Source organism: Apteryx mantelli, chromosome 4 (assembly GCF_036417845.1).
Source record: "Apteryx mantelli isolate bAptMan1 chromosome 4, bAptMan1.hap1, whole genome shotgun sequence".
Lineage (NCBI taxonomy): Eukaryota > Metazoa > Chordata > Aves > Apterygiformes > Apterygidae > Apteryx > Apteryx mantelli.
In genome coordinates, this window is record NC_089981.1 from 53801499 (window position 1) to 53873587 (window position 72089).

Genomic DNA, 72089 nt, shown 5'->3' on the forward strand with positions numbered 1-72089 from the left:
TCAGCAGACCAGAGATTTATGTGAAGTTCTATAAACTATTTTTCATTCTTTATGAAAAATAACACTGGCCTAATAAGATCATTTTCTCCATATTCCAAATGAACAAAATCTTAAGAGACTCCATTTGAATCCTTCAAGCATATGCAATTGGTCTGTCTTATTTATGTTAAAAATCCCTAAAATTCCATGTATCATTGAGACATTAGCTCTTACAAGATTTGCTAGGGAAAAAGTGAAAGATTTTTTAACAAGCTTTGGCTCGGCTGAGTTCATAGGAGCTGTTAAAGGAAATCTATTTGATTAGCAGAACCCTATGAGTTACTTTGCTCTCAGTAAAATATAGTTGAAGTTACAAAACAACTGGTAGTTCAGCTACTAACAGGCAGAATTACTACTTCGGCTACTGACAGTCAAGAAGTGGTGAGAGGAATTAGTGATTTATAGTGCCAGTGATTTGTTTTTGATGGCAACAACAAACAATTTATTAATAAAATCCACAGGGGGCTCATGACTAACAGACAGTAAGCAGTCCTCAACTTTCCCATACAAGGCCTACCAGTTAAAAATAGATATAGCTGAGCTGAAGTGCTGTGGCCTGCACTGAAATGCCTAATCAAGTGTGCTGGAATAAAGTTCAAGCAAATAAAAGAGGAAGAAAAAGTTATTTTCAGTAATCAATCACACGATGACTGTAAATCTCCAGGAAAAAGTCAGATGTCTAGGCAATTTTAGGATGTACTAGGAGAGGCATTTTCAGTAGATATAGGAATGTATTAATGCTTTTATACACAGCACCTCATCCAAAATGAAAAATGTGTACAGTTCTTGTCCCCCACCTTCAAGGAAAACCAGAGAACTGGAACAAAATTGCTCAGTTTATTGAATTGAGTGAAACAAAGATAGAGAGGGCATACAGATATTTTCTTGAAGTACAGCCTGAATAAGCATCAGTGAGGAAGAAAAAGACATACAAGATAAAGAATAAAGCATGAATTGAGACTGGAAATTAGAAAGTTTTTAAAAGTCAAAGGAATAATGTTCAGAAATAAGCAATGGGAACACCAGGGGAATAACTGTGATACAGCTGCCTGCACCTCAAGTATACAGATTTGCTGAGCTTTTTAACTTTGTATTCCTATAATCTAAAAAGAAAGTAAGAAAGAGGTTAAAGATGAAAATTTAAAGGAATGTGCCTCAAAATTTTTCTGAACAGTCATAATTTTTTGTTTCTAGGAACAAGGAGTTAAATGGAGAAGTTGTATGTAAACATGAAGAGTCAAAGAGTAAGCTAGTAGCTGTTCCCTCTTTGTAAACCTGAACAATGAGAAAATTGAGATAATTATTATTGATAGGCAATGTTTAATTATTTACATTCATATAACACCTCTTTTCTCAAAAGATCTTTAAAGTCTTTTTAGACCTCACCAAACTGGTAGCCTGTATGAAGATCCAGCTACCACCCTGAACTGCACTCGTGTTTAGGAAAACTTGTGGTCAAGATACTGGTTTCTGTCTCTGAATAGACTGAACCACAATAGACTGAACAACAGAGATGGAAGTGGGAACAGCAATGGCAGAGAAGGGAAGGATGGAGGGAAAAGGGTAAGGACAAACAAGGTGAGAAGAAGATAATAAAGGAGGATATGGATCTGGGATCTGAATTTGTGCTGCTGGGAGAAAACAGGTGATTAAGATAAAGAGCAGGAAACTAGCAAGCTGGGATGACACAGCGGGGGAAACGGAGCAAATGGGATCAGCATGGGGAAAGGAAGGCAGAGGAGGTCTGTAAAGAAGTGTCCAAGTGTTAGCTGTGGGAAGTGTCGAAGGGACACGGGTGCACTAGGAGAGTTCTGAAAGCTGGGCAGTGCAGTGAAGGTGCTCCTGTGCAGACCTGCTCAGGTAGCTGTTTTGTCAGGTGTACTCTGCTTGTCCAGGACTGATTCATATTTTTCCAAGTGGAGTAAAAAGAACCTGGGATGTTTTCTTGAGAATCTAGCTGATGACAACATATTCACAGAACTTCTTACAAAAATCATCACATAAGTATTTGACTCTGATTGTGATTTCAGCAAGTGTATTTCCAAGAGCTTGATTTATAGATAAAATTCCTTGTACCCAGCCTCCAAGCAAAACAACGAAGACTGAGAATATACAATGTCACCACATTTTGTTGTAACATATTATTTTCAGCTACTCGTTTTTATTTTTTGGTCATAAATCACAGAAATTAACAGAAGCTGGAGAATGCTCTTTGAGTTGTTATGATTTGTATTTCAATATTAGCTCCTTCCACCCCCCACCTCCCCAAATGTCCTTGCAGTAGTTTTTAGAAATAAAGTCCTCCAAAGGAATGAAAAATCTGAATGCTGCTGAATTAAAAAACTAAAGTCATATGAGACTATTCAGGCTGACATAAATGTAGAGTACTGGTTAGAATCTGATTGAAGTGATTACGTAATGCTCAGCCTTTGTTTATATCAGTGGAGTAAATTCCTGATTTACAAGGGAGACCTGAATCAATTGAAACACTTCTAACTTTTTCCACAGTCTTATTCTTAGAGAATGAACTGTTGGCCTGAAGGAGGCATGCAAGGAAACGAGCAGGTTCCACCTTCCACTGTTTCCAAGCTGTTCTCCACTCCACTGTGGAGCTGAGAGTTTACCATCTACACCCTGCTGAGCCTGATGACAGTGTATGGAAAATCTATTAACCCTTTCGCTCTTCTTTCAAGCAACATCATTCCTTTAAAATACTGCTGCTGAAACGTTCTGAAACCATAAGCCTGAAATATGTGTACCTGTTACTTGAAATCAGTCATACTTCCAGCAGTAGCCAAAAGAAATGCAATTTCAGGATTATGAACTGGTGCAGCTGAGCAGGCACTCTACATATTCTCTCTGGTGCATGAAAGCCAGTGGAGATTTTCGCTGGCTAAGGGTCTCGTACCCAACATGTCAGCGCCCCATGCTGACTTTGCTCTTGTTTGCACATTTTGCACATTCTTTTTGTAAGTTGCCGTAGAGCATGTCTGGGGACCCTATTCTTTCTTGGGGACTGAAGAAACCTTTCAAACACTGTTAGCAGGCTATACATTTGGTATCTAATGTGGTAATTCGCATGAAGTTAAAGGCTGATTGTTTAGTCGAAGGTTCATGGGTTTCTCAACCCTGCCATAGGGAAGCAGTCAGCTAATATGGGAGGCGAGTAGGTTTCACTCTTCTGTTATATCCCAAAAGAAGAAAGGGGTCAGGGAAATGGATTGTATAATATTTGGGAAGTGAGCGCTGCACATCATAAATTGAATATACTAATGTACAAGCTTGGTAAAGGAATCCTAACTGTGTATATAAAATGTTTCCCTGATGAATTGTCAACAGCTCTGTTTTGTGTTTAAATTCCTCCCTGTGCACTCATGCATCTAGCAAACCAGACTGGAAAAGACTCATTCCTGTCTTTGCCAGATTTACTGGAACAAACAGGAGCACACTTTACTGTGAAGAAATTCTTTCTGAAAGAGCCACAGAAGTGGTGGTGTCAGGTGGGAAGAAGTCCTGAGACTGTGGCATAGCCTCTATAGAAAGGCTGGCTGAAAAGGTCAGGGATGCACTGAATAAGCATGACGTTTTGTACTCCTAACCATACCACCTGCCTAAAATGACAAATAACACCAAGTTGGAATATCAGATTGGTGCAAATGGCAATGCTTTATCATTTAGGCCAAGGTCCTCACCCCCTAAACAGCTGGTACATTTGTCCTGGAAATGTCCCTCAGAGCTGTTCCTGCCTTGATCAACCCTGAGGGCCAATGCTCTCTAACAGAGAAAATAACAGCACAGCAGTCTAACTGCCCTGCCCTTGCATGTCTGGCCCATTGTACCAATCTGTTTTTAAAAATGAGAAGCATGTCATCTGAAGAAACTGTTTTCAGCTTCTATTGCTGGGATGTATTTAAGAGTCTCTTTTCCCCTTACTAACCAAAGGAAAGGGGTAAACTTGTAAAGAAAGGTACCTAAATAGATCCATTAATTGATGAAAATGCTCACTTTGTTGCTTGCAAGACAATAAACAACTTTTGATAGTTGACTAAACACTAGAGTAAACAGAGGGTTTAACTAGAAGTTGTTTTTGCTGGAAGCTGTAGTTGTGGTTGTGGCATAAAATAAATTCTTTGAATACATAGAAAACATTAATCACTGACATCTAAAAGGAAAAAAATGTTAGTGATGTTTATTGAAGACATAATTAAATGCCATGGATTATTATAAAGCATGAAGGAAAACAGGCTTCAACAAACCACAGGAAAAGGCAGAGAATTTTTTCTTACATTACAAACTTCTGGAAGAGCTCAGTTTGTGCTTTTTGGGAGCAAGTATTTCACACTCCATGTTTAACTTTCTAGTAGGATAAAGGTTCTGCAAAATATCTGTTAGATAGGCAGCACACAAACAGTGTATCATTTGCTGATGAAAATTAGGAAAGGAAATAGAGGTAAACCAGGAGGTAGAAAACATGCAGTACCCTGTTCTGCACCGTAACTGTGCCAAGCAGCACAGTCACTAAGAACAGCAGATGATTGTTGCTGTGCATACTTTGTTGTATAATAAAATAAAACAAAATAGTTGAACTAAAGTAGCATCTGGTTTTGGGATTTCCATGTAATGTCGGATTTGAGAAATGTTGCTTCTGAGTTCGGGCGAACAAAGGAGTACTGCTTGTATTTCAGCCCTTCAGCATGAAGCAAATATAAGAAATGAATGGGATTTGCAGCTCTTCCAGAAATACTCCGAATAGCTGACTCTAATTTTCAAAAATACATTTTTATTTCTTAATCCTCAAAAACAACATTTTAATACTCACTATTTCAGTATAGTAATTATCCTCCATTGAATAATAAAGTCAGTGGATGTTATATAAATGCAATATTATTATTGAAACCATATGGAGGTCTGGAAATGTTTTTATTAGATGCTGTTTACCATACATTTATAGTGAGATCACCTGCATTTCCAAGAAGTAAAGGACAAATGTATGGAAAATTCAGGACAAAACTTTCTTGGCTTCCCTCTATTCCTGCATGTCTATTCATATTTTGTAGTCTTTGAGCAGGTAGAAGGAAAAAGTATGACTATATTTTGAACTAAACTGGGCAACTCTGACAATTTCTGGAGTAACAGCTGGTATAAGAGCAGATATTCTACAGTTTTTTATTATTTTCCTGTAGTGTTGTACCCAGCAGTTAAAGGCAATAGCCATTTTACAGATGTGTGTTCCAGATCTTTTTGTTTTTGTCTTTTACTGCATGAAGAGAAGCAGCCAAATCTATAAAAGCCCTGTAACAACTACTATTCCATGCCACTGTCTAAGATCGTCTGGAGTTTTCCCATTATTAGTGTATCCCAAACATTTCTAACAATGAAAAACATTACTGTGCTACCTAAATTCAACATAGATTATTTTAATGCTGTCAGCTGGTATAAAAATCAGTTGTCAAAACAGCAGGTATAAAAAAACAGCAGGTATAAAAAAGTTGTCAGAGCTTGTGCTTCATCCAGTACACAGGGAGACTAGCGTTATGTGGTCTGTCTGCTGTTTTGCCCTCTAACAACCAGGAATAGCTTCTAGAATTTTACTGTTGGCTTCTGCTCCTCTCTGCAGGCACAAGCCATGGTTTTTATCTACTTATGATATCATAGCTCAAAAGCAACGTGAGAGCAGTAGCAATTTCTCAGCTGTTATACTCCTCAGCATTATTATAACACTTCAGTAATGTTCTTGTGTTTTCGGGATCCCCTGATTGCGGGGAAAAGATTTACCCTTTAATACTCTTTCTATAACCGGTCTGACATGGAAGTGGTCTGTAGGCCTGTTTAAAGGAAGATGGCTTGCTGTTGCTGCAAAAAAGGACCAAGCAATGGCCTACTTTGAGCAGGACACTGAACTACATGACCTCCAGAGGTCCTTTCCAACCTACATAATCCTGTCTTTGTGTATTTGTTTTACTGTTACATGCACAAGTATGTAGGTATGTGTTGCCCTATAGCAAGTGAGAAACCAGTGCTCTGGAACAGGTTCCAAATCTAGAGTATTTTCTCTTTTTATTCTTCCTGTAATGACACTTGTCTTCCTCCTCAAGTTTAATAAGAATATGGAACAGTCCTAAAGCTGCACCTCTGGAGCTGTTGGACTCTGTTATCTCCTTTTTGCTGTATTGTCAATACACCTGAGCCAGTATGTTGGGAGACAGCCAGCTAAACGGACACATTCCCAAAGAAGCCCACTAAAGATCCCGGGATCTTGTACTGACACACCGCTGGCACATGTGTGGATGCATCTGTGTTCTCTCTTTTCCTCTGGCCTGTTCCTCTATGTCTTTAAATATAATAAAGCAGATAACCCCCCTTACCAATAAATACAATCTATATCCTGTATCTAAGAGCACCCAGGAGCAGTTGATTCAGAAGAAAGAATATGGAAAGAATATTTTACTTGATATATGTGCAGGTCAGTGCAGACGCACACAAAGTCAGAATAAACAGGTCTTTCTATTTCCAAATCGTAAGCAGATGGCTAGATTTGCAATGGTGAAATATGGTAAATATATAACCTAGTAACTATCACAAGAAAATGCAAAACAGAGCAGTAATTCTTGTCCCTATTTCACTATATTCAATAAAAAGGAAATACATTGCGAAATTTTTGCAATAATATTCTTTCCATATTTATCAAGAGATAACAGAGGTAGTGATGACACAATTTATTGCACAGTTACTTTTGTTTTCTGCAGAGTTAGCGTGTTGCCTTATAGTTACCACACAGTTCCTGCAAAATAGCATGTGGTATTTTGTGATACCTTTTCAAATCATTACCTTGCATTCTTCTTTCCTACTCTAAAAGAGAGGCGTATTAAAAGAAAAAAATCATGAAAAGTGTTTAATCAGGATTTGTATTGTTATTTGGTAAAAGATGATGACAGAGGCTGTACTTCAAAGACATATCAGTCTTTTTAATAACATGCCAGCAGTAACCTTTCTGTGAGTTTCCAAACCAGTAAATGAAAAACAGGTGAGGCTGTTCCACTACGAAAGAATCGTGTTAACTCTTCACCATTCTATTAACAAATGATAAAACATGTGAATCTCTACCAAAGCAAAGAGAGAGGGGAAAGATTATGTATCCTGACATCTACTTTAGTAAATAAAAATACCAGTTCCCTAATGCGTCTTTTCAGTCTGTCAAACTTAACAAATATATTTGTTCAAATATATTTGAGGTTAGCAATAAAGGAGCATTTGACTATTCAGTGGTCCAATTAGTAAAATTTCAATCATTTATGGCCTACTGTCTCAGAGGAAGGCCCGTATAGTCAGTTTTTAACATGGTGAGAAATAATTCTGGAGACAATGAGAAATGAATTATATGGTTTCATACCAGCAGTGAGAATCAATTTCCTCAAACCACTGGTGGTACAAAAATTGGGACAAGATGCTAAAATAGAGCTCTCTTGCCAAAAGCAAAATAATCTTCATATAGATACGTGTGTATGTGTTTATGTATATTATATTGTAATGTGCTGCTACTGACCAAAAGCCATTTCCAAACTTGGGTCCCAAACTGGGTTTTTTAATCTACATTTGGGCACATAAACACCTTTTTCCTAGTGTGTCAAACACGTATGGCTTCCAGTGGAACTGTGAGGGGCTGGCAGTGTACCATACTAGTAAAAGTAAAGCTATGTAGGCATCTGGATATGGACTGAAGTTTTAACTCTAGGTCAGCTTTTGGGCCACAGTTTGTATGAGTGAAGAATACTATCTACTACTTCTGTGGTTAAGTAAAGCCTCTGAAATATGAGCTTTCCTCTCAGCTACACTATGCATACACAGAAACTTGCATGCGCACACACATACACACACATATGTATGAAATAAATTTACGTAAAGATGCATAGGATATCTGTGAGAACAGCTGTACGGCCAGTTTATTCCCTGGTACTTGTTCATACTTTTTGCTGGATTTTAAGAAAACAACTATTCCAGTTAAGCCATTCCAGTGGAGTCATAGCAAGGTTTACTACACATGACTCTTCACTAGACATTCATGGACCCTTTTTGTAGGTGCCCCACACCATGATTCAAAAGCAAGAGAGGGAACAATGTAGAGGTTGCAGAATAAAAAAGCAAAAACATCATAGTCCTCTTTACAGGCAGATGCAGTAGGCACCCACTTAGGGGATGCAGCTACTATGCTCTGTTAACCTGTCCAAGTATTCCAGTTGTTAAATGCATAATTAAAGAGACACTCACGCAGAGATGATTGTGGAGTACTATGTTTTTTATGCAGCATCTTGTCTTTTGAGGCTTGGAGTCAACTTACCAGGCAACAAAAACTAGGTAGATTGAATATAAGCCTCCCAGCATGCTGTGAAGTGATATGCTACAAGTATGTGACACATACTGAGATGAAGAAGAGTATGTGCATCACTAACTACTAACTTTGAATATGCTGTTAATTCATAAAATCTGTCTGTAGTTAATGCCAGCTCAGAAAAGGACTAAACCCATCAGACAAACTGTTTTTGGCCAACAATTTATCCAGTTCTCACTGAGAGTCCTGGACTGCTCATGTACACTACAATTTATATTGTAGCTACTGCAAATGCTTGAACTTGTAAGGAGATGAGTCCTTGGAACATTTTGGGACTTGTTTAGATTCGCACACATGACTAATCCCATTGAAGGTAACAGGCCCAGTGCCCTTGGGCTTTGAGCAAGAATGCTCAGAACTTAAGTGACAAGCCCTGAGCCAGCCGGAGAGAGCAACGCGCTAAGACACAGAAATTTTATTTGTATTACTTCGAGCATCTTTCTAATGCAGCAAGTCTCACATTTCTTGGTGATTTAATCTGTACATTTGCTAATATAAACATATCTTCAAACCATACAAAGTTAAAGATTTTGGGGTTTTTGTTGCACCCTCTATCAAATCATATTCAAATTCTGAATGGATCATGCATGGATCCCAAAAGCAAATTTGTAGCCCATCCTTACCCTTGACTGTCCAATAATGTGCATATACATATAGCACTTATTCTCTTGATCCTTTTTAACAGTAAGTCAGTAACAAAATTGCTCTTTAAACTAATCACTTTTTATCATTCTGATCTGCCACTCCCAGAGATGACTCTAAGAAGGAATAATTCTTCATTGTGACTATTGTTACATCCAAATGTATTAAAGTTATTTAAGAAATAAATATCAGATACTTTGGGGAGGAAAGGACAATATTAGCTTGTATATAACTAGCAAACTATACAGATAGATACTAAAAAAGCAGATTTCTTATTAAACAGGATTTAGTGTCACTGGAAACAAATGTTCATCTACCCAAATAACTAAGCAACACTCTAGGGGCTTTGAAGGGACCGGAGTTTCTTTATTAAAGGAACACGTACAATTGCTGATGTGTGCCTATAGCCAGTAGCTTCCCCCTGGCTAGATGCCGAGGGCATTCCTGACATTCCTGGAGGAAGGCGACTGGCGCAAGCAGGCTGCCCGGGCTCTGGCCCGTCCCACTTAAGCAAGGAGCGGCGAGCTTCGCCCGCCAGCGGGCTCGGGCTGTGACGTTGCGCAGCCGTAGGCTTTCCAGCCATACATGGGCAGCACAACGCTGCTCTCCCCCAAGCGCTAACTGCGGCCAGAATGCATTAACATGTCATCTTATAGATCCCTAGTGATGTCATCTTATGTATCCAGCGCCTAAATTTGGTAGCTAAATCACTAAGGCAGACAGGATGTTTTTTTCTTTTTTCTTTTTTTTTAATGAATTGAAGTGGAAATTATTTAATTGAGGTGGAATTTATTCCAAGAATTTCAGCATTTTACTGTTTTTCAAAGCTTTTGAAAAAAAGCCATGGGTCCACAATACAACTTTCCCTCACAGACATGTTCTGGCACTATTTTCCTCAAATCACTGCTTACATATAGAAGCATCCAGCCTTCTCTATGTGTTAGCTAAAGAAGAATTAAGGGTTTTAAAAGGCATGGAAAACTTTTATAAAATAGCTATAAAAATATATCAGTGACATAATCCATTTCCTTCTATATGATCCCTATATATGGCTCATAAAGAGAGGTTATTAGTTTTCATGAGGAACATAGCAGAAACATAGTGATAAAGCATATTTAAAAGATGCTATAGGAAGCAGATGGAAGTTTCACAGTGCAAATGCCCAGGAATAATTCAAATGCCTCTGAAGAAACTTTGCTTTGTAAAATCCAGCTTTCTGTTATAGCCTGAAGTATTTAGGATCTATAATTTAAATTACAAATAAAAAGCAGCTAAAATACACAATGGTGTAAGAACAGACTAATTTGTCTCATTGTTCCCTGACATTTCCCAGATGTACTGGCCTACCACGCACTTGCCCCCTGCCATAAACTCTGAGACAGAGATTGTCTTTTCACTATATGTTGGTTTATTGCTTAACATAACGGGGCCTTGGGCGGCTAAGATCAGAAGTGATGCAGTACGAACCATTAATATTTTAATTAAATAGCAAAAAGAGGGTAAATGGCATACATTCCTTCATTATATTTTATTCTTTTTGAGCAAGGAGTAATTTATGTATGAATTACTGAAATGTCCATCACAAATAGGTATACACAGCATATACCAAACTACAGCAAAGCTAAGGCCCTTGCACTGAAGTGCTCACTTGTGTAAGCTGAAACAGTGTGCATATCTAAGAAAGAGAGGGTGAAATCAGGAAAAAAATAACCCCCTTGGTTTAACATGATAATCATAGCACACCCCTTGCTTGTTTTTGGACTGTATGTATTTCTACCAAAAGGAGATAAACGAGTCCAACTAGAGATTAAATGAAACCCAGCAGAACATCCAACAATTGTTTTGAACTACATGATGTTTGAAAACTTGAGGGTTCCTTATCTGAAAAGGGTTGGAATTATTCCAAAACTGAGCATATCCGCTAATGTCCTAATTACTGTATCTTTCATTAAAATATTTTAGGTCATATTAAAACAAAAAATGTTAGTTTGCTCTGTCAAATGTTCTCTGAAGCCAGAAACTTTACTATAATATTTAAGCATGTCAAAGTATTGTCACTAAATAAAATTTCATCCAATTATCCTGTTTCATCAAAGCCAGAGCATTTTTAGGAGATCATTAATTTCTGCAAAGTTTTCATCAGCAAGGCTTCTTAGGCCAATGTATTCCAGAGCACACCTAACCAGAAGGAAGTCACCATAAAAACATATGTAATACATACAGAACCGCAAAAGTGAAAAGGAGCTGTCTGAAGTGAGCATTTACCAGGAATCACTAAGAGATGAAGTATCCACACCATTCTCCTGGTCACAGAATCACATTGGGTTGGACTGGATTACAGAATCATTTTGGATCATCCTGGATACAGAATCACATCAGACAAATGCCTCTACAAGAGAGACTAGAGAATAGGGTTATTTATTTTTGGACTGGAAAAGAAGCTTCCAGCAAGTTCTTCCAGGATTAAAAAAAAATATTTGCCATCTTTCAAACAAACTGTGTCCATATTGGGGAACAAATAAGTAACAGAAATTTAAGGATTTCCCCTCGCTAAAATAATCAAAAAGATGACAAAGCACTGCTAGAATAGAGGACCATACCCAGAGGCAGTGGATTGTAGCTTCTGACCTGGATTTCAGCTGCCAGCTTCCAAACAGGATGTTCAGAATAAATTATTTGAGACCGTGCAGTTAACCTAGTCAGGATAAAAGCAGATATTTAATTTGAGGACAGAGCATCAGAGGGGAAAGAGAACTAAAATTCTCTTAATTAAATTCTCTTTAATTAAAATTTCTTCTAAAAAGCACTTCTTCTGAAAACAGGTCACCTGAAAAATGCCTAGTCCAGCTGAGCACATATAAGGATTTAATGAACATCCAAAATGCCATGGCAGAATAAAGCAAATTTAGATTCTCCAATCTAGAAGGCCTCTAAAGGAAGAAGGGGGAGTCAAAGTCTATCTCCTGTTTGCATCACAAAGAAGAGAGAGCACAAGGAACTTTAGTATTTGTGGGGAGCTGGAGTACAACAATAAAAACGCATTCACTGTTAAAACAGGTCAAGGCCCTCCAGACTTCCTAATGAAAAATAAAGCAGGGAAAGAAACAACCAAGAGCGATTGTAAGAAATGTGGTTGATTTGATTCTAACTCTGCCTGAAAAATGGTGGGGTGTAACTAAGGATCAAAACTTGTCCATTCCACAATTTTGAGGGTGTGAGACAACTGACAAAAAATAAATCACAATCCCACAAAGAAAGTCCAAAAAGGAACTAGCATTATTTCTTCAGACAGCTTAGAAGCCCATCCCCTTTCCTTATTATATATTGTTTGATTGCAAACCATGCGTCTGTTCTTCAGCACACTCATCCCAGAAGTATCCAGTTGCAAATGCTGGGGAGGCAGTGAAAAAATAGTATTTTGGCTAGACCTGCGACAATTACAATAGAAAAATTCTTCCTTGTTCCTATTTGTTAATATTTCCATTAATAAAAGGCTGCAGCACCATTTGCTTTTACTTATGGTGTCACACTGAGATTTGTGAGTATTAAAATAACTGCAACAATTCCCAAAAATGTTTCTTAATCCTGCAAGTTCCTTGAATTTTACCTCACATGTTTATTCGTTTGAAAATTCCTATCCAGAGTATATCTGCTATTTTATTCAGACAGCAAAAATGATCTCTCATGAATTAGGTGACGAGCTACAGAACACAAAAGATGACTAGTGAGCCATCAGGATGAACAACAGCATATCGGAAATTCTCCTGGCAAATTATCCAGGCAAATACTTATAAATGTCAAAAACATGAAGAAATCAAGATCAGTTCATAAGTGATTTGTTAAACAGCAGAGGAGATTAATTCATAATAAACAGTGATGTCTTTTCTTCTGACATCAGCATCTCCCTTCTGCTGAACTGCAGCACATGTTTAGAGCTTTGTGAGTGGAGAAGAAAAAAAGGAAGAGAAATCTGGATAAGCTTTTAATGCAATTTCTTTTGCTTGCCTACATACACCATATAACTGCTAGGCAGAAAGCAAATGACCTGCTGCTTGCCAGGATTCCCTTGCAGAGTGGCCCAAATGAGACAGTACAGCCTACATCTCCTAGTGCTGAGCTCACCTGGACCAGCAGAGAGGAACTTGGGCACGTTTGGTGCAACTCTGATGGCTGTTGATGCTAGATATGAAAAAATGACAGCCCCCAAAGCTGTACTTTTGTCACTAAAGTATTTTGTTGAAAGAAATCCTGTTTGGTTCTTATAAAACTGCAGCTGTTTAAAGCTGTAGTCTCTGAAGAGTTCTCTTGTGCTCTTGTTCTCTTTTGGGCTAACAAGTAAATATGTAGGGAGAATCGGTGAGTGGCAGACAAGCAGATAATACTGTAAACAAACATGGCAATACTTCACCTCTGTTGCGGCCATAATAAAGAGTCAATAAGATGGAGATGCTGGAGGGGTTATTGTGCTTTTCCTGTAGGTCCTTTTCTGTAGCAATTCTGCCAAAGCATCAAGGAAGACAAGCAATGAGCTTATAGGCTCTCCAGCAATCCAAAAAATGAAAACAGGCCTGGGAGAAGATGATATAGGAGAGATTTAAATGAATAAAAAGCAAACCTATGTGACATATTTTATCACCATATTTGTCCAAATAAATTCTTTCATTTTATATCCTCCGTAAGAGCAGTTTGCCCCCAGTTCAATACGATCTTACTGGTGCAGAACATGGGCAGATTACCTTCAGCAAAGAATTACTTTCCCCCCTTCCCCAATGGCACTCTGTGCAACGGCACTCTGCAAAATCTGACAATAGGTAACATGCTGCGGGGAAGATCTTGCAGGGGGTACTGAGGGGTAAATAATGAAAAGTTCCTGCAGGAGGCATCTCCCAATAATGAAACCCATAGAGCGGAAATCCTCTTTAGTGATGAGAAGAAACTTCAAAGATAACTCCCCTTAAAGAGTGTAAACTGCTTCACAGAATCTGCCTCATAGGTCCGGATAATGCTTGCTATTCCATAGTGAAGATGACAAATTTTTTAATATACAGCTTATGTTGCCTGTTCTTCTTAGAGTACTATTTTTAATTTTTATCTCTAACCATTTACAGAAATTCAGCACTTTACTTTTTTCCTTTGTTGCTGTATACAAATCTGTCAGGAACTGTGACTGTGTGTCATTAGACGTCTGTCCAGATGTAGCGTCTGGTGTGTTCCTGAGCCAGACACACTGATGGCTCATGGTAATTATTTTATACTAAAAACAGACATTTCTACAGACCAAGACCAAAATAATCCTTTCAGATATGATTTGTCTTTCTAGTAGAATCCTGGAAAAAAAAAAGACACACTTTTTTAGATTTGCAATACAGACAGGAGAAATATAGTGCTGTTCAGAGGGAAAATCTGTAATAGCAAACCTGAGATAGGAGTGGCTGAAATTAGAATCATATCTGCTATGTAGAGTTAGTCCCAAAGTTGATGCAGCTTTCATAACAAAAGCTTAAATCATATGAAACTTTCCCCATCTATTTTTAAAAGTTGTTTTCTAAAAATATTCACTTAGATAAGTGCATAGTATACCTTTGCAAAGAAATAAAATTCCCTGATTTTAAATAACTAAAATCAACTGTGTTTCATGTACAGTAAATATATAGGAAAGGTATTTCTTGTTCCAGAGACATTACTGATTCTTATGGTGATCCCCCTTAAGTAGGGAGAATATTTCCAAGCCCCACAGTTCTGTTGTTTAAAGCATCTTCTTCTGCAGCCTGCTTTATCTGCCTATTGAACCAGATATTGCAAAGTGCAAAACAATGGATAACATCTGCGTGAACAGAGGAGGCTGTCTCCTCCCATAACCCAGTCAGCACTGGCATTTTTAATCCTTGGATGGAATGTGAAGAGCTAGGGATAATACATCAAAAAGACAGGTCAATATATGCTATAACCAAGACTAAAGAGCTCTCAAATCTAAAAGTCAAAGGCATATAAAAGTCCAATGGCTGGCAGCTAAAAGCTGCAAAGTTCAACTTGGAAATAAGATGATGGTTTTTAACAGCAAACATAACTGGCCAGAGATCTGGTAACTGTCAGCTGGAGTCTTCAATGCAAGATGGCCTGCCCTGGTAAAAGATTCAACTCTAATTCAACTGTGGGGTTTTGGGTTTGCTGCAGGAATTGCTGGATGAAACTCTATGGCCTGAGTTATGCAGGAGGTCAGACTTGATGTCCAGAACAGATTCCTCTGGAAAGGAAATTTATAAAAATAGTAATAGAAATACGCAACCCAGTGAGTGTATCAAACATTTATTTAGGACTTGGGTTCAACATCTTGTATGTAATGTACTTTTCCCCCTCAAATTCCTAAGGCCATTTATATCAAGCCAGCTTCTCGTGACTACTTATATTTATAGTTTGTCTGCCTGGTTGTCACTAGTCACATTTTTAGGCTTTGCATTACATTTTAAATCCCCTGAGTCATATTCATGTTCATGTTTACCACTCTCTTCCTTCTTTTATGAGATTTTTCCATGAACCTGAAATTAAAAACATCCTTTCCTCCTTTCCACTGAAAAGTCACAACCACAGATCATCCGTCACAGCTTCAATTTGTCCCTTAAAATTTTATCTGATCCCTCACAGAAGATACATTTCCAAGCAAGAAGTTCAAGTTCCATTGCTTCCTATTTCCCAGGAAAGCTGAAAAGAATGTGCCCTTCTTCTAAATATTTCATTTGCAATTTTTGCTTCAAGTTCTTTGTAAAAATGGGAATTCAATGAAAAATGGGTCTTGTCACTCCCTGGCACCTCATGCACTTGCAGTTCCTTTTCTCTTCATTTTTTCTGAGCTGTTTTTAAGCTGGAGCAGGGAGAACAGGCTGTGCTATGGCTGGACCCATCATCTCTCTCTCACACACACTGTTCACCTGCTGTTTCAGGCTTCAAAAACTCTTTGCTTACTTCTCTGTGTTCCCTGGAGATAAAGATAGGACTTATGAGCAGAGTGGAAGAAAACATCATCAAGCAGAATGTCCAAAATCATGGTATACTGCCTTTTCTTTAAAGATTAGTTTATGAGGGTACTCCAGCTCTACATTGCACTACAGGCTGAACATACTGATGTCAGGGATGCAGCTATTTTCATCGTGCATTTCCCTCTACATTGAAAACATTCTCAGTCCTGACTGAGATTTGTTATCTGAAATACCCCTCTTCCCACATGTAGCAAATCCTCTTCCTATAGCTTTTCACAGATGGGAATAGTCTAGCAATACCAGGCTTTTACATTACATACCTATGTGATATCAGGAGAGCCCACGGGCCCTGTACTGGGGAACCCCCAGAGCTCTCTGACAGCCCTCAGGGAGGCATGCATGTGCTTCTACCTTCCTGGCCCTCTGGCCACAATGTGGCCCTCACATCCAGGGTGGTGAATACAAGAGTAAGGTTTGCAGCTGACTCCATTGGTTTCTACATCTTCTCATTTAGTCATCAGTTTCAGGGACTACACAGCGCAGAAGGAAAAATAATGTGATGTGTGGGAGCTGGCAGTAGAGATTTTTCCCAAATGTTTGGGAGGATCCCATTTCTCACAGATGATGCTGCCAAGAAACAGCCTACTTTTTCTTTCAAAAAATAAGGATCGTTAATAATTTTGTGCCTAAAGTATTTCCCCAGCCCAAACACTAACCCTACTGTAAAACAAGAACGCCATACTCTGAGATACTTAGTATTTCAAGTGGGAGAAAAAAGCAAAGTGGCTCAACACAGGAGAAGGATGGAGGTAGAGAGATTAATCTAGCACCAACAGAGACAACTATAAAACAAACTTGGAAATGAGCAGAGTCTACCAGAGGTGGATAGAGAGGAGCAGGAGAGAGGTGTGAGAGCAGGCCCCTTCCCATGGAGAAGGTCCATGCCTATGACCCTCAACAGTGATGATGGGAACTTTTAAAGGTAGGTGTTTGAGATCAAAGACTCAGCGTTTAGGCAGGAAGCGGTAACATATTAGCACATTTCCTTTCACAGAACCATACGTGATTGTATCATGCCTACTCTGTTCCCTTTGGTGTTCCTTCAGAGTCTTTCTCTTTTTTTACTTGATATACAGAGAAAGTGTTTCTGTGAGGTGATTAAAGATAGGCAGAATGTTGTGTTATACATCCTTAGTCTTCTGGCCCCTATTCAGTGCATTAATAGACAGAAAGTGTAAATATCAGTAAATGGCTGGGAGAGAAGTCCTCTGCTGCGATTACTGAACAGAACTTCTGACAGAAAAACACATGTAGGACACTGCACAGGCCCTGGCGTTAGGAACATGAGTGTGATGGAGGGAGAGCCCCAGTGGAGCCCACTGCCGCTGGACTGATAGGACAAACAGGTTTCCTTCTGACTGAATGACTGTCAGCGACCACTCTGAGGGAAAGAAAGTCAGAAATCAGAGCAATATGACATGTTGGGCTTAACCACAAGATAATTCAGCTGCTCCTGGCACTGTCAAGATTATGAAGACATAGAAGTTGGCTTAAAACCACTTTCTCTCTCCTTCTTTTTAACAGCTTAACTCCAAGTTGGCATAAAACCTAAACCTGTTAGAGAAATATGGAAGCCTACAGGTTCTTTGTCATAAGCATATCTGGTGTAATTACAGGCAGCAGTTATGAACCTGAGTTAGAAGCTATGAATCCCCAGTCACACCTCCTGAAAATTTAGAGTGTGTTCGGGAGTAAGGATTTGGGTTGGACTTCTCCCTCTTAGGCAGACAGAATGTACCGATTCTAAATCCAGTTCCATGTTTTTCTTTGTTTTGGTTGTTATGATAGTCATGGCTACTGCTATAAAATCAGGCCATTAAGAAAAAGGCAAGCAGCTTAATCCAAATGATTCCCATTTGATCTACACTCCTTGGGCACAGCAATAGACAGAGGAGAACCTATTTAGGACATGTGTTTTCTACTTATTCCTGCCCTTGACTAGTTTTGGATGGTACAGCTAGTTGACAGATGAAATTCCCTTGCTAGGGAAAAGAGCTGACTTTTTGAAAACTATTTTCATCCCAAATTGGCATTTTCAGAGACCAGAATGTTTAGAAAAAAATCAGTTCAGAAATGTCAAAATATTTTGTTTTCATTCAAAACCAAACATTCAACATTTCCCAAACTGTTTTAAGCTTGCTCCCACATGAGTTGGTGTGTGTTATTAAGCTGGAGCCGTGTTGCTTTCCTAGGGAGGGCATGTCAGGTGCTTCATGCTTACATTTACACCTGTGGAGTACAGTTGATATCCCATCAGATTTTGGGCTTATGGAAAGCCACTCAGAAACTGGAATCAGTTTGGGACTTTCTCTTGTGCAATGCAGTGTATTGCAAAATACACTGAGGACTGACCAAGACAGAAAACCCTGGTCCAGCATCGCAAAGTGTATATAGATCTTCCCAATGTGAAAACAGTATCAGATCTCAAAAGCGGCTTAGGCATGTTAACAAGGCACTGAACCCACAAATGCTTAACTCCACCTCTCAACCAGTGTAAAAATTCCCTGCATCTTTCATCTGTTGCTGCAAAGCTTCTATGGTGCGCAAGATAAAATTACAATAGAAAAGCTAATAGCTTGTCAGCCTTACCATAAACCTACTGATCCAAGTTGTTCCAGCATTTACAGAACTAAAGAGTGGGAATGGAATGGTCTCTCAGGAGCTGCAAGGAAAGAGGGATGATATTATCTGGGGGAAAAAAAAGCAAAAATATTCAGATCTTGCCTCCAGAAGAATTATTGGTATTTTTTACAGGTTTCATGTTTGTTTTCTTGCCTGAGCTGTTCTGTGGGGTGCATTAACTCTTTTTTATCTTGAGTGAAACATGAAGAATGTTTCTTTCTTGCTGACTTCCCCAATTTTAAAAAAATGTAGTGAAAACACAGTGTTCCCATAATACCATTTTAATGTGAGAGAAGTGTAGCTATGTTGTCTTACAGATTTTATTAAGTTGTGCTTAGAACCCATTCACTTTGTTGACTCAAATTATTGAAGCAATTCTTGTGTAGGATTGTTTATATGTCCCAAAGCATTCATAACTCACTGAGTTCAGCCATCTACAAGTGTTTAATTACAGACTGTCTGTTTCATATAAAAAATGCCTCCCAGCAGTCTTCTGGCAGAGTAAGGAATGAACTTTGTAAAGGAAAACTGAGTTGCTCATCAGCAGCAACAGAAATGGGGAAAAGAACTTCCCAGGGTTTCTTGAAGATTTCCAATTGCTGGATCCTAGTATGATTTGGTCTCTTATATATACATTTTGCCGGAATTGTGCTAAATTTTCATTGAAATGTATGTTTTTTTCCCATTTCTATAGCTGTAAGTACTTGCAAATTGAAGCATAGAAAGGCACAGAGTTGGACCAGAGAGAGCATCCAATCCTAGAAAATAATATTTCTTTGTACTTTTTGAAAGTATAAATACAGATCATCGACATACAATGTGAAGCTGCAGCTCACATTTCACCGACCATAAACATAAAAATATCCTGTGTTATTTAACCCTGAACTGACTAGAAGATGGAGGTTTCTTTATCGCCATGTTTCTAAACTTTTTTTATTTTCATTGTAGATTTTTATGGAAAAAAAATGGCTTGTTCTGAAATGCTGAATATATCTGAGGATTTTTTTTTAAAAGATGCGGCCTGCTCCCTTCCCTCCTGGAGGCTCCCATGACGGGTCCCGTTTGCTTCCCTCCAGGGCCTGGCTCTGTTCCTAGATACCTGAAGGCACTCGTGTCCTTGTGTGTGAGCTCATTTGTTGTCATTTCCACTTCTGGAAAAAAAGGTCATAAGAAAAGATCGGTAAATGTGCAGTATTAATAAAGCCTGGTCTCTAATAAAACAGACACGTTGCAGTGTTATATCCAAGAAAACAGAAATGGACAACATCATTTTAAAATACCACCCAGAAACTCCCGTTTGGAAAGGATAACTCATAGCATCAAAGCCTAAATATGTTTGCCAACTGTGGTTTAAATTACTGCCAAGACACCCGATGTATCCACCTCATAGCAAATGATCCACTAGCCAAAATGGTGATTGCTACAGCAAACTGGACACAGGTTTATTTTCACTGAGGTCAGGATTACAGAAAGATCCCTGCAGATATTAATAACTGATGAGGAAGATAGGTATGCTTTCCATAAGAAATTAGCTTGCGGTTAGTTTGTTAGTAAATAAGCCTCATAGGAAGAGTCCAGTGTAATCAACATAACAATTGGTTAATAAAATATTTTTGAAAATTTCAACAGTTTAGATGAGTAGCATTATCAGTTTCAGACCAGAAATACAAGAGAAATAAATGTGGTCTAATAGAAACTGGACTTAGGAAGGGTAAAATTATGACCCAAGGTATATAACCATACACAGAAAGGGAAGGGAATTCCCTTGTTTATTCCTTGTTTATTCAGATTATCCTTCCTGTATCCTTACCTTCAGCATGCTGAGGCAGCAAGAAAGCAAAGTCACCTCTTGGTCTGCTGCAGGTGGTTCACCCCGCAGCAGGGCATCCTGCGTGCCAAAACGCAGCTCCCTAAGCCTGGTCTGGCCCGTCACACACTTGTGAGACAGCAAGACTACATGGCCAGAGAGAGAGCAGATGGGGTCTGCTGTTTAACATTTTACCATCGAAACTCAAGGGATGACAACAAGGTAAGCATATGCAATTCTGAAACTGAGGTTAGTCACCTCTGACTTCCCAGAAAGTGCCTTGTCTTTCGGTATTGTTTGGTAAGTGTTTTTAAAATGCTCATCCATACTTCTAGAAACTAAATACATCTGAGCTCAGGGAATCAGTCCCTTCTAGCAATTCAAGATGTTGATACTGATCAGCAGGGCCTAAAGCAGAGCTCACTAAGCTTTTTTCCACTGACTTCTTTAATCTGATATCAAGTCTGAAATACCATGTTTAGATTCTGATAACCTGAAAGGGTACTTCTTAGAATAAAGGTGGAATCAGATGATCTGTTTTTTTGATAGTTGTTCTTGACTTTAATATGGGACCAGAACATTTTATGGAGAGAACTCTCAACATATGAAATTTGTGTCCCATTTCTTCTTACAGTCTATGCATGCTCACTTGCAAGATATAGTAATACCCTTTCAATTCAGATTTATGAGGAGCAGGAAGAAGGAGGGGGTGGTAGTTAGTATTTTACTCCCAGCCAGAAATGGCAATGTCTGTAGATTTAGTGGCATTAACTAACCAAAAAAAATTAGTCTTTGCTTTCTAGTATTTCTGTATCTGTGATCAAAAAGAGATAGCTTTATTTTAAATCTTTTTCAGTACCTAAACCTATAGACTTTAAGGAGACTTATTTCAATGACATTAAAATTTCATGAGCCTTGCAAGTCTTAGAACCTCTAATCCTAATTGTATGATTAGATAAGGCAGAAAAGTCCAAATTCAAGGAGTAACAAGTGAAAAGTATGTACATGTGGCTAGTTGGTTAGAGATGTTATGTAGCATAAAAATAATAAGGTTCTGGACTGGGAACAAGGAGACCTGACACCTATCCTTAGCTCAGTCATGACTTGCCAGGTTAGTTATGGTAGCCCTTCACCATTTTTTATCTCTGCTGCCCTCGCCCTGTTTTGGCTATACCACCAGACCATAGGCTCTTGCGAACTGGCATCCTACTGCCTGTGCAGGATGTGTCAGGGGAAGGTGCGTGAGTGGCTCTTCTCTGGGTATTCTTACAATACAGGTACTAGTGGATCATATCAACTTCAAAACTCATCTTCAGTGAAATAATCTAACAGAAAACTGAGATGTTTCCTAGACCCTTCTGTGGAAGAGGGGGAATGCTGAATCTATTTTTCCAGCACACTATGGTCGAACCTCAATTTGGAGGTCCTAAGATGTACTGAGTCATTAATTTATACATCAACAGAAGCAAATTGTTACTAAATGAATCTTGTCTTATCTGAATTTCTTTGCTGATGAGGTAAGTTTGTGGTGTCTGAGCTATGATGTGTTTTTGGCTGGCCACAACTTTCATTTGGACCAATTCCACTTCCATTGTTATGCTTATGTGATTGTGCAGTCACTGACAGAGGCCCTTAAACAGAAACATGGATGAATTCCACGTAGCATGGAATGACAGTCTGACTTTAGCTGCAGTGTGAAAAATTACTTGATAATATATTACATAGCACAGTATTGAACAACATCCTGGAAACCTTAGCTATGAAGAGATTTGCAAGAACTGGAGTAGCCTGTAGTTCATAAACAAGCTGCTTCTAACTGCTTCAGAAAGTTTTGCTCATATATTTAGTCTTTACTTCTAGAACTAAAAGTGCTAAAAAGTGGCACGACTAAAAAGGCAATGCAGTAATAAAAATTCCAGTTTGACTCTGGGGATAGCTTCAAGAGACATTGTGGTCAGAATTTTCTCCATTATTTCCAAGTAGCCAAAGAAGCATTTTCTGTATTCTGGATTGGCTTTGGGAAATTTATTAAGATTTTTGATTGCATTTAAAAATTTTCTTATGTTTTTGAAACCTACTTAGTCTGCAGGAAGTTTAACCAGCCCTTAGTTAAGACTATGAGTGAGGCTTGTGTATTAGCAAGGTGCTTTGCTTGTCTCTGCCCAGTAAAAATCCAAGAAATAATGCCAATTTGGGGAATAAGTAGAGGAGAAAAGAAGGGGGGTACAAATTATGAACTGCTTTGGTCTTCATACTCAGGAAGTACTCAGCCACTTCCATTGCTTCATCCCATCTTTTCCATTAGAAGGCCATTATACATTACAGGAATAAGTGGCCCTTAGCAAATAACTTCACAACAGAGCTCAACCAAATGGGACTGAAGCAGAATGGGAAACTCCCTTCTGCTATTGCAGAGAGTTCTAAGCTGCTATCATTTTTTCCTCTCAGATCAGGATTAAAGTCAAAAATCTCAACAATTTCCACATATTGAAAATCTGAAAAATGTGTGAGCTGAGGTCAGCTGAAACATTTCATTTCAATAATTTTGTAATATATTTTTACAATGCCAATCTGTCTTTAATCATTTTGTGTCCAAGTTTGCTAAGATTTCAAAATTGCAAAAAGTTCCAGCTTGAAGAAAACAAAAACTTTCTAATTCAAAATGTTGAAAGAGAACTTTTAAACTATTGTTAGTGTTTCTTATCCAAAAATACATATATATATTTAAGCATCAATAGGAAATGGAGCCTTTTCTTAGCCATTAGTGAATGTCTATAGTCGTAAGTGAAAAACAAACACTACATATTTCAATATGATAGTTCTTCAGTGAATAACTTCATGTCCTATCTGGTAGACTGCAGTGGCATTTCTATTAGGCCTAATGAGATGGTCATCTTAACTATGCAATTACCAGAAAAACTCTTAGCTCATATACTAGTAAGTCAAAGGAATAACATGTAGAAATACTTTATCTTTTCAACCAAGAGCAAGATATTTGACAGTCGAGCTGATCACCAAGAGAATGTATCTATTGGCAATAACAATACGATAGATTTATAATAGCTCTCTACAGTAGATTCCATGCTTCATTCCTTCACCTGTCTCTGTGAGTCACCAGTGGTTTCTTTTTGCTTTCCCTCCCAGTTGGGTGGTGGTGCCTTGCCTGGAATGCAGAGGCACACGTGTGGTGGCCACACGCTGTGAAGTGTTCAGCATTGGCAATCTTGGCAGCATCCCTTAGCTCTAGCACAGTTTGTACAAAATAAGATAGAGCATGGAGGGGCAATCCACTTTTGATGCTGCTAATGTTACTCTAAAAATCAGGAGTTTGAAACCCTCATCAGAAACATTTGTAATTTGTTTAGAACTGTGACTAATAAAAATGCTAAGTTTTGTGTCATTTAAAGAAGTACTGAAATGTTCTAGAATTGAATTCCATGGCATTCTAGACATTAGACACAGGATATACATGTTTGGGCCAAATTTTCACATTGGTTATTTGTTGTACCTGCAATACTGATGGCTTCACATGCATATCCAACAGTTAGTTTTGTACCTGTGAGTTATGCTACTGTAAGGCATGAGATCCTATTGTAACATGAGATGCTTGTTTGCAAACACATCTTTGAAAATCTCTCCTTTTAGAGTGTCTAGAGGTATATCAGGGAGCAAAATGTAGACCTCAAAGTACCAAGTAGAGAGATGAGTTCAAACTTTATTTAACTTTGGCTCCAAGCCTGACTCTGAGCTAAACTCATTTGCATGAATGAACTGGATATTAGGTTTCTGTTCGGACACATCTCTGATTATAAACATTTTAGTATGTCTCATACGCAGATTTTGCCTCCAGTTCTCTCTACTGAGGTGTTTGATGGCCTTTGCCAAATGTTCTTCTAGAGCTGGTATGAATATGAACAAAATGAAGTAAGAGGTGCCACCTGTACAAGTGTTATGCCAGCGCAGTGTGCTTCCCACCTAATCACAGAGAGAAAGAATCTATGTGACTCAGAGGCATGGAAAGGAAAATAAATGTCAGACCTCTGGAGTGCTCAGGCTCCCAGAGGGGAAGGCTATCAGAGCCAGTGAACTCTCCATTGCCTTATGCAATGCCTGTGGATCTGTAATTGCTCTCCCCGTGGCATCTGTCATCCCCATAGAAACAAAATTCTGGATCTAGTTATTGCTGGTTCAGGGATAGCACCTGAACCAGATATTCTGAAATATGGTGTTGTTAATCTAGCCAGTAAATATGCCAGTTAAAAAGTCACCCCCAAAACAGAGAAGAGAATGTGTGTGGCTGCGTGTGTGCACGCACACACTTTAAACTGACTGCTCTCATGCCATACTGATGAGCAACATATTCTGGTCACTCCTTTCCCAGGTAGGCTTAGCTTGGTTGATTTGTGTACTCAGCACTGAAACATACACTTTTCCCAGGACCTGTCAAGTCAGATGGCCCATAACCTACTGCTCCTTTGATGACTCTCATCCTACTTTCAATTGATGTGGCAGTGCATGAATACATATGAGCGAAAGCTTGATATAAAATTCATTTGTCTAAACACCAGCTATTTATGTTTGATGGACTGAACAATTATTAATCCTGATTGGAAATATAGGTCATTGTGCCTACACTAAGCTGAAGGTTGCCAGATGACCTGTATTTGCCTAGGAAACAGTCATATAAGAAAGGCAGTACAGCAGAGGCCAGTTACCCTATGTCTTTCTGACCTGCACATCATATAGACATACACCCTACACTATTTTGTCAGCAGTTATTCTCCACAGCCACCATCAGTGGCAGACAGGGAACTTCTTTTCTCTCCCACCAAAATGCACAGGCTGGCCTGGGCAATAGCACCAGTGCTGCTGTGGTGGGGCTGGCCCCTACTAGGTACGAAGGTTTCCCAGAGATGCATGGCCCCATCGTTCCTCTCTCTCCCTGCAGCCCCAAGTTGCAATGGTAGGATGGGGCAGAGGAGCCCCATGGCAAATGACCCTCACACAGACCCACACACCTGTCTCTCTCCTGGTCCAGAAAATGGCTAATGCAGACAGTGATGGGCAGTTCAGGAACATATATCAGCACAGGCTCAGCTGTCGTGGAATGGTATGGTTAGCTTTCTGTCCCCAAATATCCCCAGTCTGCTGAGGACTTCCTTGGTTTGGCATGATGGGAAACTTTTAGGCAGCCATAGGAAATATGGGGCTGGGAATGTTTTTCTTTGGCGGCCAGCATTGAGGGTTTGTTCTTTATATACAGGTGGTGTGACTGAGGGAGGCAAAGGTACTTCACCAGGCACAGCACTTTTTCTGACTCTTACAAGAAATGTGTGTCAGTTCTTAACTTGTGTTTTGTCTCCTGACAGTACCCAGGTGACGATCTCAGCTCCCACATTTGGACACATGCACACACTGCAGGTCTCTCTTCACCCACCTTTTCACTAGGCTGAACCGTGCCACGTGATGCTGCTGAGCTCCAGGACTGCTGCACCAAACCCCTAGTCCCTTCCAGAGACAGACCAGGGAGAGAGTTCAGACAACACTAAGATAATAGAAGGTGATGGAGGGAGTCCCATAGGGGTGCTTCAGCCACAGAGGCTTGGGAAAGGATTGCCCTAATCCATTCAGCCTGTTGGGGCAGGTCCTAGCTGTCCTGCCTTAGATAGGAACAAATAGGGGAGGAGGAGAGGAAAAATCTTTAAGATCCAAGGTTTGGTTTTGGGACACACTTCCTCTCTCTCACTGCATTGCCTAGTGGTATCGGGCAGTATCTGTGTCTGATAATACCCTTTCTACAGGGTTGCATGGTGAGTGACAAGGCATGAGGGATGCAGACAAGCCATGTAGAGCCATTATTAGAAGCCTCTGGATGAATGAAGAAGAGAGGGGAAAGGAGAGAAGAGAGACCAGAAAGATAAGTGGGATAGATACTGTGCCCCTAAAAGGCACACCATGCAGTATGCAGGATAGACACCCCTGGAAAATTACACAGATGATCTTTGGGTCTGCAAGGTAGACCAAAAAAGGGTCAATCTACTGGGAACAATCTACCAGGGGACTGTAATAATGAATAATAAAAATACTGATTTTGACATTCCATGTTGTAGAAAAGTCCAAGCCAGATCTTCAGTTCATGTAAATCATTGTAACTCCATTTTGACTTTAGTGGGCTATTCTGTTTTCCATCACATAACAACATAGCCCTACATACAAAAATATCAAGGCTGTTTTATTTATTTATTATAATGCTGAGTGAATTAGAAACCCACTGTAAGACTATAAATAATACTTAAGAGCTGGCAGCTAAAATTCCTGGATGCTAATCCAAAAGGGACTACAATAATCACTTCTTCAGACCTTCTGCCTGAAAATGGGCATGGACTGAATGAAGGAGCACTGTAGTCCTGGGTAAATATTCCTATATTACCTGTTTCTGTGACACAGAATTGAGAAATTGGAGGTCAGTCACACAGCAAAAACTAAATGTGCTGTCAGTCGATACTCTTGTGTTTCATATACACTGTTGCAATGCCACTTTTCCTTTGCTTACAGTCAATCAATACAAAGATATAATCTGCCATAAAGAATACAGTTCTGCAAATCCAAAAAACCCTTTAGCCAAAGAGTAAGTTGTTTCTTTAAAGTCTGAATGAAAATGCATACATACTTTTTGTTGTTCTTTCTATATGCATCTTACACTCATTTCCTAATTTTACTCACATTTCTCTCCAGACAAAAAAGGCTGATGTAAGAACCATGAAGCAAATTCATAAAAGGTAATACTGAATCAAACAGAAACACTGGAAACACTTTTTTAGATTCTTACCATTATTTTTTCAGAGGAGTGTGAAAAAAGTGAGAAAATACTGTATGCTATCTGGAAGCCCTGAACTATGTAAATAATTATTACTAGGTAAAACATGTACACTCAATAAAATCAGACAATTTAAAGCTGAAGTTATAGTAAAGTAGAAGTTTGGTGGTTGCTTCTTCCATTTAAGAAATAGAATATTCTGCTGGGTGAACTGATTTAATGATGAAATTGCTCCTGAAAGTCTTTTGTCAGTGAAAAAAGTTCGGCTGGATTAAAAACAATTTGAATTCTTCTTTGGAACCAAAAATAAAGCTATTTGCAGATGGTCTTCATTGGAAAAACTGGTGGCAAGCATTATTTCAGGGTTCTAATAATGTATCTAGCCAATATCCCCTAGGCCTCAATATTTTCAGTATCAGAGATGAACATTCTCTTTATAATCTGCTTTCATTAAAAAAAAATACTTACCACGCACACACCTATATACACACATGTAGATAAATAATTATATATACATATAAAATATTTCTTTAATGAAGGCAGATGACTATATATGTACATAGAGAGAGGTTTTCAGGTATTTCTATTAGAAGAAAAAGAGTGTGCTAAGCTAAATGCTGGTTTTGAGTAATTTTTCTCCTCCAGAATTTTATTACTGGAAAATTATGTGCTGATAAGCTGCACTTCAGAAGGATAACAGTTTATTTTATACTATACTGATAATGAATTTATACATTACTATTTCACAAACAAATCCCTGCTGTGGACAAAATGCATGCACCGTGGAGAACATATCTGCCTCCAGTCATGACAGTACCTTCACATTAACCATACTATCACACACAGGTAGGTAGTTAGGCACAGAGTTATCCAGCTTGCATATATAATCTGATTGGCATGTTCACTTGATCCTTTAGTGCCATAAATGAGCGGCTGTGCAGGTGCCATTAGCACATGTATCTTTTTCTGAATGCACCATTGTAGGAGTAGCTGAAAAGCTGGTTGTACTACATAGTCAGAAAGTTGGCAGCAGTGCTGGGTGAAAAATGGCAAGTATGATTCAAAAAAAAATCAAAAACTTCATGTTTACTCTACATTTTTTAATGTCTCAATGAGAAATTGAAAAAAACTGAAGGTATTGAAACCAAATATTTTTCAGGTTTTGGTTTAACATTTATTGTATTTTCCCCTTCTCACCTTCCTTCCTCCTCCTATTTTCTCTTGCTATTTTCATTTCTCCCCCTTTATTTTTAATGATCAAATACAAGAGAATGAAGATAAAGGAAGAGAAGGAATGAGAGGGAGGAAGAAACAATGCCTGAAAATCTGTAACACTTTTAGCAGGTTAGTTTAATAGAAATGCCTTTGTGTAGGTGTACTCAAGTAGTAAGTATTGTGCCGTAGGTGGAGTTCAACAATATGCACTATAGTTTACATCTGCGCAATTTGATGTAAAACTACTTGGCTTTCTCAAGAAATGTCCTTTCAGCCTGCTGTAGATCTTGGTCTCCTCCTGTTGCTCTTCTAAAAATGTAACAGTACTTCATTAGGCAAAACTTTAAAAAGTTACTATGTCCTTTTGGTTCATGGCTTCGTGTAGTTACAATTTATGACCTGAATTTGTAAATACATGTGTTTCATGCATTTGTGTAATGCTTTTGAGAAGCTGGCAAGATATATCTTTGCATTAGCAACGAAAAGAAACAAAAAATTTAATGGTTCTAAATCTGGGCTTAAGCTATTCCAACATTTCAAGCTTCATTTGTTTGCTTTCCACTTCAGCAGCTGCCGGAACCACTCTTCAATAGGAACAGAATAAATCCATAACACCTGTCCCACTCTGAATTAGGGGTCAAACTGTTAACTATCCCAACATTTAAGATTTGCAAGAGCATCTCAACCTCAGTTTCCATGCTATGAAAAAATAGAAAAGGAATAATAAAAGCTTTGTTAGGCAACTTGCAAGCATGTGATTTGCAATTACAGTAAAATCTTCATCACTCTGGAAAAAATTTGTTTGCCATCTGGAGTCTACTGTCTTCATCTCCAAACTCTGATAAATGCCAACATGTTTTGGCTGGAATTTAACGTTGACATATACCTATTTTATTACAGGTTAAATATCAAGGTCTCTTGATATTTTTATCCTCTCCCTTTGACATGTCTCATGACAAGGCAGCTGTGAAAAAAACATATGGATTTGTGGGTATAAAGGCAGTTATCTGAGAAAACCATCAGGATTCTCCCAGAACCCTATGCCCTGGCACATTTATCCCTATAGACTGGAAAGTTATTCTGCTCTAAACTCTGCAGGACTCCCACCCTATGTTCATAAATAAAAGCAGATTTTGAACGCCTGTCTTTAGTCCTAAATCCCAAGATAAGGGTTGACTGGAATATATTGGAGCAGATCTTTAGATTTGGACTAAATGCTGTTCTTAGGTCATTGCCATGCCTTTCAAGCATTCAAAAAAACTACTGTAATATGTTTTTTTGATATGGGGCCATGCAAATCTTGCCCAAATTCTGAGTCCATGAGCTGTCAGTGAAGAGCTGTATAGTTAGTTGTAAGCAGGAGGCAGTTCAATGCAATTCAGATGAAACTTGTCTCCCATTTCAACATGGCAAACTTCTCTTTAAATCAGCTGATTGAAAAAAAAATGCTTATTGTGCCAAGATAATAACAGATAAGCCAAACCACTCATTTGTTTTTCCAGAGAGAGTTTCATACAGTTTATTAAATGGAGAATCCAGAGTAATAATCAATGCATTTGCTGGGATGTTAATGGGGATATGGTAAAACAGTGTATGACAGCCAAGGGACAGAGTGCACTTCTTACTCACTCTCTCCATCCATGAAATCAGTAACTCAGATCATTTGTCTAAGTTATATACTATTGCTTTAGAGTGAACCAATGCAAGGAGATTTAAGCACATCCCAGGGAGCTTTGTTCATTTAATAGGAAAAACAAAACAAAAATAACAACTGTTTTATTTGAAAGCCAGGACCAATGGAGATTTATTTTATTTAAAACAAGGTTTGAATCCAGTTCAATTTGGGTGGGAGTTCAGCCAGAAGTTATCATATGATTGGGTTTGGGGAATTTTATTTTTTTGGAAGTCTGTGTGAAATGATCTAGTGGCTTCAGTTCAAATTCCAATCCAGAAGTGCCTCTGTTCCTCACAAAACCCCACAACCTGCACCTTTGTTAGGAGTCTCAGATTAGAAGGCAAGAGCTACAACCTCAAGTTTGCTAGGAGTCCACACTGCGCACCTGAAATAAGGCGGAGGGAGGGACATGACACCATTACCTTTGCCCTTTTGACTCTCCTCCAATAAGAGGAGAAATACATTGCTGAGAAAAAAAGAAAAGAAGCACCAACTACTCCATTCAGATTTTTCTCCTCGCCCTGATTTTTTTCTTAATTTTAGCATAAACTAAAGATGACAGTGGCATCTCAGCAAGCCCTTCTTGGCATTGTCACACTGTCATGGAGCCCAGTAAGAGTCAACAGGATCTACACGGTAAAGATGAGACAACTTGCTTTGACTTATTTTAGAGTCAATTGAGGAGCATTTGCTCAAAAGTTTGTTCAAAATTAACCTTCTACTCATTTGCATTCTAGGAGGCACAAAACAAAAATATCAACAAAAGAAAGAGAGAAAGTAGAAATTATTATGAAAAACACTAGTGTATTTCAAATATGTAAAGTTTAAGGGACATCTTTTATCTCTTACACAGCCTAGTCTTCACTGCAGCCGGTGAAACATGTTGAGTATGTGTTTAAACTAAATATCCCATGGAACAGAATATATTTAAAGTACAGGAAAAGCTTTCAAAAACCTCTTGCCCACAATGCAGTTCGGGACTTGTGCAAGACCTTGAACTACACCATTTGCCCACTCCGTGTAGTTTTTTAAAAACTTTACAGAACACTGTAATTAACTAGTAAGAATGACATCCTCTCTGTCTGATTCCAGCTGGCCTCGTCAAAAAAATAAACTATATTCCTAAGAGTATATCAGGACAATTCAGCAATTAAGAACATTTGTGAACCAAACTCCAGTGGGCTAGAGAGTAATGCAAAATGCAGGAAGTCATTGGATAGTTTCTTCGCCAACAACAGGCACAACTTACCAATAATGCTTCTACTCTATTTCCCCATCTGTTCATTGAATTGTTCCATCTCTCCTTCTCCACCTCCTCCTGTCCCTCCACCTTTGCACATGAAATTATGGTCTTAAAAACGATGCTTGTCATTCAGGGTTTCAGCTGAAAATGAAATTTCAAATTACACAATATGCCTTCAAATTCAGATAAATGGAGAAAGTACCATTAAAGCAGATGTTGAAATCAACAGTAACAGTCTAAATTTATATAGTTATATCAATGATCAAATGTCAGAGTAGCAGAGAATATCTTCTCTCCTGAATAACCTTTACCAAATCACTCACAGACAAAAAAAAACCAAACAACTATTTCTTCTCTGAAGTTTCATTTTACATTTCTCATCCTTGTACCATACTGAAAACAACAGAAATACTGTAAAGACTTTCATCTTATTTCACGTCTGTTTTGCTGATATGTGCCATGGTCTTCTGCAGACCTATTCCTGACTAACATCAGTTAAGCAAGAGTAGATTCAGACCCATGACATGTTGCAAGGATTATAAGGATATACTGTTTCCTTGGCATTAATTGGAACTGTTGGATAATGGCTCCCCTCAGAGGTAGTATAGGAAGCATGCATCGATCCAGTATGCCTCCTTGCTACAATATCAGAAGGAATGAGATTGTGCATTAGGCCTGATACTAGAAAATGCACTGTAAACTCCATCCTATAATGCCTAAGAGATTGCCAGTTTAGTCCCTTCCCTTTATGGGGAATGACTGTAGCTAATGAATACAATCTTAATCAAAAATTAACCACGTAAAAATATGTAGCAATTTAGAAAGGAAAAAATAGTATTAGTTGTAGGGTTAAGCTTCATTTTACAAAATATAACCATTTTTGAGGTTGTATTAGAAGCATGGGAAAGAGAAGAAGCTTTTGTGTCTACATTCTAATGCTTCATCTTCACAAAACTAAAATAAAGGCAAAATAGTGAATAAAAAGACTTCTACAGAGTTAAAATTACTTGCAAACTAGAAATTTTAACATTTGTATAACCAGATGTTCAGAGTAGCTCTATGCCAGGCCCAGCTATGTTTGGGAGAATTCTCTGTCTCAGTAGTGTCCCATCCAATCCTTTAAAGCTTATAAACAAATCCTTTTGCCTCAGATCTGTTCATTTAGGAGGATACGTCAGCATGTACTCTATCTTATACCTGTTTGAGGGATTCCATTAAGGAACGTAGAGTCAACTTGCTTCCAATATTATCTCCTGCCACTTTTATGAGCTGTATAAAAATGTTGAACTGACAAGAAAATATACTAAAAAAAATAGAGTTTTCTGAAAGTTACTCACAGTTTGACCATAAGATCACTATGAAATTTATTAGTTTGAATAGCTTCTGAAGCAAGGCAATAGAAGAAAAGATCATCTAATAAATGGAACATTTTTTGAGATATGTATGGTTCTTCAGATTTCTCAAATGCAAGAAATAGAGAATCTCAGATGAAAGTAGCAGGTGGCAGATTCAAAATAGCTAAAAGTCAGTGGTTCTTCACAAACGAGAAGAAAAAAATCTAAATATATAAAATGAGAGTCTCTGAGCTGACCACTACCACTCCAGGAAATGCCTGAAAGTTACAACGTTTTTAAGAACTAAGAAAATATCAGCTCCATCCTCATTAGCAGTTGAAAAAGCAAAGAAAATTTTAGGAATTATTAGGTAGGGAAGAGAGATCGGAATAAAGCATAGAGTTTTGCCATGGCATAAATCCATGCTGCATCCTGAATCCTATGTGCAGCTCTGAGTCCTCTAGCTCAAAATGATACAATAGAGTTGGAAAAGGGTCAGAGAAGGGCGGCAATAATGACAGAGGCATGGCCTGCAAGGGCTATCCTGCAAGGGTCAGCCAAGCAGCAAGGGCTCTCGTGCCTGGAAAGGACACAGTTGGGGGGAAATATGACAAAGCTTTATAAAATCATAAGAAGCAAATAAAAGGTGGACTGGGATTAACTGGTCATCCTCTCTTCTAATACAAGAAATACAGACCATAAAATGAAGCTAATGGGTAGCAGGTTCAAAACATGCAATGGGAGGTACTTCTTCACTCAACAAGTCGCTAAACTGTCATTGCTTGCCACAAGATGCTGTGGATGCTAAAAGCTTAAATGAAATAAAGGGGAAACTGGAGAATTTCATGCAATAAAGGGCTATTAAATGTATAGATACCATATCTGGCTCAGGAAATCCTTTAGCCAAAAATTGCTGGAGTCTGAGAGAGAGTGTTTTATTTTAAGAGTTTATTATTCTGTAGATAAAGCAAAGGTCCAAGTACATTTTCAGTATCTAAAGCAATTTCAGATTTAAGTGTAATGCTTAATGAACAAAACCTCCACACTCAGTTTTGGTTTTCTCTAAGAGATTAAGAAAAGGCAAGCATCAGCTGTAAAATAGCAATCCAAGATTAAGAATAACCTCCCTTCCCTTCCATATTTTTTTTTCATTTGCAGTTCTAGAAGACTTCTGCACATACAAGCTAATTCCCATAATGTTAAAAGGCCAGGAGCATTTTGCATCTGTTTTGTAGATGGTTAAATAAGACACAGAATGACTGATATGCCCTAGTTTTCAGAGTTTGACCATACCTGTCTTTCATTGAAAGGGAAGCCTTCCACTATAGCTGACAATTTATGATGGGTGGGAAGGAGAGAATAAGAGTCTTACTCAAAACCTATATCTGGGCATAAAACAGTAAAAAGGGCATGCAAAATCTCAGAAAAAAAAAATCAATTTTGTTTTCTCCTGAAGCCTCAAGAAAGCAATAGAATTTTTTTAAGCAAATGTAAGTGATAATATCTGTCTAAATTGCTTTGTGCATCTCCCTTTATTCAAACAATACACTAATTAATTTTCTGGCAATAGAAGCTAAAACAGTCTAACACTAATTAGTGAGCTACAGATCTTAAGAGCTTTACATACTGCAATAGGACATAGTGATAATTAAGATTAAACATAAGAGATGAGATACCAAAAGTATGATTCTGCAAGCACTTTCCAGAAAGCAAATCAAACTGGTGTTTTCTCAACCCAATGAACTTCTTTAATCAAAAAGGCAAACCCCCAAAACTCAGTATAATCTTAGGAAAGTCATCTAGCTAAGATTACAGGTAGAATATTTGTAACAGAACTGATAAGCTGTTTGCATGCTCTAAATGTCAGTACTGACATTTATACACTGTATATGGAAGTCTCTGGGATAGCCAAGATGTCTTAATGGAGTCTACATTCAAGAGCAGTGCTACAGGATCCTTCACTGTATTTCAGACATTGGGCTATTAATCCACAGCTCTCAAAATCAACTGTCATTTTCAAAAGCCTTGACCTATGTTTGGGGTAAGTTAAAAAATCACAAAAGTTGCCTATAGCACCCAGACAATGCAATTTAATTCTAAATGAGTAGCGTAATCTCTAGGAGTGAGACAATGCTTTGTTCTCCATCTCTCTCACGAGTGAATGAATTAATGCCAAATGATCTTCTGTCATTTAGAGATCTACCAGTTGAAGCTAGACCATTAATCCAAGAGGATTAAGACCATTTTCTAGTGAGTATTCAAATGGTGTCATCTGTTCATAACTTTCACTCAACTCTCAGTTCGTACCTAGTTTAGCCTACTTTTCTGTATAATCCAGAACGCAGGACCTGTAGTAGATGAAAGTGCTTACATGTGGCACTATGTTTCCATGTCCCACAGCTAGAACAATAGCATGTGCCAAGGAACAAGGGGAGCCCTCTGGATGCTCCTGAAGGCCATGCTCTTTCAAAGGGACGGCCATGGTACGATTTCCTCCAAAGAAATCTCACTCTCTGTGAACATGGTGGTAATGCTTGGTAATACAGGTAATGCTTGGCTATGCAACTTATGTGCCTCTGTGCAAGTACTGCTAAAGCAAGCCTCAGAGATATTCTGCCTCAGTGAGGAGGAATGTCTCTTGCTACTACCAGACAGTGCGTTACAGCTAACTCTGCTCTTTTGAGTGACCTACAGAAGCAGTGTAAGGCTGCCTTTGGCCAGATTTTTCCTGCCTTTTCTGGATATGCTGTGAGGTGCCCTCTCTTTTCAGAAGATGAGGGATGGAGCAGTCCAGTAGTGCTTCATCTTACCACTAAATGTTCTCACATGGCCATTACTGAATCTGGCCATTACTGGCTTCAGAAATAATGCCTTCATGTACCACATTATAAAAATAGAAATTAGTCAGTTTTCCAATTAAGCTGGCAGTTTTTGTTTTTAATATTTTTATTACTGCAGACATCATCGTCCAGCCATCTGCTAAAGAGGAGACAGACAATAACTGAGCAGAACTGGAATGGGTTTTGCTGTATCTGCAGCTGAGTATTTCATTACTGTACTCTGATGGGGAATTGATGGGGGGAGATATTTTGTTCTTTTTATAAAGACAAACAAAATGTGATGCACAGCAACATTTCACTGTGAAAAAGGCTGCTGTTGTTTACAGGAAGACTGTATGACCCATACCAACCTTTGCTCACTACTGTCCTATCACAGTTATGAGGACAGACTCCACAAGTCTGTCTCAGTTCCTCCTTCTGTCACTCCTGATGCTATCACTTTCCTGATCACTGAATTGCTGAGATGTTTGCAAAATTAACAGAGGAAGGCTGACTCACCCTCTCTGGATGCCAGTCCAACAACCCAATGTGAAGAATTGTCCCACATCTCATCCCATTTCCCCATCCCTTCACCTCCCTTCTCCAAACTACTTGTCCTCCAGAAAAACAACCCAATCATCCTCTCCTTCAAGCAACTGTCAGTCACTGGGTTTTTCCTTACTTAAATCCAATATTACTCCAGAACAGAATACTAAGATGAGTGGCTTTGGCCACCTGTCAGCAATTTCAATTTAAAAAAGGGCAGAACACTCATTTACACTGAGATTATACAAGATTTATTCCTTTTCTATGAACTAAAAATCTCTAAGAAAAGCACATCTTTTTCACTCTTTTTTGTGGTTTTGTGGGACCAGCTTGGCAACAGTCAAATCAAACAGTGCCAGTTAGGGTTAAAATGAACTCCTTAGCAGGGGAACTCTGAAGATATGCAAGTCTTCTGCACAGAGAAGTTGAAACAGAAACTTTGAAGTCCCATGACAAATTTTACATTAGAAGTTTCTGGGTTTTGGGGATCCTTGGCCAAAACTGCTCCTACACAGTTGTCCCTGTATATCTATGTCCTCTCAGCACAAATGCAGTTTATTTTAATGGATCTTTAAACAATTGGTAAAACTTGCTGCAAAAGAAGATGCTTATAAACACCAAATTTATCGCCCATGTAGAATTAAAAAAAAAAGGCAAGAATTTTCTCTATCAACTTTAACAAATCTTAGCATGAAAACACAGTAGAATCAAAGAATGGAGAAAACAGCTAGAAGTAGCACATGAATGAGCCCTGACCCACTGCCCATTGATGTCAGTGGAAAGACTTGCACTGACTTCACTGGATCAGGCCTGTTGTGAAGGTCTCAAAAATGCTATCAGTATCTTTACACCGGATATTTTCAAAACTAAATAGGATGAATTTTTCATAATCATTTCCTTATATATCATAGTGTTTCTTCACAGATTGTCCCCATCCATAAGAAACTGACAGAACAACATGACAATATTAAAACTGTAGCTAGGAAAAGCAGAAGATGAAAATCTCTGTAATCAGCCTTCAGTTAAACTGAAACGTATCTATGCCAAGAAAAATATAGATGAGGACAATATGCAGTAATATATTACAGCTGTTCATTTTAGAAGACACAAATAAAAACATTTAATTGTTGCCTTTTTATATTTTTACATTTTTTCCCCTCCATACATACCACATTTCTTTTTAAGAGACCCCTTAGCTAAACTGGAAGGCTATACAGGAATTCTTATGCCTTTTTATTATTTTACCAGATGAGGGTTCAGGCATGTCGTCAGGTCATTTGACCTCCTTAAATGCACTGGCAGAACTTTAATATTCATGGCCAAAAAGTTGTCCTTGCTTCCTTTTTTCAAAGTTATTTCAGTAATAATTGGTATTAATTACAGAAAGTGCATCTTTAATTAGCAGAGGAAAGACTTTATTTTCCCCAGACATCTCACATTTTAGCTGATGAAACCAATGATTAGAGATACAGAAGTTGATTTGTGACCCTGTTATTTTTTCTTTTTTAGACTTGGTAAAAAGAATGGGAGTGATGAAGGAAAAGCAATGAAAATATCACATATGTGTTTGCAATTTGAGTCCAAAAATACTTATGCCAGTAGAGAAGCTACAAGAGTAAGCTTCATTCAAAAGTCCAGATTTTATGGTGAAAAGCAATTTACAGGATCTTGATTTAGAAAGGATTCTGCGTACTGTAGTGAATATGGAAAAAAAAAAAAAAAAAAAGACAGGGATGAGTGTTCCAAACAGAAGAGCATAAAGACATACCTGAAAGTGCACATTGCCCATAGTATCCATTCACACCAAAGGAAGGGAGTACCAAATTGGCATATTCAAACCCAAAAGGAAGTGACCTTTACTATAGAAGTCTGCTTCCTGAAAGAATAGAATGACATAAAATGTAAATGAGTTTCAGTCAATTAATCAGATGATCATTTAAACTTATATGCCTTATCTAAGAATGGTTTTTTATTAAACTTGAGTGCTAAAAGTCAAGCATAAAAGACATTATTGCAGATACAAAATAAAAAGATTGAAAAGGTCTACACAGGATTTCTTAAAATGAACAAATTCTTCAGTTCAGTACAGATATTTATTAACTTTCTAATTACATTCACAGACAGTACAAGAAAAATAGTGTAGATACTAATACAAAATACAGATGTCCTCAAGCTAACATCCCCATGTTCAGTATTAATGAACATATAATAATTTAACACTATTCTGGACCTGTATTAGGATGGTTTTAAAAGGCTTGATTTTGGCTAGCTTTCTGCAAACACACCACCAAAATAATTACAGGAAGGTATGGGACTGACTAGTTTCTCTTTTCCTTGAGAAAAGGCTGCTCTGAAGGTTATGACTTCCACCATACATAAACAAGTGTGGTACAAGTAGGTAATGTAACCTCTCTGCTTGGGTATGCAGACATGTATAATCAAAAGATCCTCAACAGTGAAGGTGAACAGAAGCAAGATAGCTTCACAGCTGAGAGGAGATATGAGAAAATACTAATAGACTAGTGACAAGCTCACACTGCTCCAATGCAAACAGGCCCAAGACAACTGGAAAGGTAGCCAACTAATAAGAGATTGGGCCTCAATAAGCCTTTCATTTTTCCTCTGAGGTTTTGGGTTGGCTTCTTCCTTTCTATACAGTAACTGAATTGCCCGATAAACATATTATGGATCCCTTAACATTTGTTCAAATTAAATTCTTAAGAAATACGTAGGAAACCTTACCTATTATAAACTGTGTTTTCAGACAGTGACAATTCAGATTTCTCCCACTGAACAGATATGTAAAGTGAAAACAAAAAGAATCACATACCTCACTTCAGTTCTCAGTTCTACTGAGGCACTGTAGGGACAGGCCATGCCTTGGCCAACAGCAGACACTCACTTGCCCCATTCCTCTGCTCCAGGACAAATGTGTCCCCAGAGCAACTCTATTAGCATCAGTGCCATTACAGCAAAGATCAATGTGAAGTCAGTGTTGAAGCTTAGAACATCTATGCAACTTTTTATTAATTTATTAATAAATTTATTAATAATAAATTATTTATTAATAAAGCAGCCATGTTAGCCAGATAGGAGGAGAAAACGCATGAGGGAAGGAGAGAGACACGTCTGTCTCAGACAAGAACACCGACCTGTTCCAGGAGGGAACACATTTCAGCACAGCTTCAAAAAGGACTAGCTATCTTTACAGAGATGATTTTACATCCTCACATCTAGGTCAGATCTTCTAAATTTAAGTGATGACAGGTGTCATAAGAATGATTTTTGAAGTGTGCCCCTTTTACCTTTCTTAGAAAGTTGTTTCATACTTGCAAATTTATTTACTAAATAAGTTCAAGTCCTCCGGAAATTACTTCCAAGGCTGGTACATCTTGCATCCTATCTAAGATTTCTTCCAAATAATTGGCCATTTTCTTCCTGATTATTGAAAGAAGGCTTTGTCAAATGTCCTGTCTGCCAAAAGAGGAATTAAATGGTGTCATTGATGCTGAGAAACTAACCCTGTTTTCCTAAATATAATGCTACAATTCTGGATGGTTTTTAGACTACATTTAGCACCTGTCATGCTTTGCCAGAGCAGGCACTCCACTGGTCCTCTCCTTTTGGATCTGTCTTATCTATTGTCATTTCTTCCTGGAGCAAGAGTTGAAGACACCAAGGGATAAGAGTGTAATGAGAATTCACATAAATCAAGCCATCAGTTTTTCCTGTGAGCCAAGCACATATCAGTGCACAGTAAAGTTGTCATTTGGAATTCACAAGGAAATTGAAAACAATTCTAAAAACTAAGCAGGCAACCACAAGCTAAATAGGGAGATTAAATTAGACACAAGCTTGCAATAACATACCGTGAAGAACGGAAGAGGAACAAACTAAGTTATTGCTAAATGTATCAACATACAAGAGCATCTGCACAGCAGGTGCTATTTTAATCCCTTTCTCCCACTGAAGCAGCAACACCAGGACAGAGGGTTTACATTACAGGAGAACCCCTCTCTCATCTTGATCATACTGTAGCCCATTATTAGTAATGTCTGTAAGACTTATATCCATATCGAACTTATTCAGTTCCATGATGAGTAATACCAGTTGTAACAGAAGGTGGTGGTTAAACTGAGAAACATCCAAAAACATAAGGGGTATGCATAAAGACTGTCAGGGACAGGAAGTCTGGGTAGCTAGAAAAAACTAGAGAATTACCTGCCAGAAACAATGAGTTTGGTATTCCACAAGAAGAAAGCAGGTTGCAAACTACTTTTCTTGTGGCACCTGAACCACTTCATCTGACTAATCATCAAGGTTATCAATCCCTGGGCTCCCCTGGAAAAAGCTGAGGATCCAAATGAGGCAGTGAAGATGAAGTCTGTAGATTCACCACAACTAGTCCCAAGAGAAAATTACAAGTAATAGTCCAGAAGCTCTCTAAGGTGGAACCAGTGCCTCACCAAATGAAGACAAGGACTGGGGAAAGAAAACGAAGAAAAAATACAAGCATCCTGAAGAATTGCTCCTGTATTGCTTCTCTGGAGAGCAGGCATTTCCAGATCAAACCACCATTCTTCAGTTTAGTCAAGGCTAGGAAAGATCTGGATCCACTAGTCACCCTAGAAGGGCTAAACACAAAGAGAGAAATCATGAAAAGCTGAGAGGAGAAATCAGTGTGTGCAACGTCATTTAAGAGTTGTAACCATGTAAGTGTCCTCCTTTTGCCCTGGGATTCTCCAGCAGACAACTTGAAGGCAGAGTCCTTAGCACAGCTTCCAGTATAGCACATGGGCTCCCACTGATATGGCTCAAGGTGTCTAAGTATCATTAGTGGAAAACAGTCTTTCACTGAATCCAGATTTTCCATTATAACAAATGTGTACTTTACAGTTGAGTCTAAAAAAAACCCATATTGGCCAAAATGATGATATTACTGTTCAGGGATGTGCACATTTAAGGTGGCTTTTAACAATCTGGATCTGATTTGGTAAACAAAGAAAATTTTCTGAGAGCTGCAGCAAGTGAACAGCTTACAGACACCAAAACACCAAATCAAAGAGGTAATAACACCTTTTCTTAACTCATTAAAATCTACACCTTATGAAATTAAAAAAAAAAGACAATCTCTGTTTGATTCTATTAGTATCAGGATTTCTGCAGTGTGTCTGAAAGCTCAGTCTTGCAGGTAGTATATGTCTCAGTTTCAGAAGGACAGCTGAAATCATGGAAAATAAAATACCTAGAGGTAGAAAAGTACAATGTGTTTTCTAATGGTTACAGGAAAAAAATCTGTGAACTAGGATTCCTGGGTTTGATTCCTGATTTTATCAGAGACTGGTGTAAGACATCTCCAACTCAGATGTTTCAATAACTAAAAAGTTAGATGCTTGGCCCTGGCAAGATGATTCAGAGTGCTAGTTAGGAACCTGGCTCCTTAGTCATTCAGCAAAGAGATTTAGCTGAGATATGTGCATTACCAGGCTCCCAAAATAGTAAATGGAGACTGATAGGCTGCTCCTAAGGATGAGTCAGAGTAAGAGCATTAGACAGTCCTATAATCACACTCTGGAAGAGCCTGTCTCTTCCTGCTGATTCCTGGATGCATAAGAAGAGTCACCAAATTACCTGGCGTCAGCACAGTCCTAGGGGAACGGAACCCTCCACCCCCACTACTGAAGCCCAGCTAGCCAAGGACATCGTCACGTCAGCTTCACACTTGAACTTGCAGTTGAGCCTTGGCTGTCCTGGTCACCCAGGCTGCCTCTGCTGGTTGACACTGATGTGAGTGCAGAAGGAGCCAGCTGGCTCTCTAAGCCAGGGCACCAAGGAAGAAATGTGACACTATTCTGGATCCGAGCTACACCTCTATGGCTGATACAAATGGACTTGATTTGAAATATCTGGCCCAGAGAGACCCATCCAAGCCTGGATAACCATAACTATGCAGGCAGGAACCAAGGTACCAGAAAGAGTAAGCAAAAGGAAACATAATTCTCTAGCTTTGTTAGGATGGCACTCACCTGCAACAGTGAAGAACTGAGCTTCTACTGAAGCAAGTTTCTGACATGAATATGGTTTTAGAAAACTCCCCCCTAGAGTGGAAACAGGCAGTTGAAGACTGTACTAAGTTATGACTTAGTATAACTAAACCATCCTAGGAGCTGCCCATGGATGTACTGTGATGGGTTTGTCTTTGGTACTGATATTCATTTTTCAGGTAGTCACTAGTATTAAAAAAAAAAAGTCACTGAACTCACAGCATGACCCAATGTGAAGGAAAATTTAAATATCAGAATTGATACATGTCATTGTTTTCTACTGAAACGAAGCTTCCATTTCAGCAGTTCTCAGATGTTTTTAAACCATGGATTAAATAATCTAGATTCCTTTTGGTTCAGAATCACTTTTCTAGGCAATAATACCTCTTTCTGAGTTTTGTTCCTTGAAGTTGTAAATATTCCAGAATAACTATTACATCCTCCTATGTCTTATCTAAACTGTGCACTTCAGTTTCTCAACTAGTGCTGTAGGAGCTGGCTTCAAAAAAAGAATCACTACAGTTGCACCCACAGGGACCTTGCAGCATATGCATGTACTGTGCCAAGACTTGAGCTGCATCATTTCATGTGTACACTTGCTAGCTGGAATTAGCTTAAGGATCTCTAAGAGTGCACTGCCTTGCTTTATATGAAAATGCTGTCTATATCTGAATAAGAAGTATGTTTTGTGTTGCTGTATTGTTCACTTTCAAAGGCTGTACTTAAGAATGTATTGCACGCTACATATTTTCAGTGCTCTGAATGTATCAGAGGGATTAATTCACATACTTTGGTTTCTAGAAGAGACTCTTCTACAATCCTACAGATCTCAAAATTTGAGAATCTTTTTTTTCCATTTATTAAATCAGTAATTTTTTCTTGTTTTCATCTTTTTAAGTATCATAACTTTATACATCAATTTTTTGATTAATTAGCACCTCTAACTGGTAACAGCTTACATGTGAGTTCTAAAAACAAAATCACTTTCTGAGTAGTGAGTCCTTCTAGATCCGGACTGTGACAAAATGTTAATACCAATATAGCAGTACTGATGCTAATATGTATATATTATACCTTCTGTGTGGTTAGACTACAGTCGAGAAAGCTCTCAATGTAGCATCTTTCAAAGGCATATACTAAAAAAAACCCTTTCATTATAATTCAGAAAAACATCTAGAATCCAATATACTGTGAATGGCTGAATTTCAATGAATAATAAGTAGAAAAAGAAAAAGAACAAAACCAGTTAAAAATAAATAGGAATGAATTCTGAACTATTGAATCTACAAGAGAACTATGGAAAAACTGACAGCCAAACCTAGCTAAAATGACGTAATTTCATTTCTGCTTCTGGAGGGAGAAGAGGAAAGGGGGAAACTATTGTGGTTTTGAAATCACAACAGAATGAACTCACTCTCATTCTCTGACCTATTAATTTCTCAATACTTATTTTTATAGCTCATGTTACGAAGTTGTGTAATGATAATTTATAGGTCAGCTTGACAGAACCAGGCAGACAATACTTAACATGATCTTCACTGTGCTGCTCCACTAGTCTAATGGCCTATATGGCCCCTCCTCTTTCCCCCCAGTCTATTTGAACTCTGCTCACAAAGATGTGTGATGAAAGGACAGGCACAAACAAAAATACAGAACAAAGGGGAGAAAGGACAGACCTTTATATAATTAATTCAACAACATTTCTAAAACCCCAGGAGGCAACAGTGAGCAAGGACACTGCATTTCAAATGCAATTCAGAGAATGCCTACAAAACTGGTGCCTATAACACAGACAGGAATTTTTTTTCTCTAAGCGTATGTCTATGACTCTGGGTTCAGCATTCCACTAGCTCATCATTAGGCTTCCAAAGCGATACAAGTGTGGCTTGCCATCAGCACAGAATTGATAATTCAGCTGTCACCAGCAGCCATATCCAAGCCTGTCCAGATACAAACATTCACACCAGAGGCAAAATGTGGTTCCTATGTATAGGAAATTCTATTTTCAGCCACTGCATTACCTAAAAATAAACTCCTGCTCTAATGCAAGAGTTTCCTTTGGTCCATTTTACTAGTACTATTAAAAGACAAAATCCAGTTTTGATCTGCAAGAACTGTTCCTACACTAGCAGTGTCAAGTGGCTGGGTTCCAGTATCCCGTGAATACACTTTACATTCTTCTAAAGAACTGGTCATTTTCAAAAGGACAGTATTTTATATTTTGAAAAATATCCCTCAGTGATTTTTCTGCCAGCTAAAGCATCCAAAGTGTCTGCCCTCAAAAAAAGATTCAGTGCTTTTGGCAGCATTTACAAGCTAGTCTGTTTTTTCCAATCCAGAAACATTTTCTCTGCCAGACAGTCATCTGAAATAATGTTCTTACACAGAAAATACATGTTCAGTATGTTTTGCATTCATACACTGTGAAGAGGCCTGCGAGCAAGAGGTTCTGAGGTCCCAGAGACTGGCACTGGATTAGAAGAACGGGAATTACTTTCCTTCCAGAATGAAAGTGAAGGTGATGAGGGATGGCAAAGGCGGTAACAAAGCACAGGGATTTCTAGGACCATGTCTGGGATTTTGTCCCTCCCAAGACTGCAGAGTCATGAGGGTAGCACTGCAAAAGAGAGCTATAAAGCTGCCGTGTAGAAAAGGTTGTGATAAGAAGTCAGCCCCAGACTGTGAAGTGGGGAAGGGGACAGCAAGCGGTTTATGACATTCGCTTTTGGGACAGGGGTACCCTGGCTGTTGTAACTGGCATTCCTGCAGAAGGTATTTCCAAGATGACAATGATGAATGATGGTGAGCAGGAGAACAATTCTGATCATGTGATAGAAACCTACAAATTCTAAATTACAAGTATTTTCCTGCCAATTCGATGAGACTGTCATGGAGCAGCAAGGGCCAGATGATCCCCAAGGAAAGGCGAGCTGGGAGTCAAGGGGATAACACAGCCAGCAGGGCAGTCCCACAGTACCCAATGGAGGTGAGCAGGGCAGGCCCAGAGGTGGTGGCCAGGTCCAAACTACAGTCCAGATCATAAAACAACATGATGGTGATGCAGCAGGGTCGAGGTCATGCCAGGAAGTCAATCCGCAGGTCAGGGTTAGGGTCAGGACCGGTGATCACCAGCAGGTCCATGGTGACAAGGCAGGGCTCAGGTCAAGCTGGGAAATCAGGCCCTGGGTCAGGTTTGGGGTTAGGGTCAGGGTTGGGGGACCCATGGCCAGGCAGGGGCAGGGGCAGGGCCGTGGCAGGGCTGGAGCTGGCACTGCTGTGGCATCGAGGGCAGGGAATGACGGCTCCGGGCTGGGCTGAAACGTGGGCTGGGGCCTGGGCAGGGACATGGAGGCCTGGTAGTGCTGTCAGAGCCTGGACACGGACTCTCCAAAATATGTTTTTTATTTAAGAAAGGACTACCCTTACAATTCAGATTATAGACAACAACTTTGTTCATCTTTTGAAGATAAGTTCCCAAACAGAATAGGATTTTGAATCCACTGTGATTTCAGATTTTGAGGGATCTGTGTGGACTTCTCACAAACCATAGTCCGCGTTTCTTTAGAAACAGGAAAAAATTCAAAGGGCTGTCCAGAATTTCAATATGTCAAAAGGTCTTCAAATACTACAACAGCACACAGCGCTCTAAAGGCATGGTCAGATATCCTCTGATATCAGAGTATGTCTGACAAATCTCGCTGCTCCCCCAGCTGCCTGTTCTGTTCTGCTGACAGAGGTTATCATCCTCTCGGCAGAGCAGGACTAGTAAACCTTCCTTATCTGCTTCTCTGTGAACTTCGATAGCTTAGCTTATGCTCATCTTCCTTGACAGGCTTAGCTTCTGCATTTTGCATGGAAGTGGTTAAAGAACGCACACCGGCTCCACAGCCCCAGACACCACTTCTGTCCTGCCATCAAATCACTCCAGGAGAGGCTCAAATGCAGGCCCCAACAACTTGCAGAGCAATTCGTCCATGGCCTAAAACATCATCACATTCAAAATTGAATAAGAATGTCACAATATTATGACAACTCAAGTATTCTTCAAAACTAATACTTTTTCCTGGGACAGCCTTTCCTTTTAAGTTTCATACAAAACTTTGGTTTTTCTTCTCCCTCCCTCTCTCCTTTGGGCAAAATAAATTTTCTGGGTACATATAAACAAATATTACTGAAATTAAAAACACATACTTCCCACTGATAGTCTCCATAAGCAGGGTTTCTTTTGTTTTCTTTCTTTTTTTTTTTTTTGCATTCAAATGTGATTTAAAAATTTAAAAAACTCATTAATCATGCCCCAAATTCTCACAAGAAGATTGTCCTTTTTTTTAAAGCCAGCCTATCCGTTCTCAAGGTTCACTATAAAGTGTGACATAAACTGTCAGTGTGTGCTTCAAGAAAATCAATTAGCCACCAACCCACAGTTATTATGGGGTGGGTTTGTAACAAATATTCGTTTTCTGTGTATATCTTCATGAAGCAGGTGAGTCTTTTGCTTTTCTTCTGTGGAAATAACTAGGCAAAATGGCATGGCCTGTATTATATAGAAGAGCAGATGAGATAATCAAATGGTCCAACTGCACTTCAAAAAAATTGTGAGGCAGCAGATTGAAAGCTAGAATTTCTTTTCTACATTAATTACAAGTAGTGTCTGCTTGTCAATTGTTTTCCTGATGGTAAATCTGGCAAATCCTACAAGTCTTTCAGTAAGCATTATTCAGACATGGGACTTCACCTTACAATATCTTAACTACTGCACTAAAGAAACAAACAGCTCCGTGATGTTGGCTGTGTGGGCAGGCAAGCTGGGTGGCTAGGCAGCAGGTAGGATCATGAAGGCAGCCACAAAAGACACACTCTGCAAATAGGACTCTTGTCCAGCTTCTCTGCTACAAATTGAGGAGGTCATTTGAAATAAGGAGGCTTGGTACAAATATCTAAACGGAGACGATCAGGCATGTATCACGTGGAAAGGCAAGAGGCAAAAGGCCTGTAGCAGTACAACCCTTGGTGCAAGTGCGCCAGTTATATGCATACAAAGCCACACTGAAGATTTATGGAGCCTTTTCCCAGAGCAAAGCCTGTCAGGCTCTGGCAGCCTTCCAGACCTTTGCCCTTTAATTCCGCTTCCCCATTTTACAGATCATCCACTGGAATAACTGACTATCACCTTTTCAGTTCCTGCAGACTTCACCTACTCTGCTATTCATCACACTTTTAGCAGCTTTTCTCCAGTGCCTCCCTTTGTAACGGAGTTCTCCATCTGAGAGGTCCTACCCACTGCTACTTCCATCTCTCCATCTGTGTTCTTGGTCTCAGGTTGCCCTGACGAGGCTCTGAAATGGCCTTTTTCAATTATTTCTGTGGTGCTGATGACTAGGTCTGAAAGAGTACTTCTGAGAGCCCCAGACAGCTTCTACCAGCTCCGTACTGCTCCCTCCCTTTCTGAAATCCGGCCGAAAGCAACAGAGCAGTCACTGGACTTAAAGGGTAAGTCACACCATACAAAGGCTATGTTTGTTAAATAAATTTTCATTAAAAAAGCCTGCCCAGCTCTATTTGTGACAGTGACCTGATATTTTTAGCCTCTTGATTTAATAATTAGAAAAACAAAGCCCAGCTAAATTCTCCATCTGATTGTTAAACCAGCAATCGGAAAGAGCATTTCCTCCTATTGTGATAGCTGAATTGAGCTCCGTCTTCTGCTTAATTTCTCCTTTGGCTTCAATACTTGGATAATGTTTTGTTTGTGTTTTAAAGCAGGCTTACAAGGCAGTTTCTCCAACCACTCATCACTATACTCTTTCTTTCAGTGTTATATACTCTAGTTCTTTATTATAAAAGAAGACGTCAGATTTACTGACTAATCAGAATATTCGACATTGGCAATAAAAATACCGAATAAGTCTTTTTAATCAATGAAAGAAGATTATAAGAAGATTATAAGAAAATAACCTAGTATAATATTAATCTTCAAAAAAGTAATGGTAAAAAAAGGTTTAGCCTGTGGGCCTCCATATCCGTATCTGTATGCTTCTGTATAAAAGTCTTCCCCTTGGATTGCTTTATGGTAAAATAATAGTGCTTCTTAAACACACCATACAGCTGACAGTCTTTAAAAAACATACTTTCATCATTGAACTAATTCTTAATACGATGGACATTAGTTGCCAAGTTCTCTAATACACGGTCATATAGAAGCCCCAGCAGATTTAATCACATTTCAGTTGTGACTAGTCCTTCAGAGACCACCGCTAAGATTTTCTTCAGTCTATGTAACTCAGTTCTGCATGACTTTATTTATAAGTGTTGTTCAAAATTAGACGATCTGTCTTTTTCCGCATGCTGGAACATTTTAGCAGTAATTCTAAACTGCCTCAAATACTTGTTGTAAAATGTTCTGCATCTGTGTGGTTTCTAAATCCCAAACATGCTGGTATGTCTTAGCCATATTACAAATGTGCATGGCAGAATCTAATAAATCTGATGGTTACTGCAGAGCTGTACATTAATATTGCAACTCTAAGTCTTGGTAACAGGAAGTTACTAACTTTGAGCTTCATATAATATGCAACGATCATGACTGAAGGAAGAAAAATAGTGTTGCAGATCAGTAAAATACTGTGCAATCTGGGCACAGGGCTATTGACACAGCAAAAGGGAAAGGCAAATACTGGGGGAAGACTCCATGCTAATCCTTGTACCATATGCCCATGTTAAGAGGCTACAGCACTGAAGCACACTGAGAGACTCAAGTATGTCGTGGGACTGAAAGAACAGGGTATCTTGGATAGGTCATGGCTGACAATGCCCTTTTTGCAGTGAATGGTGAAACAATTCTCATAACGTATTATTACAGAATGCCAAACTCAGTGAGGATTTTAACAACTCAAACATCTGGTGGGCAACAAATGCAGCCAAACAGTCATATTCACTGACAGTCCTTAAGTTATACACAGAAATAACCAAAAGCAAAAAAATAAAATCAGAGGAAAAGCCCCTTTGGAAATATTTTTAAATTTATAGATAAGAAAACACTAACCAAAAAAAAATCAAAATTAGGAGAGAAGCTTAAAAAGTTTGAGGACCTAACTTCAGCATATCATGACACTGTTCCTGAAAGTTTAGGTTCAGATACCTAATTCAGATACCTAATAAAACATGTCTCTGACCGAGTCTTTGCCTAATGCAGTGCAATCATTTGGCTTAGTGGATTAATGCTTCACGGGAGATTTCACCTAAGAAGAAAACCCATCTCAGAGGGTAGAATGGGAACATTCCCATTCTCAGGAGATAATTTTTGTACCCAGAAGGTAATTTACCATGCTAGGAAAGCATAGTTCAATGTAGAAGTAAAGATTTTTTTTTTTGGTCAGCTCAACAAACCAAACCAACACATTTTCATTCTTCAATATTGAAATATTTAATTTCAGTAAAAGAAAAACATGATGAGATGTGGTTGTTTCTGCATACCCACTTTGGAATGTTTCATTGCAAGCACAAAGAAAAAATTTTGGTTACTTATTCAATCTGATAGGGACTGAAATCAAGCAATGAAATGCTGGAATTTCCTACTGGAGGGACATTCCAATTTGCATGAAATCTAGAGAATATATGTTTCCTTTTCAAGGAAATATCTTCTTCAAGCAGGCAAGGGTTAGTGAGGCTATCATTTATGACACAGAGGTACTTAATGACAACTTGGTTTGTGAAGAGGAAGGGAAAATTCCAAGTGAGCTGACATAAATAAAAGAAGACCAAAAGCCAGAAACTTTGTTGTGCAATTATTATTCTGCACTGTTTAAAAATAAAAGGTTATTGGCCACAATTTTGATAGACTTCTTATCTCAGGGCTTTGACACATAAACAAGTTACCCCAGAACAGATAAAACATAGTAACATTCTCCACACTTTTTCCCCATGTGACACTGAAGGATAAACATGAGGTAATTTGAGTTATTTCTCTCTCTTTCATTGATGGATAAAGTCTTTCATATTTACTGTGGAATAAGACTATTGCAAAAAAGCAGAAGAGCTGCCCATGGTAATGCTTCCCAGTCATAAATTTCTCATGTGTCAAAGCTTTCAATAAGCAATAACTACACAAATAGTATTGTTTTTTTCAGGTGCCACTACCTCAAAGATCATAGCTAATATGTTTTCAGTGACTGCTGAACAATTCCAAGCTTTTCACAGACAGCTCTTATAAACAAGAACATAATTTTGTTATTGTTTTGTATTGAGCAAAGCGTGATTAGGGAAAATACTTGGAGACAAGTGAGAGTGCATCAAGATAGGAAGGAGCTTCTAGGAGGTTTTATTTAACTTGTTTATTTAGACTGGAATTCAGCTCAGCACAAAACTTTCTGTGACTTGCTGGAAAAAGCTTTCAGTCAAATGCAGAACAGCTGTGCTGCCCTTCAGTTGCACTAAACAACAATATCCATCACAGCATTCTAGAGAAAAGGGTCCATTCAGTGGACTGATGTTTTGGGAGTAGGAAGAATCTGCAGAATATATATTAAAATGATGCCACTTTGGCATGTCCCGAGTGGGTCAAGGAAAAGAAACTTGTATCTCATTCCTCCCATGGGTTCAGAAAACCCTTTTGCATTTAAGGTGATGCTGCTCAGCTGCAGTAGCTGAGATAAGCCAGGCTGTGTTTCCTTAAGCCATGAAGAAGTGCTTGTCCCTGCATGGTGCAAAGCACTGGAGAATAGAACAGCCAGGGTTAAGAAAAAAGCTGGTAAAAGCTTTGGGTTGAGTTCCAACTGCATGTGACATTACACTTAGTAGAGCATATCCCAGGATTTTTTGAGGTATATGAAATGGAGTTACCCAATGTATTCCTTCCCAAAAAACTGTAGGAGAAGTTCTGTCATTACTGGGATAACAAGAATTCTGAGAAGGCACTAGAGGATTAGTATCATTTACGCTGTACTAATCTGCCCCCCTGCTGTAGGCTGGTCACGCTAGCAAGTGACGAATTTACGTTAGAGCAGCTCTAGTGAAGTCAAGCTCTAAATCAGTTGAAAACTGCTTTAAATTAAGTATTTTGCTTCTAGAAATCTGCTGAAGTATATGCCATGGTCAGGACCATTGCTTCTGCTTTTCTGCCCAGTCCTATCAGCATCCAATCAAAATAAACAAGCGAAACTTATATGAAATCATGCATTCATTCTTATGATGTTCATCTATAGGTAGCAAAGTGAGTTTTATAGACCAGACATAAGAACTTTTATGTTTCTTCTATAGTTTGCATGCAAGATATGAACAGATAGATATAATAGTTAAAAAAAAATCCCAGCACTAGAAACTGGGTTTCTTATACTAATTAGTGTCCTTACATTTGTTTATTAACACCCTAAAATGTCATCTGGTCCATAATTAGCAAATCATAAATGGTTAATGTCCAGAAAAGATACATGTCTGATCCCAGACTGAGACATTAAAAAAACCCTGCTCAGATATTATTTAACGTGGAGTTACCCCCACCTCTGTCACCAAGATAAATAACTCGGAGTTTTGCCTGTTCATGTGCAATGTAGAAATCTGCACTTGGTCCTCTTTTTGCATTAATTGAATCAACTGATTGAGTCTCATTCTCCTACCTCCATGTGCATGTTTTAACCAGGATATACAGGTGAGCTCTAAGGCTACAGCAGTTACATTTTAGTATGAAGTTCTCTCAAGCAGAGAAAGAAAGACTGAGAATGACTGTATAATGCTATACTGACTTGCAAGTCCTGGATTCTTTCCTTAGCTCTGGTGGCACAGGGAGGCTCTGACAATATGACTTAATGTTTGTAAGTGTCTTCTGTTGCTCGATTTAGTGTAGTTTGTTATTCTGGCTGTTTGAGGGGGAGCTGCAGGGTCTTTTGTTTTACATTTGTCTATTTAAAAATTTCTAAGAATATCTCAAACAAGGCTATATGAAATACATGCATGAATTGAGATAAATGAGTAAGTCCCCCCAAAAAAACTGTTACAAGAAAATTAAAGGATAGGAAACAATTTAAAATGGCAGAGAAAAACACAGAAGAACTCCAGGAGCAAAACTGGGATATCTTATGAAAGAGGGACTTAGTGTGATTATTTGCATTTCAAGCAAAACTGTGATTGCAGGTCCTTCAGGATAGCTAAAAATGATACAAGAGTTATCCAGTGACTTGAAACGTTAGATTAGAAATAAGAACAATTCTTGAAGATTAGAAGATAGAAATAAGATTACTTCTTGAAGCAATGAGGGAAGTACCTAACAGATTACCTAAGGTTCTAGAAGATTTAGCATCACTGCAAATGTTTATCTGCTTGTTTCTAAAACACATGCTGCAACTCAAGTGAGGATTAGTCAGGGTAGTCCTTTTGTTTATGTTATCAATGGAAACTCACATTCACAACAGTCCCTCTAGCTTTGCAATCTATTCATCAGCTAGACATGGCAAGGGCAGAAATTAATCACATTCGGTAAATTCACAAAAAATTGTTTCAGAAGTGAATTGCAGTCTTTAACTTCGTAACATCTCTGCATATTTGATAGTATGACTACATCAAGCACTCAATAAGGTAGCAATTATTCATAAAAGGAGAAGAAAAAATATTTTCAAACACAAGGATTATTGTGGAAATGCCAGTTGTTGATATAGAAGTATTAGCAATTTGTACATTCCTGGGCTGGATACTGTCATTCAGACACAAGTCAACATCAGAGAGATGTTAAGATACAGTTTCCTACCACATCTTCTACAGTGTTGCTGTGCACAAAGAAATATCCACTTTAGGTATATTTCCTCTTAAACTATCCGCTGGGTTAGCCATGTCCTTTGGGGACCAACCCAAAGGACAGAGTCAAGGCTGTTCCACCTCTTCAGGCTGCCTTCTGTCCTACACAAAACCATCATGGAACTGGTCTGGCAATGAGGAACTGCAACTTCAGCTAGTATTTGAAATAAAGGGGTCAAAAGAGACAGAAAACCTACATTTTTTCCTTTCTAAATCCAGGCAAAGGCTGGATCATTCTGTCATTAGAGGTAGCCATTCAATTTGCTCCCAACGTTAACCCTCCAGTGTCTTTTTTATCTTATGTTAATTCCTCCTCCCTCCTCTTGATATCTACCTTAACTATGTTCTCATGCATACGTACTAGGCCCATATCTGCATTACAATATAATCACTCTACAAGCCCATTTAACTTTTCAGTAACAAGAGTACTGAAAGCAATAAAACTGGGGGAAATAAGGACACGCCATTAAAAGCAAGATTCCTATAAACCTCTGTCTTTCCCAGCTAGGTGTGATATTGTTTACGAAGCAGCAGGAGGATATTCATTTTCTGGAGTCCAACACTCTGTCTGCCCTGGGAAGTTTAATCGAACTAACAGTAGGCAAAGAAATTATACTTTGACCAGTCTTCACATACCATGAAGAGAGAAAGGTTTGAGACGTATCTATTTTTGACCAAAAAGTTTCTAAAACTGAATCACTTCTGTGTTCCCACTCAGTAAAGAAAATAAAAAATATTACATTTTGTGGTGAGCCACACAAAAATAAATTTTTCTTGGACTTTGACTGGAAAGAAAAAAAATAACAGCAATAATACTCCCAGTAGCTGATTCAAAACATAATAAATCTCTTTTTCTCTTTTATTTCTCCTTTTTATTTTTGGACAACAAGGAGTGTCAAATTCTAACCTTTTGCCTGAAGAAGCTCAAAACTATTTAATGCCTTTCTCCCAAGTATGGACATGCAAAGAGAAAGAATTAGCTTACAGAAAAAGGCCAGCTCAGCTTTACATTGTTTTGTCTCTTTCAGTTCAGAAACACGCTACAAAGATGCTATGAGATCTGCAGGTTCTCCTTCCAGTTCATCAACAGGTTTATGTATGCAAGCAAGACAGGGAATGTAAGATACATTTCAGCTCATTTGGTGTCTAATAATATATAGCCACTTCAGCCTTAAAGTTATGCTTAAGATTTTGGCTTGGGCTCTTACCACAGAAGGAACTTCCAGAATTGTGCTGCTGATTTAGGACTAGATGAGTGGCTTTTGTTTATTCTATTAATGTGTCCTAATTAGATATTTTTGATACGATATCTACCATGATGGCAGTTAAGTGCCTGTGTGGGGTGCCTGCACATTCCATGGTCTCTTGTCCCACCTGCAGAACAGAAAGCAAGTATCTTATTTCTATTTATATTTGAATGCCTTCACAATATTATCCTTGTAGGATCAATCAGTGGGAGACAGTATGGTCTAATAGACTTAACAAAGAACTAAAAACAAGAACTAGTTCACTGAATGAATAAATGAATGTTCAGCCTTGGGCAAGACAGATAACTTTTTGTGAACATCTCTGAGCTGTGTTGTATGGAGCTGTATCCAGTAGTATTACTATTAAGATCACTTAATAGGCCTCATTTCATGTTCTCTCAGCTACATGGATTATTTAGATTTGACTACAATGCAATCTGTTAACTTGTATCATTTAATTATCGTTTAGATTAAAGCTTAAAATGTTTGCCTGACAGGTTGCAGATGTAAAGTGCTAGCTGAACTCCAAGCATTTTCACTGTCCTAAATGGAACTGTCTTTATCTGAAGTACATGCAGAATTATGCTTGAAGGTCAGAAAGACAACAGACAATCTGGAAGCTTATTCTACAATGGAGCTTCCTTGGCAACATACTCTATAATTGTCACATACCACAAAAAGGTCAAAGATTATGCAGCTTCTTTGCTGGATCCTGCATCAAGTTTTTCTGACTGTCATCAAGGTTTTCAAAACTAGGTGTTACACCATACTGTGGCATTTATTTTAGCAATGTGAAGAACATAGCATTTGTTCTTCTGATGTGGTATGTTACCCTACTTGTTCTATAAATATGCGTGTACAAAAACAAAACCTTAAGCATAACCTTTAAGGCTTAAGTGGCTTTATATTATTAGACTGCAGAAAGCTACAACAGTAAGGAAATACTTAACAGGAAAAAAGTGTAGCTCTCTTCTTGTGATCGGCTATAGCAATTCTGCAAACAAAGTGACTGAAACATTAAATCTAACCTTGCAAAGTTCTTACATTTACATAAACAGTATACAGAAAACATGAAATGATTACAGTTTCTTACCTGTGGATAGCAGATGACTTTCAAGAGCAGGATATAAAATGAAGAGTGGTGTGTCTTGCATCATCCAAGAAATTTCAAAATCTGATTGCACAAGTCTTACAATTAAAAAAATGCTAAAATAAATTCATTTATACAGAGATGCTCCTCTTTCTACAAGTTCTGCTTACTCTTGTGATAAAAATGTCTTGGGACATCTAGATTTCACACAGCATGAAATATACTTGTGCTAATATGGCATAACTTTTCCAAAACTGCTTCAGAAAAAAATTGCTTCTGCTTAACGCTACCTGATCTTCGAATGTCTCCCTAAGACAAAAGAATCACTGGCATATTATACACTTAGAAAAAGACTAGCTAATCCTTCTTTAGATTACTAGAGATCAGATTTAGCATGCCCACAATATATTTCCTGGCAATATCAACAATTTTTTGCTCACTTCTAACCAAGTCAGAGAAATGGCTGGGATTTCTCAGTTCCTGGGAAATCAACATGTTTTATTCAGCTGATCCTATAGGTAGAACAGTCATTGTATATCACCAAAAGGGCAGGAGAAAAAAATCCTTTACCATATCCAGCTGGATGATAAAAATGTAGTGCCATACCTAGAAAAAATTAGATTTACTTGTCCAGATAGCTGAACTAATTTTTTGCTGATTACAGTCAAAACACAAAATGTAGGAAATGCGTCACTTCATTATGAACACAAATAGGCCTTCTATTTTCTTTACCAGTTGTAGTGAAATACCATCCAAATACTATAACCAGTCTTACTGGTAGGTGCTGGCTAACATCTAGGCAGATACAGTCTCTGTCCAAAAACAGACTGCTCAAACTTCCAGCCGATGCTTTGGATGCAACAGGTATGACAAATGCAACATCATACATCCTTTACTATTCATTATTATTTAATCAAGATCAATCAAACCACAGGGTTTCATTTCTAAAATTAGATTTATTACCTAGAAATAGATATCCCTGTAATGGAAAACCTCAAAAGTTCCAAAAAAGTTACAATTTTCAAAAAAAGTCCTCTATTTTTCCTTTCTTCTGGTCCAAACCAGACTCTCTCCATCCTTTAATTCCATTCCCAAGCAAGCCTCCTACTTTAGACACACAAACCTTAAAATGTAGCCTTTAGTTATGTGTATGAGAGGGTTTCACATTCCCTCGTAGGGCCAAACAGTTCCAGTCAAACCCAGCAATGAGTGGAACTGTTCCATGCCATAGAAATTCAGAGTGAATCCAACCAATGTGCCCTTTACATGGGACTTGAGTCAATCTGCATCAGAATAGTTGGCAAAGTCTCAGTAATTGAAAAATACCATTTACTGAAATGCTATTAGAGATTAGGATAGATGAAGCTCAGTTTGGCTCAGCTGAACAGACTAAGATGAATTACAGTAGGAGTCATATCTGCAACTCCTGCCAGATCATTCACTGCATAATACAAAGCCCTACTGTGCTTGACTGCATGGAAAGTGGTAATGACAGATGGTTTTCTGCCTGACTCTGCCTGGGGACCATTTTATATTCTAGTGCATTGAACTGTGGATGTAGATTTACATATGTAGGATTTTCTCAGGGGTCTCGAGGATTGAAGCTGACCTCCCACTCACTGTACACTGCAGTATATGCCTGCCAGCCACTGCCTGACTCAGCCACTGAGTCAGATCTAGGTTGGGTCTAAAAAACCAAAGTTTGAAAGGATGGACTTCTAGGTTATCTTATGATTCATGCAAGGAGAAAGGTTGTCCCTGATTTTGTTTGGGGGAAACACATACTTTTTGGTAAGGCTGTCTGTCATTTCCATTTTGCTTCAGCGTTTATATGCTGGTTAATCCAGTGCTGCTATTGATCATAAGACCAATTCTTCCTTCAGCTATATTTCTGCATTCTTTATCAGCAAGCAGCCTCAGGCTGCCTAGGTGTATTGTAATTCAGGAGAGAATTTGGCCAAGTTCTTTAAAATCATACAGGTAACTGACAGTTATTTTAAATTTGATTTGACTTAGCTACTTTGTGAGTTCAGTTCAGGGATACCACAAAAGTATTACCTTCTAGATGGAAGCAAACACAGCACAAGGAGTCTTGTAAATTATTTCAATATGTCACTCACACAGCAAGAGTGCTGTGATTCCGGGTCTGATTCTGATATTGCTTAGTGCAAATCAGAGGTAATTCCCCCAAAGATAAACTGGCTTAAGACCTGACAGAGGATTTCAAAAATCAAACTTAATATATTATTCATGCAAAATTATAATCATGATGAATAATTGGCAGTATATTGCTATAAAAAATATCCTGTCCTAAGTAACTTTCCCAGTGTATCTGCAAATCTTTTCAGCATAATTGTGTTCTGACTTTATTAGAAAGCCAACAAACAGGCAAACTAGGGAGGAAATGACATCTGCTATACTGACTGTTACCAGCCCAGACACAACAGCATAATAGAAAAATACAGTTCTAGGCCTGGATGACACATTGTGAGGACACACTGTCTATTCTCTGGCAGAATCAACACAAAACAAACACATGTGAGATGCTGCGGACTGAATCCAGGAATAAAGCATGTAAAGAAATTTGAATTTATCAGCAGAAATGTTACTGCTGATATGGGACTGTACACAACCCTTGTTTCATGAAGCTGTTCCTGTTAATCATCTTGCACTTCTATTAACAAAGGGTTTTGAAAGTATTTAATAGTATGATAGATGAGAGTAGGCCTAGAGAGGTTCAGATTAAAGATAAGATCAACCCATTCCAACACAAGTTTATGCTATCCTGAATTTTTCCATCAAGCCCATTTCTAAGAAGTAATGCTCTTCTTCTGTTCAATGCATTCATTTAGAGACAAACTTCCAATGATACTGGAAAATAAGTTCAAGGGAGCTTTCCCTACTAAATAAAGAACACCAGGCATGATGTGGTTAGGCATAATATCAGAAGATGCTATGTCTTTAGAAAAAAGACAGCATATAAGAAAGTGAACATCTGGCAATATGAATAACAAAAAGCAAGGGATGATTCTGTCCAAATATAAGTCACATTATAACTGGATTGGTTACAGACTCACACAGATATCCATGGTAGAAAGTTCATGATAGAAAGAGACATTACTCAGTCTCTTGTGTTTGGAACCTACTATACCAAGTCACAGGATCATTAAAGCCTGCAGAGCTTGAACAACATCCACATACAGGCCCCAGGTGGGGACCTCTGAGCATAAGCTTGGTGCACATGTGGTTTCCCAGACATGTCCTTTCACAACTTTTCACAAGACTCTGAAATGAGAGAGAGAAGACTGACTAAAACTGATGAACACATCCATGTGCTTTAATTTGCATCAGTTTTCCCACCATTCCAGAGATATATTTAGGCTAAAATCAGAGCTATCTAAGATGCCTAGGATTCCTGTGCCCATTAGTTGTCCTCTTAATCACAACTTTTCCATTCCCAGTTTACTTGCTTGAATACCTTCTGTGAATCTGTAGTCAAACTGTTCTCCTCCTTCTGCCATTATGATTAATCTTGTCCTCCTCCTGCTCCCAAGCTACCTTATATTCCAGGACACATACAAACCCATGTAGCCTCCTAAGGTTTTAAAGACCAGGATCAACACGTTGGTCCTTTGTTCTGCTGTTTGAGATTTTCCTCTTGCAGAGAAATTGGTGGGCCTGTCTCCTCCCATCTTTAGTTGTCACATTGTCCCAATATACTTCTGTCACAACAGATGTAAAGTTATCAGCTGACTCCACTTTCACTGAAGACACTGGCACGATAACAGTATCATGATGACACTGTCATAACTTGAACTAAAATTCATTGTAGTTCCCCCAAGTCATCTTATTTTTAAACTAGATGATGTTAAAAACAACTCATATGGAACTACTGTTACAGTCATATTAGCCAGTGCTTTCCTTTTGCAGGTTTTCTGTGAGCCTAACTGAGGAGACGATGAAAAGGAATATTTGCTTTCTTTTAGTGCAGGCTATTGGGAGGAGGAGACAGCTGTGTGCATTTTGTGGTTACCTTACTTCCATTTGGTTTTACTGAGATGAGAGGAGGGCGTGTTGATAACCTAGCTTAAAACCACCAAAGACTGATGTCAGAGGGAAAATGAACATCCGGCAGTTTTTCTAGAAATAGTCTTTGATTTAATAGCAAGCAGGAGAAATTAAAAATAACACATTTTCATTTAGCAAGTCCTTGGTGAGGAGTCGGGAAATACCCTCACTAATCAGTTGGAGGTAGTAGTTTCTAAATGATGGGGGTGATGATAGCAGCCTCAGGACCCTTCTCCCTGAAAGAACTGCATTTACTTCATGTGCCAACTGAGAGCTATGAATCAAGCCAAACCAGGATTTTTTAATCATATTTGAAACCATTTTTGAACATGGATATGCCAAAGGAAGGTCACACACCATGATGCAGTATGAGCCATACTTTAAGGATAGGACTCTGTATAAAGTTGACTACCGCAGCGTAGCTTCTCTCTGAGCATGATTCTTTGAGAAAATAGAATAAAATCCTTTTCTGTGTTGGATAATGAGGCTGAACAAAAAACGGAGTAGTTATACCACTGCTGGGAAATGGTTTTCAGACCAAGTCCTGCATGAAATATATGTCAGACATTGGAGAACAGGCTTCTAATTAGTCCCAGTGTAGATAGGCTTGTTCCAATGAAGTCAGAGCTCAATGGAGAGAGCCCCCTCCATTCTTCTGACAGAAGAATGAGATAAGCTTGCAGGTGAGCTCTTATGTGAGTTAGAAGAGATAATTTAAGAGAAAGGTTGGAATCCTGCCAAGTTTACAGAAGTGAATATCTGTACATTCCTTCTTAATGAAAATATACAGCAGGCCTACTTGTTGCTTTTAATTTTATTTATAATGAATTCATAATGGCTAGAGACATGACATTAGAGAATAAATACATAAAAAGAAGTCATTTCCAGGCAGGAAATGAATGCTGATATCCACTTGAAAAGTTTTTAAATTTTTTGTATTTATCCAAGCAGGGGCTTCAAAAATTTTGGACTAAAAAAATAAAAAAAGTCAGCAACATAGAACTCATGAATAAAATGATGACAGGAAAACCAGCCTGTGTGACCAATAGAGCAGAACAAATATTTGGTTCCTGAATGTATTTCTGTTTGAAGCATCCAGGAAGATTTTATAAAGAGCCAGGTTTAAAAGATTGTACAAATTATTAACATATTTTCTAAGGAGAAAATGAACTGTCAAGGAATTGTTCATGATATTTCCACTTATGCATTCCTAAGATACAAATAGAAATTCTTCTGCATATCACTCAGTTCATTATGAATACTTCCAGTTGAAAGCAGAGTTAGTTTTGGCCTTTTAAGGACAGTTAAGAGCTTCACCTGTTTTATTCTGATTTATGTAACAAAAGCACATTATTCTTTTTTTCCTGTGGTGTTTACCAGCCCATTTTTAAAGGCACAGCTTGAATGACAACTAAAGATCTAAGTATGTGTTCCATTTCTAGATTTGTTTTTTTGGTATTTCTGTTTTGTGAAGTACCCTCATACTCTCAAGATACAGTAGCAAGCTTATTTCTGTTTATAGTGAAAAAGGACTAGTCTAAAGCAGTATTTCTGAGCTCATCTGAAAAGGTAATCATGCTACTGTTTTCACCAGTGGCTCCAGCTCTTTACTGATTTTTGTCAGCTGTGCCATTCAAAGAAGTTTTCTGAAGGTCTTGCTCAAATCCATGCTACGGTATTTATTGCTGTGTGTGACATACTCCTAATGAAGGCTATGAAAATATAATTTGTCAATTTTTGATGAGGACAGACATAACGCTAAGACCACCAAAGTCAAGACTTTGGGGATATTCAACTTTTTGTACCCACATTACTGCATTAAAGCACTTCTGCCACAATGACCAATAGCTTTCTTTATAGGAAAAAAAAATTACAATATTTCCTAGAGGAAGGATTTTATGCTTAAATAATAGTAAAAAAAACGTACACTATTTGATTTGGGGTATATTGAGGATAGTACTGAATGCATAAAGTCATGAAATCTACTCTTGCCAGTCCACAAAGTATGACAGGAGGCAGCAAAGCCTGAAGGATACTCTCAGTAACCCAGCAAGTTCTGAATGTTGCTCTTTGTCCTCCACTGCCGTTTCAACATCTGGCAAACCTCAGGCAAAACTGCTCTGCTGCACAAACTAATCCCTTCCATTGCCTCTTCAGTTGCTCCGTGTTTGTGGAAGACCATAATGCCCTCTCACACTGCTTTCATTAGCCTTTAACTTCAGCAGCCTCTTACCTTCTACTTCTTTCACTGTTTACAGGTCTCAGTCATTTAGACATAATGGGCCAGATTCTGGATACCATCAGCTGAGTAAGAGTCCTTTCAAAAATAGAGTGAATTGAGGCAAATGAGAAACTACAAAATTTGGGTGAATTGCTCTCAGGAAAGATTTCCCAAAGAGATCAGTGGGGAGGATGTACAAAAGCACAAAACTTGTGGCTAGAAACACCAGTATGTGACCATTTTTCTGTGGCCATTTTTTTTTTCTGTGGCCATCTTTAAATCAGTTCATGACACAACAGAATATCCCTTTGCATTTCTCCTTCTGTATCAGACTTTAGCACACAGATACCAGATCCTGTGGAAAAACAGCTGTTGGGCATATGTTCAGTTTTTGAATGAGCTTGAGGCAGATTGAGATAGAATTTGGGGACTCTGTGTCAGTTTTGAACAGATAAATGTCCTTCTGCCTAAAGAGTTTTGCAATATAGCTATGGCCAATCTGTTCATGCATGCATCCCCTCAGCAGTGTAGGCATAATTCATTTGGATTGATTGGCCTATAAGCAAGAATTTTCTCCTTCACATGTTCTACAAAGACGTATAGTTGTATTCACAGGAGACATGGATGATCGGACTACCAAAATTCAAGCTATACTGATTCTCAGGAAAAGGGACCATACAAGAAGCATTTCAGGGCAGAGGGGTCCATGGGCCAGAGAAGACAGGGAAGTACGTAGTCACAGTGCCCAGGAATAAGAGAGGAAATTGAGGCCACCAGAAAGCATTAATTTCCATACTACTGATTCTGTGACTGCAGTGAACCACCCAAGCATATGTAATTCTCAGATAATCTACAGTTTCAGGCCCTAACACCCTGTTTTTTTCCAGTAGAGAAAAGGAAAATGATTTTCTCTACTACTGAACATCATAGGTATGCTATAAGGTTATAATAGCAAAATATTTGAGACACTTTCAATAAAAAGGAGTGAGGTAGGTCTAAGCTTGGTCAGCCAGTTTTTATGGGACTATATTGTTTTAAACAATTTTTGGCAAGTGTGTTTTAGCCAACATTTCCAACATGTCTAATGCTTACTGTAAAAGAGGCTTTCCTGTATTAATTCAAAGCATTCTGAAGCCTAGACACAACACAACACTCAGCAGCTCATAAATTAGTCAATGGATGAATTTAGCCTAAGAAAAATAAGCTGCATGAATTATAGGTGTGGCAGGGAACACCACCTATATTCTTAAAGTTGCTCTGACCCTTTCCAGTTGGTTGCAATTTGTTATAATTTTGCCAAATTTTAGCTTTTTGAACTGAAATTTTCCATGCAGTTATCTTCTGCAGGTTGAGCTATTTGGGAAATTTTCAGTCAAAACAGCTCAGCAATTTCTGAGGACTGGCATGGAAAAAAAAAAACAAGGCAGGGGAGGGTATTGTTATGGTCACAGTGATAAATTTCTTTGCTCTTTAGGATGCTAATGTATCCCCATGCTTTGGTGCAGGCTATCCTGTTGCTAACTCTGCAAAATCCACTGTAACTTGCCCAAATGACGAACATCTGAGAACTCGCAATCTCTACATGGTTAATAGAGGTTTACTGATTTGCAAATATTTCCCCAAATCTCTGCCTACACTGAACATGCAGTAGTTCTGGGCTGAGCAAGCCTTACCCTTTGTGGCTCCCAGCTGCTTTTCAGGGGGGGGCAAGGCAGCAATAAACCCTGCCAGGGCACCGCGGGGGCCAGAGGCTCCCCGGGGCTGGTGGCAGGGGGCTGTGGCGGGGCCAGGCCGGGCTGGGCCTGGCCACCAGGGCCTGTCCCCCCCGCCCCGAGGCAGCCGGGCAGGCCGGGGGCAGCCTGGGCTGCGGTGGGGCCGCAGCTGCGGGTAGGGGCGCCCGGGGGGGTGGCCACAGGGAGGGGAACAGTTGACAGGGGAGATAAGAACCAAAATGGATAAAACAAATGGAAACTGAGAAGGATGAAGGCAAGAGGGATAATCACAAGAAGCAGAGTGGAGATGGAGCTGGAAATGAGGGAATGGGGCAACAAGCAAAAGAGAGAGACGAGATGAATCTGGGACACAGCCTGGTGGACAGGCTAGGACGCAGGAGGAAGACGGGTTTGGACCTACTAGTTCACGTTTCTTTCTAAAACATGGAAAGTGAATCCAAAATTGGTATACCTAAATACATTTCAGCTCTCATAAATATCTGTGAAATTCATGCCCAGAAGTCCTACTGCATAAATACAATGGTTGCCTACTAATTTAGTCAGGTATTCTTTATTAATTTGAGTGTTAGAGGTCTATGTAGCGTATCTAAAATTCTATCCCGACACTAACGAACGGAGCAGTCAATATGATACCAACAGGATACCATAAAGAGGTTTCTGGGTGTTCCAATATCTACTTTCAAAAATAAATGTCAAAAAAAAAGGCACTAAAATATGTTGAAAAAATTTTACTTTACAAAATAATCATGCAAAAGTTAGGGGTGAATTGGCATAGTGGCATGAGAATGTGTTCTAATCGCATGTGTGCCAAAATTTAACTTAAAACTATCTGATGGCAGGGTAGCAGGCTAAGAGACGACCACTTTGGGTGGTCTAGGATTCCTTCCAAACCGCTCGCTCATCCCTACTAGAATAAGCCCACCTTGTGATTCAGATGGGGCCTTTGTGTCACTAAGAGACTGTATCAGTGTACACGTTTTCCAGATTACACATGCCAATTTATAAATGCCATTCTGTCAAAGCTGTAGTGAGAAGCTTAATATTGATACCCAAGGTGCGGCAATCATGGAAACAGCTGGAAATCTGGCTCTGAAATGGAACAGCCAAGAGGAAGGAAAGAAAACCACAGCAAAATTCTGAAGTTACTGTCTATGATTGAGAGGCAGTAGCAGCAATGCACCTAATGAAAAAAACAGCCAAATATGGAATCAAAGACATAATAGGTTCCTCAGGAACTGTTAGATAATAAAAAGGCAGTTGAATCTGTGACTAGATGTTTTGAGAACTTAAAATGCAATCAGCATTAATGTTTTAAATTGGTCTGTTTTGCTATTATTATCATGCTTATGTCCACCTGTCATCCACAAAGATTCAAAAGTGTTTTGAAGTGAACCAATTCACTTTCACCTGAAATGCAGCCATATTTGGTGCAAAAAAATCCTCCAAGTATGCTCCCCACAACAGAGAAATTATTTAATTTAAGAGAAGGAAGTAAAGAATAATTTTATCCAATTGAAAATATGTAAGTAATTTTGGTAGACTAGATGTAATGACCAGAACTGGAATTTATAGGGCAAATAAGAATTGAACACTCTGCTGTGACCAAACATTCCCTGGATTCCTTTAAAGCCACAAGGGACAGACTGTGAGTTTTGTATCTCCTCTCTTTGACTGGGCAATGGCTGCAAGGGAACTTGTTGCTTCCATGTCAGACTAGAAGGACATAAAAGCCTATCCACTTTTTTCAGCTATGAAAGATAGCAATTCTTTGTTTCTCACCTTATTTGTCAGCATTTCTTCCTTCAGCATGCAGGGTACTCGGGATGTGTCCTCTCCATCACTGTCAATGGCCCACTCTGCTTAGTTTGTGTCACTCTTCCAGACTCATCATCAGTTTCCTGCTATTCATCCACTCTATTCGCAAGACAAGTTTTTCTCAGCTTGAGTCAGCTTTCTAGTTCTTGCGAATAGAGTTAGACTTAATTTACCAGGGAAGTAAGACTACCTGTGACTTCACTCACACCAGCAAAAATGGAAGAATGCTTCCTGATTGTGAGGGATGTAGCCAGACCAAAAACCTCTGCTATTTTTCACTTGCTGTTAAGTTTAAGAAAAGTCAAACACTCTTAGGCCAGAATATTACAGTTTCTAAAAAGACTATTACGGAATCCTGTATTTTGTAATTGAAAATTATAAAGGTTCTAAAATCTGCATCATATGCCAGTGGGTCTGTAAATTATATGGATTGTGTAGCAAGGGAAAACTGATGCCTGTCAGCCAGTATGGTCAGATGAGCAGAGAAATGCATTCTCCCGTTTAAGCTATATTGCAAAGTGTGACACTCTCCTCTCTGTTGCATTGCCTGATTGTTAAATGATGATTTTATATTACCAGTTCTCATTCCCTTGACCTGGAATTTTTGATCTATACTGTTCAAAGTAGCTCAGCAATTGCACTGGTTCATAGACAAAGATGCTGTTTTCTGTGTAGCTTGGTTATACCCAAACTGCTTATGCAATTCTCAATTAGCTTTTAATGCCAGCTTAAGGTTTTAGTCCTCATTTTTAAATCAGTGAGAACAAGCTCCAAAGACAAATGTGGGAATTCAGGAATAATTAACAGAAACAATCCCACAACATCAATTGTTTTTCTGACATCATTTTCTGTATCTTAAACTCCAGTAGAGGCCCTTATTGTATCTGCTGGTACTGGCTCTCAATTATTGCTCATATTCACTCTGAATCACGGAGCAAATTATTCAGACTGCTACCAGTTCCCCTTCTGCTTCCACAGCTGAATGACTCAAATTTCAAGTTAGGGAAAATGAGGAGAACAAGGCAACTTTTTCCTGGATGTCAGAAGAAGAAAGATCCTAAGGCTCAGAGCTTCTGATAATTGTCACATAATTTTGTGACACTAAACTGAACCAAAGCAGTAGGCAGAATTCGATTTTCAAATAAGAAAAGGAATATTGTCCTTGAGAGCTCAGCATATCAAGGTATAAATGCGGTGAAGAGATATGTTAGATTCCTATATTCTGAATGTCCCATTGAGTACAAATGTACTGAAACAGTTATATAAAGCAGGTGAGAAGCTCACATTTTAGTATCTGTTAATAAAATTCTCCCACAGTGCTTTTTTCATAAACAGTAAATCAAAACTGTATATATGCATGCACACATGTATGCATTCATGCCTGTGAATTGGTCACAAAAATAGGATATACCCTCATATATATACAAATGTGTGAATTATGTATAAATTACAGGCATTCATTATATTTTTGGTTGGATGCTTTTATGCATGTGATAGCAAAAACATTCCTTAAGGCTGTACTGCTATGCTAGTAGGCACCATGTCAAGACCAAACAAAGAGCCAGTTTAGTAGTTCTGCTCTATAAGCTGGAGGGCACAGAAGCTCCCCCATTTTCCTCCACAGGTGAATTTTGTGGATCTACCCTCCCTCTGTGTTCTGTGGCTCCTTATTAGCTACAGTAAGGAGGACTCTGAACTCTTAAATGATTGCCATTTTACCCTGGGAGATCATGGAAACCTGGCAACAAGATGCCTGGCTGGCTGCTCCACAGGAGAAACATACTGCTGTGTTTTAGAAACTCAGTGTTATAGCATAGCAACTATATCATGGGTTTTTTTTTCACATGTCGTTCCAAATCCTACACTTTTTATAACATTGGCATTATAAATATGTCTGAAAAGGTCAGGTTTGAAAAATCCTTCCCTCGTGCCTGTTAACTATTTGAAAGATGCAGAAAACAATTCGGGAGAGATTTAAACATTTAGTCCTCTCTCTTTAAAGATTCATTTAATAAATGAAGTCCCTCCAATTAGTTATAATTTAGAAACTGTTTTAGATACTTTCAGCCATCAAAACATTCAAGAATAGGTCTGAACAGTAACTGGAAGATGGAGGGGTATTCGAAGTGCTTTCAGGTAGGTCTTGAAGTACAGTCTGTCACAAGATTTGTACAAGTAGCAAGGTCATTTTAGATATATGTGCTCCTAGAGAGAGTATTTTGGGGGGTAATAACATGTTCCTGCCCTATGTTTCACAGACTAACTGCACTGTCACTTTATATCCTAAAGGCCAGTTCAGAGATGGGATTTTCCTTTTGCATTTAGTATGTAGCTTTTATTTAAAAAAACAGTTTTTTTAAAAAGCAGAGCTGTTGTTAATTCTTCTAATTCACTTCCTAAATTGTTAATAGTAATAAAAGGCAATTTTATTTTTCTGTGGATTTCCTCTTTGCTAGGATATCAAACATAAGTCACTTGTTTTCACATGGAGGCCTCCTGATGGTCTGTCTCCTCCCTGACTCTCATTTCTCACAGACTCTCCGTTCCCACCTCAACTGAGCCTCAGATGCCATCTTCAGCAGTCCATTTGTTAAAACACTTTAAAAAGCATCTTCATGTTTTATCCCGTGCTTCCTCTTAAACTTTAGAGGAACTCCCTAAAAACATCCGTAAAAATTCAGACTCTCTTTCACACTCCTTAAAATTGTCCTTTGCTATGATGCCCATAAAAAGACAGCGGCTGAGCTGCTGGATGTGACTGCAGATTCTACCACGTTGCCGAGCGTGCTGACGCGCCACTTTACTCTTCTGCTCCATCTGTCTGCATTCACTTGTCGTCTTTGATCTTCTTGCCTGAGTGTAAAGTCTTCATTTTGTGTTGGTGCAATGCAGCGCAGGAACTGGACCTAAGGTGGGTGGGGGCGCTTTCTTGCTACAATGCATAAGTAATTGTCATACTCCACATATGATTGCTCAGTGGTTGCTTCCTATACAATACCTAGTAGGCTGCCTATTTGCATCCAACATTTAATTGACCAAAGTTTAAGTAAGATACTCAAAACCGCAAAGTAATTACTACATCTGTCAGTCTATCCTGCTCATCTAGCAATAACATGTCAGAAACTGACTGTCCTTTTTTATGCCAGGTTTGGTCTATGCTCTGTTGGTTTTCTCCGAAGCCTGTTTGTTGTACATGTTGCTGGGTATTTATCTTATTTAGGCAAAAGTATACAGAGAAGAGACTGTTCAGTAGTTGCTGCTTTTTTTCAATATGGCCACTTCCTTTCCCCAGGCACAAAGTAGCCCTGTTTGCAGTAGAGCATTTCTGGTGGACCAAATGATTGCTCTAACAGACTTGGGTTTTGGCAGTAAGTATATACTCTTCCTAATGCCTGCTCTCCTTCCAAATACAAATCATACACATAAATATGTATGTATTTGAAATATAATTTCTATATGCAGCCTAAGCTCTAGGGAAGTTTATTTTAAACATCTAAATAAAATGTATTTTTAAGTTTAAATAGATTGTTTTAAAATCTAGATTTCAGAGAGCTCCACAGTGCTGTCAAAGTATTTTAATTTGCAGTTCAAAATCTAGTCCCTAAACCATCATGTTCTCCTAATTCAGATTCCTCCTTTAATTTCTTTTGCAATGACCAGGAGGTATGAACCCAAATATGGATTGAATCTGAAGGCCTACTTCAGTAAAGTACTTAAGCACTACTATTCAGCAGAGTACTTAAAGATGTGGCTAACTTTAAGTAAGGCTTAGATGTATCTAGGTGCTTAAGCCCCATGATTAAAGAAAAATGTTTTGCTTTCTGAGCACCATCTAATGTAACAAAATGGCCGATCCAGCCAGTAGAAAATAAGCTCATTGACATGAATTCCTGTTGGAACTGTAAGTTGTTAGGGGCAGGGGATCTTTTTCCTAAACACATCTATGAAGTTCTTAAAACATTGTTAGTACTCTAAAAATAGAAATTATCATAATTATGAACATCCATGGTGCCAGTTTTCATAAATATGCTATTAGAATATGTTCAGTACAGATAACAACTGAGCTACAGTATTACAAGTACGAACTTTAAGTATTGGTGAATCCATTCTGAAAAATCTCTCCCAACAACCCTTACCTTCATCTATTCCAAATGGTGATTTTTTTCTCCGGGGTTCAGAAATGTTTAGGTATTCTATTATCTTTTCAGTATTTAGGCTCCCTTTAATCCTGAATTGGATTAAAATTGAAAGTACACAATTATCACTAGTGAGGCTTTTGGGGATCTGAAGGGGACATGACAAAGCACTCGCAACAAAATTATTCTCATGCTGTTAAAAGTCAGTTTTACTGCCTGGTGAACTTCCATGCTTCATATACTGTCTAAATGTTTAAAGCACATTTTCTTGGACTCCTCTAATGCCATAGCTCAGACTTCCCATCCCAAAACCAAAGGGGATGCATTACTGGCTGCCAGTCACCACATCAACCAAAAGTTTTTAATATTTAAATAGAAACGGGTTATATAGTGCTCCAAGTCTTTGATTATAGTTTGCCATATCAGGAACGATGATTAATTTTGTTTAAAACTAGCATCACAGACTGAAAGTCAAGTTAATTTCTAGCTCAGCAACTGTAACTGCAAGACTAATAGATGTACTCCAAGACTCTAGTCTGCATGCAGGAAAAGAGGCAGAGCTGATAACCGCAATTTCCTAGATTAACTGAGCACAGTAAAGCAATGCTTCACTTGCATGCATCAGAAGGGCAGAGTTTGGTTTCATGAATTCATATACAGCCATGTGGAAGCACGTGATCATATTTTTTTAAGGGCTAGTGTTTGTTTTCTCATTATTAGGTAAGTTGTTGGACAGCAAAAAGAAGCCCAACAGCAAAGGGGAAATTAAAGAAATCTGTGCATAAAAGACAGCCCTGCCCAGGAAAAGTTGTTGAAAGTATTTGTTTTCATTCTTATTCCAATAATGTTCTGTTTAGCTTTTCAAATGTGCTCTCCATAGCTGTGTATGTTCCTGACTTCTGTTCAAAGATACTTTTTGCATTTTGTTTTCACTCATTTTTATTTTGAATAGCTGTTACTTGTATGTGAGTGAATTGGCAGAAATATTATGGATCAAAAAAGGAAGCAGTCTCTTAACTTGAGATTTCCTGAAATTTTAGTCTCTGTGTTACTCAAGAATTGTCAACAACATGAAATGCATGTTAACACTTCCATTTTGAGATGGAGTGTTCATTATTTCCAAGTGTAAATTAAAGATGAATGCCACAATAGAATTCTTACAAAATTTTTCTTGCTTTCCCTAGATGCTGTCTACTCCTTTCATATGTTGACCTCATTACACTAACATGGTTTTCTTATTCATAGCAAAATGCCTGTTCTTTATAGCAAAAGTGTAGCCATCAAATTAGCTTATTTTATGCATCTTGATGCAAATGGAAGAAGATACGGAAAAACAAAGAAAAAGTTTTTTGTAATTTTAAATGCACCTATCCTCTAATGCAGGTATCGCCAATATTTAGTGTTAGACAATTCTGAGCTTCAGCATGAAAATAGAAAAAGTTCAAAGAAAGAGTAGAGAAAAACTGATCATTTTCAAAATATTTTGTTTTTAAAACTTATCCACCTGAAAAATCTGAAAAAACTAAACTAATACTACAAAACAGAGTTTCATTGAAAATGTAGGGAGAAAATTTCTGTCTTTAAAACAAAAACAAAACATCTCCACAGATTTTAACTGGATTTTTTTTTACGCAGTTTTAGCTGAGCAATAATGAAAATCCCTTCTATAATTATGCCTATGTAATGCCTGAAGAGTTAAAAGGAAAGCATCTTATGTACCCCATGTATCACAAGGAATGAGACAAACATGTTTTTCTCATAAATTTCTTCTGTCTCATCCCTATCCTTATTTTTCTGTTGACTTTCCTTCAATTCATATCTTAAATTAGAATGTAACCCTTTGGAAGAAGGCATATTTTTAGCTCACTGCTGAAATTTCCAGAATACGTTGCAGTCCTGTAACAATAATAAAGCACTGGATAATTTTGTTTTTCTAAAATTTGATCTGGAAATTTTATGGAAACAAGCTCATTCTGAGATTTCTGAAGTTCTCAGTTTTAACCATTGACAGTTATTTTGTTTGAGTTTGGTTCTTTTTGCCACTGATACCACCAGAAAAAAGGAGATGAATGAAAATCTTATAAGAAGAAAAAATGACCAAACTGTAATGGTTTTTTATGACCTCTGCTTGGGTTTTGGGTTGTATTTCAGTCCTTTGAATGTTTTTTTTTTTTTTTATTACTGTGTTTGTAATTACTGGGGAAAAGTAACTATGTCACTGTTTACATAAAAATGGTCTAAGTATTGGCTGTATCTAAACAAATATGGTAAGTTTTCTTTTCAAGATTTTGTAGGTATGTTCTAGTTTTGGATCATGTGTATTTTTACCTCCTTGGCTTAACTTTCAGCAAATCAAAGTCTTAAAGTGGAATTCATCCAGTAATGTCAAATCAGGCTATATCTGAGTTTTGCGTATTTTCCATCTAAATTCATAAATTGTCCCAACTCTCACTCCAAATTCATCCCAAACTCACTTTTGACTTAAGTTGTTAAACGTTTGCAAAATGTAGCCATGTTAGAGAAGAACCTGATCCATTTTTCAAATTAAAACATAACCTTAGCTTTTGGTTTTCCTGAAAAAGATGCACCCTGCTCTATTGCTGGGTTTTCTGATTTGAGCCCAGTTCTAAAATGGAATCAAACTGAGACCAAATTTACAGGCCTTTGCCATTGAGGATGCTAACATTCAATTTTAAAATCTGACTCAAAATTAATAAAGCATAGATATTAGAGAAGAGAAAGGCATATTAAGTAACATGCTCCATCTTCTGCCA

The 72089-nt window shown here is 38.4% G+C and overlaps 1 long non-coding RNA gene across 1 annotated transcript; it reads right to left on the bottom strand.

The window, feature by feature from the left end:
• Nucleotides 1-19464: 19464 nt before the first annotated feature.
• On the bottom strand, nt 19465-38019 carry LOC106482801 (uncharacterized). The gene is made up of 3 exons (XR_001292236.2): nt 37948-38019; nt 31487-31621; nt 19465-19874 (listed from the first exon to the last, which is right to left on the bottom strand). It is a non-coding gene; the product is annotated as an uncharacterized lncRNA (long non-coding RNA).
• Nucleotides 38020-72089: the final 34070 nt, after the last annotated feature.